This window comes from Hyalella azteca, unplaced genomic scaffold, assembly GCF_000764305.2.
Source record: "Hyalella azteca isolate HAZT.00-mixed unplaced genomic scaffold, Hazt_2.0.2 contig14097, whole genome shotgun sequence".
Classification (NCBI taxonomy): domain Eukaryota; kingdom Metazoa; phylum Arthropoda; class Malacostraca; order Amphipoda; family Hyalellidae; genus Hyalella; species Hyalella azteca.
The window spans coordinates 47,453-119,541 of NW_025943995.1; the positions used below are offsets into that span (position 1 = coordinate 47,453).

The following is a 72,089-nucleotide window of genomic DNA, read 5'->3' on the forward strand; positions in this document are numbered from 1 at the left end:
GAAGAGACTATTACTGGCGTTTTCTCGCTTATGCTAGCGTTTGTCAACGCTGGGTTGGGCTTTGAAATTGATTACTAAGTATGACAGTGCCAACGCTGGGTTGGGCTTTGTTTACGATTAGTGCCAACGGCTGCGGTTGGCACTAATCCACCGACGCTCTGTCTGTCCACCGACGCTCATCCGTGAACATCCAGTGAACTCTTGCTGTGCACTTATTCAGTTAACCAACATTAAGTGAATTATTGCTGTGCACTTATTACGTTAACTAACATCCAGTGAACTCTTGCTGTGAACTTACTCTGTTAACCAACATTCAGTGAATTCCTGCTGTGCACTTATTCAATTAACCAGCATTCAGTGAATTCTTGCTATGCACTTATTACGTTAACTAATATTCAGTGAACTCTTGCCGTGTACTCATTCAGTTGACTGATATTATGTGAACTCATTCAGAGAACTTTCGCTAGAGATACTCCGTGAGCTAGGAACATCAAGCACGTTCAGTAAAGTAGTGTGTGAACTTTCAACGCGCACGCTCAGTTAACTTCGTCAACCTCACAACGTGCATCGAATAACGTCCCCAACGTCTCACCACGCAACCACGTGTATGTCAACGCAACAACGGTGGCCCGTGGACCCGCACCTCCTGCATCAAAACGAGCAGGTCACGTGAGCTAACTGTAGACTCCTGCGTCCCGAAATAATTTTCTCAAAATGAACCGGGACAGACGAAACGAGACGAGAAAATGCCGGGAAAAAAATAACGGGACAGAGGGCAAAATTTGTCCCGGAATAAACGTATGAACCGAGACAGGACTTCTGTCCCGGACTTTAAAACTTGGTCTTGGTAAATTATGAACCGGGACGAGACAGACAGATTTGAAACGAGACGAGACGAGATTTGTCTTAATTATTTAAGACAAAACAAGTTTTTCGATTACGATACGAATCATTTCGAAAACATGGGTTGAAGAATGACAAGTCCGCCCTTTATTGCTAATAGGGCCATAGACAGTTACCAGTTAAATTGAGTTAATTGCAGATTTAGCAACGTTTGTCTGACTAACTGACATGGCAGTTAATTAGTGGTCCGACAAACACCGCAAACCATGATGCGCATAGGGAGTAGTCGGCCAATTAGTAGACCTTGGAGTGGACTGAGTGGAGTCCTGGTAAGATATTCATAATAATACTAAAGCTAGTATTAGATTATCTCTGCCTTTAGTAAAATTTTACGCTACGCCTCCAGGAAATCTTCACAATTGCGCAGTTTCCTGAATAACATGTTATCAAACACTTGGGCTTGTTTAACGTTATTTGGAAAGGATAAACATGGATATTTCGAGTTCTTTTTGAAGATCAAACTTTTATATTTTTTCCAACTTAAATTTTATTGTGTTCTAAAATGTTGCTGATATTTCTTTCCAAACTTTTTGTTGAAGGAGATTGCTTAAGGCAAGATCGATGAATCTGATTCTGTGATTGAGCTGGAGGCAAATCAAAGTCTGTCCAGTCAGCCGATGTCACCAGCTACAGCTAGTATGGCCTCCTCCAAACCATCATAGAACACAATTTTTGAAAAAAAACGTGTTTTTCCATTTTATTTGCCTGCCAAGATTAAGAACCATATTAAACCACAACATGTATTCGTAGCAAAAATCATTTCAATTGCCGAGCTCCAATCAGAATAGTAAAAGGATACGTCTCAAGTTATTATATAGATGCAGAGGTGGGCAGTAGCGCGCTACATGTAGCTGTAGCGGTAGCGGCACTCATTACATTTAAGCAATTGTAGCGGTAGCGCCCGCTACATATTTAAATAGCGATACGTGGTTTCGCCGCTACAGCGCTACCGCTACATTTATAGATAAAGCCTTTAGATTTTACTTAATAGTATTAAATATTATTTAAAAATCAGCATGATACATACATAATATAAATTACGGAATAAAACTGTACGAAATATTTCGGTGTAATGTTGTCAACCTCAGCCTGTTACTAGTGTCAACATGTTAACTAGTTGTTAGTCCAGAGGTGGGCAGTAGCGCGCTACATGTAGCGGCCGCTACATTTTCGGTAGCGGTAGATACATTTAAGCAACTGTAGCGGTAGCGCCCGCTACATTTAGAGCATGTAGCGGTAGCGGCCGCTACATTTCAAAGTAGCGCTTCCCAGCTCTGTATAAATGTATGATGGTAAGCCAAAGTTTACACCACATCAATAATTGATGCGTCTCGTTATGTCTCGTTAAAATGGCTATAAATTCCGGGAAATTTTAAGGTACCTATTTTAACCGGGATGTCTTGTCTCGTCTCGGTATCTTCCCGGAATTCCTACGGAGGGCTGAAAATTGTCCCGGTTTTTATTGCGAACCGGGACAGAGCCTGTTGTCTCGTCTCGTCTCGGATAAAAAAATACCAAACGCAGGAGTCTAGAGATAAGCCAATAAATCAACTTGTCAATTAATTGTGTGTTCATTTCCCCCAACCAAATTCGTCCTGCCGATCACTATGTTTCTGTCTGTCCTTAGTGAATAATTCAAGTTAGCTACCTAGGCCGTTCAAATTCCTGATTGGAGTTAATAACTTAACGTGGAGTGGTAAATAAAACCCCCACAATCTTGACAGGTTGGTTGACTGGGCTGATGAGTGGCAGCTGCGTTTTAATGTTAATGTTGACAAAAGTAAAGTAATCCATCTTGGCAAGAATAATGAACAACAAGATTACAGTATGCGAAGACACGGTTGCAACGACAGAGTGATGATGTCGAAGCGAAGTCGACAATGGAAACAGATTAAGGAGTTAATGTCGACAATGAGTTGAAAATTTCTAAGCATATTAAAGCTCAAGTTAATAAAGCCAATAAACGACTTGGACTGATCAAACGCTCTTACGAGTACATATAGATGCTGAAGCGATGAAGCTGTTGTTTGTCGCTGTCGTACGACCGAACCTTGAGTTTGGAAACGCCGTGTGGTCACCAAAACTAGAAGAGGACAAAAATTTAGTCGAGGTTGTTCAAAGACGTTCAACAAGGATAATTCCGGGATTAAAAGGCAAGCCTTATGAAGAAAGGTTAAAGAGTATGAAGCTTCCAACGACTGCGATGACTTCATTGAAGTATACCAGTATACCCACGGTTTAAACAATATCCCAGAAGGATTACTAGAATTTGAAACAAGAACCAACACCAGGGGCCACGGCTATAAACAAAAGAAAAAAAACTGCGTTGTAACACTGCTAACACATCCATGCGACAACATTTCTTCTCGCTTCGAGCCACCGATATGTGGAACAGCCTCCCTGATAGCATCGTTGACGCTCTGAGGATGAACGCCTTCAAGAACAGACCAGACAAGGCTATGCAAGAACATATATTCAGTCTTGAAATGCCAAGCACCTTACGGGCCTAGCAATAAGTTCAGCAGCTATCTCAATGAAGCGCCAGTCATGGAAATATCGGGTTCAAAATGCCGGATCCCTTGTGGAATCAAGTCACGAAAAGACATAAAGTACAAGAATCGGCAATAGGCCATGGGCCTATCTCTTCAGTGCCGACGATTCTATTCTATTTGAAAAGCATAGTCAGTAACCAGAATAAAATATTCCTGAGTAGTTGAAGCCAGATGCAAAACAGCTTATGCATAAAAGCCCTCATCCACTACAGGCCAGAAGAATTGATTGCCTGAAACCAATAAGCCATTCATTCTTCCATTTCAGTTCCAGACTGTGGAACTCCCTAACCCAGGAGACCGTGGCAGATCCCTACGGTAGTCTTTTACATCTAAGTTTCATATGCAGTGCATTTTTTATTAAAATCTACAAAAGAAGTGGAGCCACGAATCAATTGGATTAGTTTGTATAACTAGGGATAAAATTTCACAAGAGTGTGGTAATAGGCTACTCACCATCTGCTTTCAAAATCGCCAAACAGAAACCCATGAGCACTCGTTGCAGAGCTTGGTTCGACAACCTTATTCCTCAAATGCCATAGAATTACTGATCAGTGAGCACTGAGTCTGACTGAGACTGAGCAATCATGAACCATCACTCTCGTGCACCTGCTGCACTAAGCTCTTTTGTTGAATGCTGATAGTATTTAGATTGAAGTTCATGCGATAATCTAGCCCTAGCGGTTCCAAAAAATGACGGGAAAGATCTTTAGGGATTTAGGAGTGAGGGCTGTTTAAGTATGGTGAATTGAGATATATAAGTTGTAACTGAGGTTCCTCATCCTCTCCCCATTGTTCGTAGTATATAGCAATAGGCATCACGTGGGGCTTGAGTAAGAATCCAAAGGTTTAGTATGTTTATTGATGGGATGAAGAATGACGGCACGACCAACACCTGTGTACAAACATGACATAAACAAAAATGGAATAATGTTTCAAGAAATAATGAATACAATTACAATTCAGATATTATGAGGTAATTGAGGTTGAATAGCTATCTGACTTTGATTCAGAAAGTTTACTAAGCATAACACTGACACAAAACAGCAGAAAACATTTAGAAAATATTGAGAGCAAGCCATGATATAGTTCTGACGGTTACACTTTGAAATATTTAATCACAATTAGCTAAGTTTAAATCACTCTCACCCCGTAACCCTGGAGATCTTAACACATCGACGTGAAAAAGCAAAGTGATTCTACCGTATGGTTCTAGCTCTGTCCGCTAGTACGCTCTGAACAAAAATTACAACTTTCGAGTGATCGAATTAAATATAAAAGTATTTTTGTTGTATATCGAACTATTTGAAACACAAAAATCATACGAATATTATTAGTGCTAGAAAATTGAGAATATCTTTCGACAGAATGTTTGCATGATTATTCAAAAGTTAAATTGACGACATAGGAAGTAATAGGCAAGTTTCTAAGTAATTAAGTTGCGAATAGCTATAGAAATTGGTGATTAACGAGTTTGAAGAGTTAATAAAAATAATTACATTCACAAGAAATGATAGTGCGAGTTATGATCGAGTCACTACAGATCTAGTCACGCCGTTCGAGAAGTAATCAATATAATCCACGCTCACGCTGGGGGAATTTCAAACATTAGTAGTGGAAATTAATGCAGTTGATTTGCAATAAGTCAAAATTTTACCAGATTTAGGCAATAATACCAGATCAAAAATATCAATACCAGACACCGTCTCAAAATACCAGATTTGCGAAATCTGGTGTGAAATAATACCAGTTGGCAATACTGGTCACAGCGACACTTGGGTGGATTGCTAGAGGTCAGTATAGCCCAAGTCCACTGTGCGATTCATATACCTTCCCGAATCCCGAGCGTAACGCAGCCGGGCATCTTCACGGCTTTTGACACAAAGCGCCCACCACATCAGCGCCGTTCAGTCACAGGCCGGAGCGCATACAGGCCTGAGCACAACTGGCTGGAGCGCAACAGGCCCTACCGCAACAGCTACTCCTAACTTAATGTAACCTAACCTGCGCGGCTGCGCCACCTGTTGCGCTCCGGCCAGTTGTGCTCCGGCTCTGTGAAGCAGTGGCTGTGTTGTGCAAAGCGGATTTATCATTTACTGTTAGTCGGAGTTACCCACAGCAGGAATTATTACAGAATTTTACATGAAATATTTTTTGATTAAAACCAATAAACGTATTTTTTAAGCAACTGGGCCACTCATAATTCCTTCAATACTTAACGGATCTGTATGAATTTTGGAATGTGAGTATTAATTATCGATACGCTGCCGCAGGAATTATTACAGATTTTTACATGACTTATTATTAGGTTAGGTTGGGTTAGGTTATGTTAGGTTAGGAAATAATTCATGCAAAAATCTGTAATAATTCCTGCGGCAGCGTATCGATAATTAATACTCACATTCCAAAATTCATACAAATTCGTTAAGTATTGAAGGAATTATGAGTGGCCCAGTTGCTTAAAAAAACGTTTATTGGTTTTAATTAAAAAATAATTCATGTAAAAATCTGTAATAATTCCTGCGGCAGCGTATCGATAATTAATACTCATATTCCAAAATTCATACAGATCCGTTAAGTATTTAAGGAATTATGAGTGGCCCAGTTGCGCGAGTCCGCTGGCGAGTCCGTAGAATTGTCAATCGAGTGTGCCGGCCGTGAAAAAATCTGCCGATACATGAAAGACTAATTATTCCTAAAGTTTATCTTAAAGCTGGATTTAAATGTGAATTTATTATGAAAACTGGATGAATGTAAATGGAATTTCGTAGTATTATTTTCAAAAAATATTCTTACAGAATTCACAACGCCTCTCTGATACCCAACATGTACAAAGTGATTAGAGACGATTCCGTTACGGGTTCTGCTGTCGGACGGACGTGTGTCTATAGCTGTTCGGTTGTTGGGGTACTAGACGCCAATCGTTCGTTTTCCCTGATAATTTGAAGAGACTTGACATCCGATAATTGTTTTTTGTGGGCCTTATTTGTAGCAAATCACATATTCATACGTTCTATTTAGTTTTATTTTATTTTTTTTGCTACTTGTTTTTTTTTCTATTATTTTCTTTTTTTTTCATTTGTCGCCCCTGAGCGTGTGCTGCCATGGCAGACGCGATAGGGTTGGCTTCTCCTGTCATAGTGGCGGCTAATTTTGAAGAAGATCACGACGGGATCAACCAGGTGAGAGCTCCTACTTTTGATCTTTTAGAGGAGGACATAGCTGTGATGGAGGATGCAACTGCAAGTGCTACTTTGGGTTCGGTTATCTCTGCAGGCAAGAAACGGGAACGCAATCCCGGCGCAGTAGCCAGCAGTGATGAGGACATTGAAGTCTTTCGACATCCTAAGAGAGTTGACAAACGTGTTTCTAACCCCCATGTGATGGAGCTGGAGAGTTCTCCTATTTGGACTGTGGACACCACTGGGGTAGGTGACACTTGTTGTGTAAGTGATGAAGTGCCTGTAAACAAAAATCATGCTCGCATTTCCACAAATGCTACACTCCTCAGTCAAGGGAAGGGTCTTACAGTCCTAATCAAACCAGTTGGTTTAAGTGCTTGCACGTTCCTTCAAATAGTTCAAAATCCTGTCAGGCTGGCTCAAGGCCTTAGAAACTCTGCCTTTGGCAGATTCCCTGATATGAAGGTGAGAACCAACTTGAGGAGAAACTTGGTGGCAGTAGAGTTTGCATCTATTTCTAATTCAGACATGAGCGCTCTCCTTAAAGTCACAAAGGTTGGAACCTGGCAGGTCACTTGCTCTCAACCTGGTACGGACACTTGTATTAGTGGAGTGATTGGTCCAATCCACCCTTCGGTGGAAGTCTCTGAACTCCTTTACTCCTGGAGTTGGCCAAGTCAGGCTCCGTGAAGATCAGGGAAATTGTACGACTTCCGTGCCATCGTCAGGGTATACGGGCAGAGTCAAGTGCAGTGAAGGTGGTGTTTGAGGGCAGGCAACTTCCTGAGGCAGTCTACATAGATTATCTGCGTTACCCAGTGAGACCGTTTGTTATGGCACCACTCAGGTGTTACAAATGCCAGCAGATGAACCACATTGCAAGTGGATGCACTGGCCCAAAGAGGTGCTTATTGTGTGCAGGACCTCATGATAAGTCAGAGTGCCCTAGTAGTGGGGGCTCAAAACGCTTGTGTGCAAATTGTGGTGGTCCACACTCTGCTAGTGCCCGAGAATGTCCCGTCATTGCTAGTGCCAGGGCAGTTGAGAAGCTCCGTGCCACGGGACTCTCTTATGCCGCTGTCTCTTATACACATCTAGATGTGTATAAGAGACAGGTCCATGCGCGCGCAGTTGAAGTTGGGATCGGCAACGAGAGAAGCGATTCCGTTAGGGGTTCTGCTGTCGGACGGACGTGTGTCTATAGCTGTTCGGTTGTTGGGGTACTCGACGCCAATCGTTCGTTTTCCCTGATAATTTGAAGAGACTTGACATCCGATAATTGTTTTTTGTGGGCCTTATTTGTAGCAAATCACATATTCATACGTTCTATTTAGTTTTATTTTATTTTTTTTGCTACTTGTTTTTTTCTATTATTTTCTTTTTTTTTCGTTTGCCGCCCCTGAGCGTGTGCTGCCATGGCAGACGCGATAGGGTTGGCTTCTCCTGTCATAGTGGCGGCTAATTTTGAAGAAGATCACGACGGGATCAACCAGGTGAGAGCTCCTACTTTTGATCTTTTAGAGGAGAACATAGCTGTGATGGAGGATGCAACTGCAAGTGCTACTTTGGGTTCGGTTATCTCTGCAGGCAAGAAACGGGAACGCAATCCCGGCGCAGTAGCTAGCAGTGATGAGGACATTGAAGTCTTTCGACATCCTAAGAGAGTTGCCAAACGTGTTTCTAACCCCCATGTGATGGAGCTGGAGAGTTCTCCTGGTTTGGACACCACTGGGGTAGGTGACACTTGTCGTGTAAGTGATGAAGCGCCTGTAAACAAAAATCATGCTCGCATTTCCACAAATGCTACACTCCTCAGTCAAGGGAGGGGTCTTACAGTCCTAATCAAACCAGTTGGTTTTAATGCTTGCACGTTCCTTCAAAATCCTGTCAAGCTGGCTCAAGGCCTTAGAAACTCTGCCTTTGGCAGATTCCCTGATAATCTGATATGAAGGTGAGAACCAACTTGAGGAGAAACTTGGTGCATAGTGGCGAAGCAGAGAGTTTTTAGACTCTCCCTTAACTTGCCTTAAGTTCATTTTTGAGTCCTATAAGTAGACCAATAAAGTATCCTGGATACCAGCATTATAAATTGGTTTAAATCTTGAGTAAATGTGGAAATTAAAAATGAACTGATTCTAAAAAAGCTCTGGTTTGCCAATATGACTTGGTGGCAGTAGAGTTTGCATCTATTTCTAATTCAGATTTCAGACATGAGCGCTCTCCTTAAAGTCACAAAGGTTGGAACCTGGCAGGTCACTCGCTCTCAACCTGGTACGGACACTTGTATTAGTGGAGTGATTGGTCCAATCCACCCTTCGGTGGAAGTCTCTGAACTCCTGGGACCTGGAGTTGGCCAAGTCAGGCTCCGTGAAGATCAGGAAAATTGTACGACTTCCGTGCCATCGTCAGGGTATACGGGCAGAGTCAAGTGCAGTGAAGGTGGTGTTTGAGGGCAGGCAACTTCCTGAGGCAGTCTACATAGATTATCTGCGTTACCCAGTGAGACCGTTTGTTATGGCACCACTCAGGTGTTACAAATGCCAGCAGATGAACCACATTGCAAGTGGATGCACTGGCCCAAAGAGGTGCTNATTTAAGTCAGACCTGTAGCAGTGGGAACCACGTAGGACGAGGTCAGGTCTGAGCGGCTGTGGGTGGAGGTAGTCAGTCGTGTCCCGCCAGCCCTATAGTGAGGTTCATACCTGAGCCCGCTAAGCTCTGTTAACTCTCAGCATTCTTTGCTTTAACGCTGGAGTTGTGGCTGTGCCGTGAGGACTTAGTCCTACCTGCTATCGTTCGCCTACGTGAAGTAATTTAACCTTAACTACGTGCATTAATGCGGTGCAATAGTAAATGGAATTAAACCAATTTGAACGTTTCTTATAATAGTCATTTTAGTCGGAATTTGTGCTTTCCCTTTACCATGTTTTACTGATTTTAAACACAGTGATTCAATAAACTATTTTAAGCATGCTTTGTCGTGATTATTCCATGGCCATTGAACCGGCTTAACTGACGATGACTAGGAAAGTTGAACGGCATTGTAGGTTAGATGAACGAGCACAGTAGCCTGGAATTTATTCATATATTGTCCTGGCCTATGAGCGGTGAATCCTGATAGTGAATTACAAGCCTGACGTTCAGATTGAATTATAGTAGCTCTGGCCGGTGACACTTCCATCCCCAGTCAAACTTGAACTTCTGGATATGTTTAACAAATGCTGGAGCTCTGGATCAGTGCCCGAGAGCTGGAAGCAAGGTATCACTTGCCCCATCTTAAAGCCAGGTAAAGACCCGGCCCTGCCGGCCAGCTACCGCCCCATCACCCTCCTTCCCTGTATAGGGAAACTGATGGAGCGCCTAGTTTTATGTCGACTTGAATATTTCCTTGAGCAAAATAACCTGTTACCATCCCTACATTTTGGATTCCGAAGAGGTTGTAGCACTCTAGATGCACTGCACTTGCTGAAGAATGATATTAGGAGTGCAGTGAAGCAATGCCATTACTGTGTGGTTGTATTCTTGGACCTTCAGGCTGCCTTTGGCAGTGTCTGGTATCAAGGCTTGCTATATAAGTTGAGTAAACATGAGGTCCCTGAACAACTGTTAGTCTGGCTCCATAGATACCTTGAAAATCGATCTTCAAGAGTTAGAGTTGGAGATACACTGTCGGAGCTCAGGCCTGTGAAAGTTGGGGTCCCGCAGGGTGCCGTGTTGTCCCCAGCTCTGTTCAATGTAATGCTTTCGGATGTTCCCACCTCCACTGCAGTATGCCTCATAGGATATGCTGATGACCTGACATTGGTTGCTTCAGCATCCTCTCTGCAGTCAGCACAAAGGAACATGCAACAGTACCTCATGCAGTTTTCCTTGTGGTGCAACAAGTGGCATTTTATCCTGAACCCTGACAAGTGCACATACCAATTATACTCCAGAAGTCGCACATCTCCACAGATTGTGCTCCGAATATGCGGACAACCTATCACCTTCTCTCAGGAGAAGCGTGTATTAGGAGTGATCTTTGACTGCCCCAAATTGAACTTTGCTGCTCATGTGTCAGCAGTTCATGCTGACTGCCAAAAGCGCCTGAATGTTCTCCGGGCTCTGAGTGCCCTAAAGTGGGGTGCTTCTGGTCACCTATTGAGGCGTGTCTACGTGGCATTTATACGCAGCAAAATGGAGTATGGCAGCAGCGTCAAAAGTGAGCTGCCCTCTCCCAGCATGAAATTGCTGGACAGTGTTCAAAATTGTGCAATCCGCCTCATACTGGGTGCTTGTCGTAGCTCACCAATTTTATCCCTGGAGGCAGAATGCTCTCTCCCACCACTTTGTCTCCGCTTCCGCTTTCTGTTCATGAAATGGAGTCTTCGTTATGCCTACTCTCCTACACAAGCCAAAATACCAAGCCTGCTAGGATTTGACCCCAACAGTGCCCAGAACAACCTACAGCCATTTGCTGCTCATGCACGCTTTTTGTTTCGGTCCATTGGAATTACTATGCCTCGACAGGTGAGAACCGCGGCATTCTCACCAATTCCTCCCTGGGTTTCGCTACAAAACCAGATATGCTTTGACCTCAGTAGTGGCCTTACTCTGCACCGTGGTGACAACCATCTCTCAACCATGATTGCCCATAGAATGGACAAGTTTTACCCTGGACATATCCCAATCTATACTGATGGGTCCCGCACAGAGGCTGGGTCTGTCTCAGCGGGTGTCTACATTCCTCAGCTTTCCACTGCTACTGCCTGGTTGCTGTCCCCAAGCCATACGGTGATGGGTGCTGAATTATTTGCCATATTCAAGGCTTTGGAAATGGCACTCAATTGGATGGAACTAAAAAACCATCAAGTTGTGATTTTTACAGACTCCAAAGCATCTTTTTTGAAGAGTCTCTGCAAGCAGTTTCCCAGGCCTTCAACAGACATTGGCATGAATACTGGGTAACCCAAGTAGCTGACACTGGCTGTGGACAATTTAGACACAACCTTGACAATAGTATAACATATATTGACTATAGCTCCTTGGCTAGGCCACTACAATGTGCTGTAGCCCGCCTCTGTCTTGGCCATGCTGGTGTAGCTGCTCACCGTGCACGATTTGGGATGGCAGCAACTGCCAGTGGAGGACAATATAGCTCATTTCTTGTTATATTGTACAAGATTTACTGGTCCAAGAGCACTCTTCATGAGTGCAGTGATTGCTCTGGGGCTTCCTTGGGGGCTGCAGGCAGCCCTAGGAGCAGGCGTCACCAACCAACAGCGTCATCAGATATTCTCATACCTGCAGCAATATTTGCAGCAATGTGGAGTGGTTGCCCTGATGTAACCTGTGTCAAAGAAATTAATTAAGTGGATGCTCTCCCTGTTGATCCTTTTTTTTTGTTTTTTTTCCTTCTGATTTATTTATTTATTTATTTTTCTCAATGCCATGCATGTTCCAATATTGCATGTTTCTCTTGTTCTTGCTGATAAGGGTAATTAGTATGCATGCTGCACTTTAATGTCTTGATGAAACTCTGCACGCCATCTCCATTCAGCATTGTGACTCATTTTGCATGGGCTTGCATGTTCTTGGAAATTTGCATGACAAACTTACTCTCTGAGGTTCACACCTCTGAAGCATGAAAAAGTCTCCTGACCTTGGGTGCCTGCTGCATCCACATTCTTACCCAGAGCTCTCTAGCTTGGGCTTGGCCCAAGCCTCTTCCTTTTATCCCCAACTAATGACTGAGATCAGGCTGGGCAGTGCAAAAGCACTCAAAGCCTTTAAACCTAATTATAAAAAAAAATGCGATCCGACACACGACTCAAGCAGCAAGTCGGCAGATCTTGCACTTACCTCGCACTTTGCAGCTTGTCACTTTAAATTTAAACGTTTAAAAGTGTAGAGAACTACTATTTGTAATTTTGTAGTTTTCCATGACCATATAATGACTACAAAACCTTGGAGCTTGGATCACAATAAAGTTGTACTTTAAGTTTAGTTTTATTAATAAAACCCACCGTTTCTAATGAAGGCCAGTGACTTGAGTGCTGTGGCAGTGGTTATGACAGGATGCATGCCAGAGGCCAGCATTGCCCAAGACCAGCATATCTTGCATCCTCCTTTCCGTGCGTAAGCCTGCTAAAGGGCAGAGTAGACTAAGGGATTATATGTTAAAAGCCAATAGTACAAAACTACAAATCCCCTTCATGGAAATTAACCAGCGAGCTAATGAGAAGTAAGCCACCAATACAATCGCTCTACGCCGTATTGAAAACTGTCCAACAGCTCTATCCCATGCCGTCTAACCTAATCATGATTTTTGGTAAGCAACTCCCTACGCCATACCACTGTTGATACACAGCCAGCACTCCAGCCCGTCCATTCATCACAGCTGTTTTCCCCCGGCATAACTCTACCTCCACGCATACCCCGTCTCCCCACCTTTTTTCACTTACTGCCAGACGGCTTTTCTTAGTTTCTGCTCACTTGACTGCATTACGCTATGAAAAGAAGATCTATAGAAGTTGCAAACTAACCTAACCTAACTTAACCTAACCTAATTTGGATAAGCATCAAAGGTCTGCAAGAAAAGCCTCCAGTTAGTCATGCAATAATGGTGCAGTCGGTGTAAGTGTGGGGGGAAGAGAAGATACTGGGGGATAGTAAGGCAGGGAAACAGTGACGCCGGGTTAACGTCTTGGGGATTAAGTAAGGTGATGACGCATTACTGCTTGGTACAGTTCACATTTGCGACAATGCAGTGTGGTCAGCGGACACTTGGGATAACAGCATGTGTAAGAAGTGATGGTATGGGTTATAAAGCATTGGAGAACAACGTATTGACCATTAACTATGTGGGGTAGCAGCTTGTGTGCTGAAGCAGTGTTGGTTTAAAGTTCGTGTGGTGAGATAGGTCAATTGACTACAGCTGCTTAGGTGTCAGGATGACAATATTTATAGCATTTAGATGGTTGATGTTGGCTCCAGGGCTGATTTGAGCGTTAATTTGCTGGTCTACGGCTGCGCACCTGTTATGACTCAACCTGCTGCTGCTCTGTTTATCCTCAGGTGCACCGTGCCTAGGAGGACACCATCTCACACTTCATGCTCACTTGTGTGTTAGATTTGCAGGTCCTAGAGCAGTTCTTTAGTGACTCCTTACTGGCGGCTGCTGCTGCATTGGCTAACATTGGTTGGACTAATACCGTCAAGCGTCAACTGGGCACTGGGGCTACTCGGGAGTCAGGATGGGCGAAGTAACTCGGGAGTTGGGACAGTCCTCCGACACGGTGTAAAACTGTTGTAGCAAAACTAATGGATTGTAGCAAAACTAATTGTAGCAAAACAATGTAGCAAAACTAATTGGAATATTGCAAAACTAGATATAGTGGCATAAAGTCGTAAATGTCAACATTTTTCCGATCTATGTAGTATAAAGGAAGCTCAAAAATAATACATTTAGCTACTAGCTTTGAAAAATTCCTGAGTAAAATGGCAAAAAATGATATTTTGAAAAGTTACTTCTGCTAAGGTCTGTAGTAAAAAAATATTTGCCGTATTAAATAATTTGGCTTAGAAAAAAGTGGCAGACAAGTGTCAGCATGAAGACCTTATTTGCGGAATTTACATTACCTCAATCCCAAAAAAATGGCCATTTCCACACGGCAAGGCTACTCAGGACACCCCTCCCAAGCGGCAGCCCGGGGCTATTCGGGACACTCCCAAAAACGCATTTAGAGTAGAACCTCAGTTAGCAAAGGCTCCAGACTTCCAGTGTCATGTTAAGAAAAAAGTAGATTAAAAACAAAGAATATTGATTACATTTACCTCGCTCAGCGAAAAAATTTCACTTATCGAAAAATTAGTGCATCGTCTGATCATCAGTCATCACAAAATGGTGCATAGAATGTCATATATGGTATAGAATTGTGCACCAGGCATCATAGAATGATAAGTAATTGACCTAAACTATGATTTATTTCTCCAAAACATACAATGGTTGTCACTAAAACATTTCTTTCTGTTTCAGGTATGTTTTTCACAATCTTTTTTTATAGTAAATTCACTTAACCCAATTAAAATGATGTGAAATTACAAGCCTTCCTGTAAGCTTACAGATACGAAAAAAATGTTATAAGGCTGCTGATATGAAGCTTGCAATGGACAAGGTTGTTGTAAATGCTCAATGGCATGTTCATGGATATGGTAATATCCCATCAATAATACGATAATGTCACATCAATAATACGGTAATTAATGTATATGGCAATATCATATCAATAAAGGAAAAACAAGTAAAAATCACAGAAAATGTCATTTATTCTACCTCTACATCATCTACAATGAAAGAGGAGGACTTCAGAGTACTGTTAGTAATGGATGAGTATGCTCTGCATGCTTCAAATGTTTTGAAATGAAGTTTTATTCCCGTTGTCCCGAGTAGCCCCAACCGACGGGGCTACTCGGGACAGTCTCTATTTTGCGTCTGGCACCTTACGAATAGCATATGGAATTTTTTTGACAACGCCATTCGATAGCCCTGCCAATCAGCTATAAAATGAGACTAAACTTGTTTATGAAATGTTTCATCGTAAGAAGTTATTAACTGTTATTTAAAACTAATCGTTCAAATTTGTCCCGAGTAGCCCCGGTTGACGGTATGACATTCTATGCACAATTTTGTAATGACCAATGATGCACTAATTTTTCAATAAGTGAGATTTTTTTGCTGAGTGAGGTAAATGTAATAAATATTCTTTGTTTTTAATCCATTTTTTTCATAACTGGAGCCTTTGCTAACTGAGGTTTAGGTTCTACTGTAAATGCTTTTTTGGGGGTGTCCCGAGTAGCCCCGCCATGCGGAAATGACCGCCATTTTTTTTATTGAGGTATGTAAATACTGCAAATAAAGTTTTCATGCTGACACTTGTCAGCCATTTCTTTCTAAGCAAAATTAGTTAATATGGCAAATATTTTTTTACTACAGACCTTAGCAGAAGTAACTTTTCAAAATATAATTTTCACCATTTTTCTTAGGAATTTTTCAAAGCTGGTTTATGTAGTATTTTTTAACTTCCTTTATACTTCATAGATAGGAAAAATGTTAATATTTACGCCACTATATTTAGTTTTGCAATATTCCAATTAGTTTTGCTACTAAAACAGTTTTACGCCGTGTCGGAGGACTGTCCCGAGTTACCCCGCCCGTCCCGAGTAGCCCTGAATGATGGTATATATAGCAACTTGTTTCTCCATGTCAAATTAACAGAAGGAAGTGTTATTATGTTACTGTCACTGTTTAAACATGCATGAAGCAGTAATATAATAAAACTTTTTTAATTGCCTCAGCTTGCTCTGAGAGCTCAAGTAGCCCTACTTTCAGCCTCTATCAATGCTATTCAAACCTATAAGCTTGTTAACCAGAGTTACCAGCAATTGGAAAGGTCAAGAAAGTGTTGTTGAATTGAAATTGACAGTAAAGAGCAAATGGGAACAATTATCAATCATTGGGCATGCTTGAATATGTTGACTTTGATGTTTGGCCACCTACACCGGTCGAGTTTTTTAGTATAATTGCATGGATCAGAGATAATTCTCCAAAGAGGGTTACAAAAAGCTATTTATGTTCTTGGATACAGGCTGAAAAGACTACTCTACACTACACTGGCTACAAGTGTAGCCAGTGTCTAGGTACAATCAATGCTAACATTACACATTGGATCAATAATTGAAACCATTTCAATGTAAGAAGAGGATAATTTCAGATGAGATACATAATTTTTAAATTAGAATGGTATGCATGCCCCAACTGTAAGTGTATATGTATAGAGTGAAATGTATCTTTGATAACTATTTTTATTGATGAAAACTTCTACAATTCTTTGCAATGTTTCAATGTATGAGAAACTTCTAAAAACAAAATTTCCTTTTTTTCAAACTACACCAGCTTTTTTAAACAAATAACTAATACATATATGGTGAAGTTTCAATGATGGAGCTGGAAGATAGTGCAAAGTGTACCCCACAGCTTGTATGTTTCAGTCAAAATCATGGCAACAATGTCATATTGCTTGAGAATAACACTGTTGCTTACAGGTGAGTAAAACTTGTTGCTCATAAGAATTTTTAACTAGTTTTTATGCGTTTGATCATTAACGTACTATATTCACCTATAGAAATATTGTAAATCATTCACTATCTTTTGGCACTATCTGTCAAGCTATTTTATGTCAAGCCAGATTTTGCTAGGCATCTGAATTTCACTATTTAATTCCATTATTATCAGAAAATAGATGTACTAAAGAGCAACTGCTCAGACTGCAATTTAGCTAAGCAGTTGAGGTTTTTGTTCTTTATTGGAAATTTTCTAGTGCATAGAAGTACCATATATCTACTACTAGTATATGAAATGAATGACAAGTTGATTTTTGTGTCTATCAGTGCAAACCAGTTCATTAATTACTACTTTTAACTCCCAACAGGAAAGCCAGCTTTGCCAATGCACTGACTCTATCTCAGCACCCAGTATTGCCAGGAGAACTTTTCCTTCTTGAGATAGAACAAACAGAGCCTGGGTGGACTGGACACATGAGGCTCGGCCTCACTCAGCTTGACCCCACATCCCAGCTGCCGCTGTACTCCTTGCCAGATCTATCCAACCGAGGTGGGTCTTCCATCAAAGTAGGTATATTCCCCCTACCTCTCCGAAAAATTAGGCTTTATTTCCTCTTGATTAAAATGCATAAAATTGTTGTGGTAATGTAATGATTTCTGTTCTTTATTCATGTGAATCTTGATCTGGTTTACTTTTAGTCCTTGTTTGGGAAATGAATAATATACAAGTTCAACATACTAAATGCAAGATGATGCATTAAAAAATATAAATAAATAAATAACTTCAACTGAGAAATACGCATGCAACTTTAGCCTATTGAGTTTCTTGAATTGCATATTGAGTTTCTTGAATGTTTTATTTTACTGCTTATTTATTCTTTGGTTGATAAGAGAGAATGTAAGGAGGAATGTAAGATTTATTGAGCTTTACCTTGCACAGCAAAAAGTTATTTGTAGTAATCTCATTATTCATCCAGAAAATGTTTAATTAAGTCTTTATAAATATAAGATGAACAAGTTTCATCATGACTGTCCCAGTGTTTGTAAATTCCTTCATTGTATATGTCAATTATTTGTAAGGCAATTGTTTTACCACTTGATGGCCAAAAAAGTTCAAATGTATAATTTGAAATTCCTTATAGAATGGAATGAAAATGGTAAGTTAGGTAATTTTTGCATTGATGGCTTCTTAATTTTTTTATACTTTTTTCATTTCTTTCTAGCCCAATAGGTACATACATGACATTTATTTTCCAAAATGTGTAATTTTGTGGTATGGTTTGCAGAAGATTCCTGGATCTGCGCTATCACCAAGCATCACAACCGTTTAAGTATTCGTGACGCTGGCAGCAACAACCACTTATCCCGAAGACGATGTTTAGGTCAACAATCAACTTTGTTGAATGGTGCCAATCTGAACAGTCTCTCTGATGGTACTTCATTTCCTGAAGAAACTTTGTCTACTGGATCATCGCGCCATTTAACCATTGAGTGTAATGGCTCAACTTCTGTCTCAGGTTCTATCAATGGAATTGTCAGCAGCATTGCATCTGTCAAAGCTAAAACTGATAGATGTGAAATTTCTTACGAGCCTTCTAGCTCCTGTACTGCTGGAAGCAGCTCGTGTTCTACAGTCAAATCTAAAGTGTCTTCAGTCAGTTTAGCCTCTACTGCTCACAGTTCAGAAGACCATTCACTTTCATCAAATCATGAACAAAAATCGGCTCTTGATGAGCTGAATGACTATTTTGTTTATGGGAATGGCCATGTGGATGATGATACTGAGAATGATAAAGAATCAGACAGTAGTAGCTTGAGCTCAGGAGAAAGTGCTACTCGCATCAGTAACAACATTAAGGAGTCAGTCAGACAATTGCTTATGAAATTAGCATTAGAGGAAAATAATTCGGCTATTAATGAATCCAGTGTGATACCTTCGTCAGACTTATCTGCAAACGGCTTTGACAAAACGACTTGTTCTAAATGTTTATTAAAAATAGCTAATGGCAAAGATGCGGAAAGAACTCAAAATGAATTTAGTGATTTAGTTGCTAGTAGTTCTTTTTCTGAAAGCCATTGCTCCCAATGTGCCCTGTTTGGTGTAGGGCAACAAAGTTTAGCTGTAGCTAGCTTGTTAGGTACGAGAGTAAAAAGTAATAAGTGTTGCAATAGCGATCCTTGTAGTAAAAGTTCATATGATAGTTCTACTGCAAGTGATGATCTTGACAAATGCTGCGTTTCAAATCAGAATATCAATGAACCAAATTCAAGATTTTTTTCTAGCAGGCTTGAGGACTGCAATGATAATTCACTGGCAGTATCTCCTAGATCAACACGTCTAATAACAACAAGTAATAACTTGACTTCTCAACGTGAGGACTGTTGCAGCAATCATATGCATGGAGTTGTCAGATCTGAAATAGAAACCGCAAGTGCTGTTGAAAATTGTACTGTAGCTGGTGGAGAACTGGATGCAATGCAAGATGTTGAATACACAAATGGAGAAGAAGGTTACGATGAACAGCACCATGAGTATGTGAGTTGTCTGACTCGTCTGTCTGTGGGTGACCATCACATCAGAACATCACGAGGCCTCGTGCCACGTTCTGTTCTCTTGCCATCTTGTTTCTCCAACTCTGCAGAGGGCTTCTCAGGCCAGCTTCCTCTGGCCACCGATGAAGGAAGCAGAATTGGTCTCATCTATTTACCACAGGTTTGTAAGTGAAATGTCAAACAAATAAAATCTTTAAATTTATAAACATCTAATCTTGAATTGTGGATATGAAAGATGTCGAGTTCGGTAAGCTTATCTTAAATTTTACCATGTTAAAAATCTGCGTGAATGACTGATGAGAACATTCAGAGACCAATACCACGTCATGACGCGTATTATATACAATACCACGTTCATATAATTGCCAGGGAGGTGACTATGCAGAGATGCATTATATCATCAATGGAGAAGATCAGGGGATCTTCACACGACTTCTTCCTTACAAGGATGCGCCGCTCTACGCCATTGTTGATGTATATGGCACCACCAAACGCGTGCGCATCATTCAGCTTTACGAAAGTGAGTTATGCTGCAATGTTTAACACTGTTGTATTTACGAAACTATTCGCCAATTTCTACTGTATATGATTGTTTAAGACTAAGGCGTAAGTCATTGTACAACTTGATGAAAATGAGTTGTGGAATTATATTTAGTAATGCAATATTTACCAAAAACACTTGTTAAATTTTCGCAGTATATGATTTTTTAAGAATCTGCCATAAATGAGGAACTTTAGGCCTATAGAAGCATCCATAGAAATTGAACCAGTTGATGCTACACATTTATTTCTTATCACAATTCGGGTCACATTGTGTTGGAGTTCTATAATCAGATAATACTGTGTGAGCAAGTTATTCTATTAATTAGTAATTATTATTTAGGTAATTAAGAATCTATTGGTCAAAGATTGAGTATTATTTATAAAATGTAAATGCTTTGTCTTATTTTATTGGCAGCAATGAGCCTGAAGATGGCATGCCGCTCTGTCATCCTGCAACGGCTCGTGCCTGAAGACATCCCCCTCCTGCCGCTGCCGCCCCAGCTGCTGCAGTATCTCCTATCCTATGACGCCTGACCTTCTGTCCTCTCTTGCCTGACCTTCTGTCCTCTCATGCCTGACCTTCTGTCCTCTCATGCCTGACCTCCTGTCCTCTCATGCCTGACCTCCTGTCCTCTCATGCCTGACCTCCTATCCTATGATGCCTGACCTGTCCTCACTTGCCTGACCTTCTGTCCTCTCATGCCTGACCTTCTGTCCTCTCTTGCCTGACCTTCTGTCCTCTCATGCCTGACCTGTCCTCTCATGCCTGACCTCCTGTCCTCCCATGCCTGACCTCCTGTCCTCTCTTGCCTGACCTTCTGTCCGCTCATGCCTGACCTCCTGTCCTCTCATGCCTGACCTCCTGTCCTCTCATGCCTGACCTCCTGACAATCCTTTCTTGTGTCCTCTAAACAATGCGGGTTCCTCTTACTTTCTAGGATTGGTTCCTTGCGATGTCCGGTCCAATATTTCCCTCTGGTGTCCTGAAGAAATGAGCAAATAAATGGATTGAGCAAATAGAAACCTGTGTCATGTGGATAGGAAGTGACGAATTGCCGACTGAGAATTGGTGCATGATACAAAAATCGTCCATATTAAAACCTTCGCATTGCACGAACAAAAGTAAAGATCGTCACTGTAATTTTCGTGGTTGTCCTGTTTTGGTCCCCATTTTCACACGGCACGAGGACGCGTGGTATCTAAATACAGCAGCCCAGGGCCCATACTTTCAAAAAAATTTAAGAGATCATAAGTTCATCAGCCAATCATTGACGGCCTTTCAAGCAAAATCCACCAATCGTAGACAAGAAAATAGAGCGTAAGTACTTACGTTCACTTTGCGAATTTTGAAAGTTTGGCACCAGATCAGTAGAAAAAAAATCATATTTTGGACATGAATTGCTTAACTGAGCTGGTGGCGATCACAAATTATGGGACGATTTCTTGCAAGCTCTCATGATTCTTGATTAAGGTGTCAGAAAAGTAAAGTAGGTTCACATTGTGTTGAAATTCGCAACTTTTTCCTACGAAAAGATGAGTGAATCTTATCTGGATTGCCAATAGTGCCATGAAACGATATTTAGCTGAAACCTGTAACCAATGTTTTTGCCTCCAACGCAAACGGTAGATATTAAGGGGACCGGCTACCCTCCGGAAAAACTTCTACAGTTATTATCCGATCAATATGAAACTTCGCATACATATGCAAAATGTAAATATAAGAACATTTTGCTCGTATGAATTTTTCGAAAAAATATATAGAAAACGTGAAATTCATAGAAAACGGCTACGCTTCCCTTTAAAGAGACGTCATGAACGTAAATATTGGCGTACAGCGATGGCAGTGGTACCATTGGAAAGAGCAGAATTTCAGCTTTAAGATGAGCTCAAAAACCGGAAAAGCCAAAATTGAAAATTTTAGGGTAGCCGGTCCCCTTAAGAGACGGAGAAATGATGTCTTCTTGGCAGTTAAAATTTGTCAAAAAATGCGATTAAGGGTTTACCTACGTCACTGTTCAAACTTCGAACACTTGTATGAAATCAAATCAGCTGCTAAGTGTTTGCGATTAGTATCGGAGTTTTATTGAAACGAGTTTTCCCCAAGCTTTTAGATTACTTCATTAACGACCTTTTATTTTGCCTGGCTGAAAGTTCTTGTTTTAAAAGCTGGCATTTGTTTGTTTAATTATTGATATTAACTAATATTTATTTGTTTTGAATCTCTACTATTATTTAAATCTCTTATTTAATTAACAAGTTCGTGTCCCTATTTATTCCCTACTAACATTATGCTTGGAGCCAAAAACGTAAGCAAGTTTCTTGCATCACCGAAGTTTTCAGATACTTTCTATTCGGTTTTTTTATTAAACGTGAAAAAGAAAAGCTCGACTTACGGTCAGCGAATACGATGATAACTGCTAGATTTTATTTTAAGATTGTGCCCCTCGACTGTTTGATTTGTTCCTGTATATTACGGATAGCGAATATTCATCTCAGATACTGTCAGAGTGAAATACAGCATCTGCGGCTATCGATATTTCCTTACGCCCCAAGATAGCAAATGTAGTAAACTTTACTTACTTCCCGCAGTGCGCGCATTGAAAGTAAAAAGCCGTAATCATTTCTTAGTTCCTGCAGTGCGCGTATTGAAAGTAAAAAGCAGTAATCGTTTCTTAGTTCCTGCAGTGCGCGCGCCGAGAACTATTAAATATCGATGTAGCCGCTACCCGGTCAAGTATCGTGTTCAAGACCTCGTCGTGGCTGTCAGCTTTCCTTGGTATCACCTGGAAAGAGGCACACTGTTGTCAACGGCGGTGCATCAGCATTATTGTGTAGGTGGTAACCGCAATAAACATATACCTGGTCTTATTTTGTGATCTTATCAATGTACCAACATTCGTTTGAGTTTCAGGCCCTGAACGATTTGACATCTCGATCAGGACACTTTGCTTATCTACTTGTTGCCAGCCTTACGCTTAAGTCATGGCTTACAGACTCCACAATTATTCATTATTACTTGATTCTATTCAACTGATATTCGGATTTCCTGCCGACCACCTACCTACCTCAACTTTCGAGCTTATCAAACATCTCTCGTGGTTATATATCTATCATAAAATGTTGTTTGGTTATATTGAAAGACTCAAACATTTTCAATTTCGGAATTTATTTCATTTAAGAGAAAGTGAATGTTTATGAAATTTAATGATAATAGTTTTATTCTTTGTTAATACTTACTCTTAGTTGAATATCTCGTAATTCGATGTGATTATTCCTATGTATTTTATTTCGGTAATGAAACCATTGTGGCTCGGCAAACTGTTATCACAATATCAACCCACGACACTTGAAGAGTTCTGCATTAATTGTGTGGAGTTTTTGATTGTGCGAAGAAACCGCGGGTTGTAGAGGCTTATTTCTTCGTCTCAGGTTGAATTAAGATCATGAGTCATAAGTCAATTAGCGAAATGATGAATGTCTTTAGATTTTTTTGTACACGACCTACATTCAAACGTTTGTATGTATTCTTGTTACTATATGTTTACAATATCTATAGGTTCACATTAACAATTAAGTGACATTAGACATATACCTATTTCTCGAGCAAAAGACTTAAACAATCCTATTTTTACGCTTGTTTTCGATATTGTTATTGCGATGCGTTTGTTATAATCAGTTCGTTTAGTACGAAATGAAAATTTATATGACAATTTTGTTTGAAGTTTGCGGTGGCCTTGAGTGAGAGCCTGCCGTGTTTCCCGTGTGTTTCTGAGTGAGAGCCTGCCGTGTTTATGAGTGAAAGCCTGCCGTGTTTCCCGTGTGAGTTTCTGAGTGAAAGCCTGCCGTGTTTCACGTGTGAGTTTCTGAGTGAGAGCCCGCCGTGTTTCCCGTGTGAGTTTCCGAGTGAAAGCCTGCCGTGTGAGTTTCTGAGTGAGAGCCTGCCGTGTTTCCCGTGTGCATGCCCTTTGAGCTGAAAAAAGGTGAGTTTTAGCGGCAGAGCAAAAGCTTAATATTTGAATACTCACATTCAAATGTGAATCAAATTAATCTTTAGCTAAATCTGCAAGATGTCCAGTCAGAGAAATCTTGTTAAATTTAAGATCTGGATGAATAAAGGCCTCAGCATGATTTAATTTTAATAAGCAGTAAACAAGATGCTCGAACACTAGACGTCTATCATCTCTATCATGATAAATTGTCAAAGATGTCCCAAAGCAATGTTACTGAACACTAGAGAACAACAGACATCTATCATGACACTGCTGAACACCTCTAAATCTACAACGGCTTTGTGGGCAAGTGATTTCGTAAGTTCATCGCCGACAAGTACCAACGTAATACTAAATTGCTTGTAAGAATAAGGATTTTTCCTACAATAATTGTCATGACAGTCACAAGTAACGCTGCCTTGCTACGATTCTCATGAGAGTTCGTGCTGAAGGTTCCTTCCTTATTCATGCTGAATTTTTCAACTTTGTTGTTGTGATGAATAATTTGGTGCTCGAGGCAGGAAATAAAAGCACGAAATGTTGCTACGTGTATGCTTTATCAGATGCTAGTCTTATTCTAATTTATTCGGCTTCAAGTCGTAAAATTTATTCGAAGATATCGCTGCCGCTGATTTATTAATAGAATGTTCAAGTTACCTGATACTTACCGATAATTATTATCGGTAATTGTGACCGATTGGTGAGGAATCTTCTCGCCCTTTCCTAATTTATAAAATCTTCGCTCAAACAAAAATTCTCTTTGATTTACGTACGAAATTCAGTGTGAATCGTGAAAATGTACCGTTTGATGTGATGTTGTGCAATTCTTTCAGGTTTTGAGGTAAAATATTCCTTTTCAATGCACTTTATATTTTGAAATCGTTTAGGAAAGTGTCAAGTTCACTATATTCTCGACATTTTTATTTATTAGAAAATATTGAATAAGTGCTTATTTCAATAATAGATGGTTTGCTGAAGATACAGGATTGTTTTTTCGACGATACTAGATCACTAGAAAGAATGTAATGTTAACATGTGCAGCGGGAAGTTACTGGATACGCGTCGAATAATACTCTGTTGTTATCTCCTGGTTCTTACATGCTGCAACGTTGTCATTGTTGGAATATTGCCTGGATAAGCCGCGACTAAGACTTCATCTTGAACCCCACGTCGCTTGGATACGAGCATTAGGACCAGGGACGACTCGCACTTGTGCGGCCAAAATCAGAGTTGGTGGAATGGACGCCTCGCGCGCATTGAGTCGCTCCCTCGGCCACGTGACCGGCACACGCGAGCGCTGCGTTCCCACGAAGATCGCGCCGCTCGGTATTGAGCGCCGCGCTCGCTCTTGTTTTCCAGTGTGCCACTTGTCACGATGGAGGGAGGTGGTGGTAGCTCCTCGTCCGCTGATCGCTCACGAAACTCTGATGACGGATCGAAAAACGTGACTTCTAAAAATAGAACGAAAGATGGTGGATCTTCTCGATCGGAAATTAAAAAATATGAAGAAAAACTGCGCAGTTTAATACCAGGCGCGAGTGGCTTACCTCGCGTTGATCTCATTCACAGTGCCATTGACTACATTTCAGATCTGGAAGAGACACTGCAAGCTAGAGTGCGGAAACTTGGCAGTTCGACTTCGAGGCCGCCGTTGGCTCTCCTGCCTGGTCACAATGCACCTTATCAGTCCAGACAACCGCTATCTGCTTTGCAAACGGTGCCTCCTCCTTCCCAGAATCTCGAAGTTGATTTAGACGATCCGTTGAGATCCACGTTATTTGGCCGCTTCCCGCCAATTTCTGAAATACTTAGCCGGCGAGATGCAAGGCTTTCAGACACTCAGGTTGAGCTAACCTCGGTTATTTCAAATAATGAAGTAGCTAACGAGCCGAAGTATTCTTCCCAGCAACAAAGTCCCACGAAGGCAAGAACAGCAGCAACATCAGTAAACACAAATACGTTGTTTGAATCAACTTATTCTGCTGCAATATCAAGCAGTTTAAGACAAGATTCCATCGATCGGACATCAGATATTATTAACGCAGTGCCTTTACCTTCCGACCGGGAATTGTTCGCGAACAACACTTCGCCATTGTCTTCTCGGGAACCATTGTCAAACTTCCCTTCCATTGGCAAGCGAAAGACGTCAATGTTTCAAAGTGATTTAGATAACGACCGCGACGTGAAGCATGTGAAGTGCACTGATAAGCAATCGTTTGAGTCATCGAAAGATTGTTACTCAGAAAGAAGTGTGGATAAAATGCACGATTTCAACAAAAGTACCTCACCTTCTAATGACAGCTATGATTATTTTTCTGAAGCAGCTTTATCACCTCACCGAACATCCAGAAATACTAACTTAATTCGTGAAAGTTTGTTGTCGCCAATGGTATGCAATAAACCATCTTTAGCGCCGACCCAAGTCTCGACGACTACCGATGCTCCGCCAACAAAACTCACGCCATCTTTGCCTTCTTCCTCTACCACAAAAGCTTTCACGTCACCAGAGCCCGACGCCGCGAACGCTTTATCTACACCAAATACCTCATAGTTTCACGATTCTCCTTGCAAATGTGATCAGGGTAATGCCGTAGCCGTAGGAGTATGATTAGTAAAAAAAATCTACGTTTTATGCGCTCAGATGCAGAAACGCTGTGGCGAATTAACTACAGTAATCCCTCGCTATATCGCGCTTCATCTACGCGGCATCACTTCACTGCGGGTTTCTAACAAAATATTTATGAGAAGAATCATCATCAAAAGTATCAATGAGAAGATTTTCGCCGGTTTGCTGGTTTCCGAAGAATTCGACAAGCTTATTAAGCAGCCCGTGGAACTTCGGCAGTTAAAGATTGTCGGAAGGGTGTGTAAAAAATTAAAACTGAAAACTTGCTAAAAATTTAAGATTTACAATATAATTGCCCGTACCTAAATAAGTACTATCAGTCGATCAATCATCGCGAATTTCACCTGTCGGCGGCCGAAAGTCTGTAACGTAACAGCTGCGAAAGATAAGACATAACTGTACATCATTGTGATTACATTCTAGTCAGAATTTATCGTAAGGTCAAGAAAATTTGTAGCAGGCTAGAATACGATGCATCTTTTTTCTCGCTATTTGTGCTTATTGTATTTGAATTTATGTTATTGGTTTGTCGTGAAATTCGTCCAATTTTATTGTACCAGCATTCTATATGATACGTATTTATATATCTGACAGTTTATTTTGATATTATGTTTGTATTATATTTTCAATTACTTAGCTTTATCATGCAAACAGGTGACTCATCTTATTTGATTTGGTCGAAGCCTCAAAACCCATTAATTAAAAGTCATAGTAAGGGCAAATATACGTATTTCTCACAGCATTACAGCGATGTGCATACAATTTGCGTTCGATAAATACACGCTGCAGGAGAGATGAGCGTGAAAACGAAAGCCCACTTGCTTTGTTCATTTTCTACAACTATAAAAAATTGATTAACCCTCCTACGTTTACCTAGACTAAACTACTAGTGACGTGCTAGACTGCTACTAAGTACACTTGACGATTAATCCAATTCATTATTGGTATACCGTGAGCGTGGTATAAGTTTCGTCTGTATACGGGGCGCTAGAGAACTTCCTGCCACTAATGTTCTAATTCAGTGAGCCTGCGCAGTCGCCTACTTTCTTCCTGCACTCTCAGAGAAATAAGGGAGCATATCCAAATAACGATTCACTTTTTGCCCCTCTTAAGCTTCACCCATTGTGGCCCAGCAAATGAGCGTATCAGTGCTACGTCCGATCTCTGCTCGAGCTTTGGGTGTTGTTCGGTAAATATTACCCATATATTTGTGTGAGTGATGCGCAGGTGTCGTAAGTGAATGTTTTCAACAGAATTCCTTGTCTCAAACAATACCGATCCCCGAACACTGATACGTAGCACTGTTGAGGCTATATTGTTATTCTAAAACAAAAATTTTGATTCTACACAATTACCTGATATTATAGTCTCTTATTGTAATGAATCAAATGTTGTATTATTAGTAGTGGTGTTTCTGGCTAATTATTCCTTTGTAAAGTTGTATATGGGTGTCATGTATGTAAATTAATTTGTTGCTTATATTTAAATGCAAACATAGATTTTTCAGTGCATGCGTCCGAATAATTTTCAATATTTAAATTTCGACAAAACATGATTTTAATATTTTACGGAGACAAATGTTGTCATCTGCAGCACTTCTGTACCAGCTTCAATATTTAGTTTACGAACTATCTCAAAATTAAACTGTGTTCTGGTGTAGGGAAATCGCTACCTGATGCCACGGAATAGTTTCATTTAAAGCGCACCGCAATACCGGGCACGCAGCGAGGCTGAGGGATCGCAGCTCACGTAATTGTGACGCGCGATCGATGGCAGCGCGTGGCGCGCGTTGCGCCGGCATTCGGTCGCCGCGGCGCTCCGGGACTTCATTACGACTCTGGCCCCCGGGCCGTAATGCATGAACCTAAGATTATTGACGCCTGAGTTGCCCTGGATCAGTGGTTCCCATACTTATACAAAATGTTATCCAACGTAACTCGTCACAAATAACACGTTATTCCTTGCATAAATCATGATAAATGTTGTATAAATGCTATTTAGTTATCGTTTTTAAAAGAAGTCACTGTCTTCAGTACTTCCGAAAAATTATAGTTTGTCGCTATGGGGCAATCCCGACCCCAGCTTTTGAGCTAATTGTCGTGGACGGTCTCAGCATCAAGCAATGAGTGCTATTCCTGCGAGGAGAAAGTTCTACCATCACGTTTAGATAGTTTCCATGCACAAGAAATAGTGATACGTCCCTAAGCGACGTTCTATGACAATGTCCCAAATGTTAACTTTTTCGAAGTTATTTCTTAGGTATTTCTTCGACCTGATGGTGTTAAAACTAATCCCGATTGAATTCAGGTTAAACGCTTATTCTTCCTGCAGATCCATCGTTGCGTATTAAAAAGGCCATTAATTACTTACTCCATTCACGTGGCCAACAATTCCATATCGGCCAATAAACCAATTGATTGGAGTGAATTTAATTTTAAATACGGCAAGATAATGAAAAATTTAGGCATGTTTTCAGAGGCCTAGTTTTAGATCTTCCTAGGATTATAATGGAAATTTTAATATATGCCAATATATATACTAACATTCTGCTAAAATCCCTTACTTTCATTGTCTTGAAACTGTTCCATCATTTTCCTCTTGGTATGCATTAATAGGAGGAATGAAATGCAACGAAGAGTTCTATAAATTCTATATCAGCTCATCGACACACAAGAAAGTTGAAATTGTAAAAAAGTAGTAGAGATCATGCCGCACGTTATCTACAAATTATCATCGTGTACAGAAGCTATTTGCGAGAAGCAACCCCACTTCTCCCACCTCATCTCGAGAGAACCCAAATGTTTGAAATAGCATTAGAGAAGTTAAAGGTTCGGCTTCCACTTGCGAACCAACGGATTTCTAGGTAATCACGACGTATTCATCCTGCAACAAAATAAGTTCCATTCTTTAGCCGATTTCCACTAGCACATTAATTTCAGTTTTTATTGCCGCGCTGAGCAGTTAAAAACGACTCTCGTAACTAGGTTTAATTTGTTATTATGCGATATAATTGCAGGAGTAATCCACTCTAAGACGTTCGACTGCCCCGCGATCTGATTCGACACTTCAGAATAATACTGGTTAACTGATCGGCATTGTATCAAGCTTCGCGAACACACGAGTGCGAACGTACACGAAACAAATTCGATTTAATACATAAACTTTTCAGAAACGTTAAGGAGGAAATCACCACAGAAGGCCAAGGGAATAATTGCTGTTTCTGATCAACTATTGCACATCTCGTTCATTATGCCTATATAAATTTCAACTACAATAATTTCAACGACCGAGTAATATTTTGTAGCCTAGGAAGTAGTGCTAATGTTAGTAAATTTGTAGATAAAAACGCGAGTAAATCTATTACTGTCAGTACACTACCACTCTTTAAAATCCAGCCTCCTACACATCATAAATATGAACATTCGCTAGGTATCAACCGACCAACACTGAACACAAAATTATCAAGATAAATAAAGATGAACTTGAACAGCTGAATGCACTGAGAACCTGTGAAATTTCCTTATGAATAATATAAATTTGATAAACAACCAAATGAATCCTGAGCATTGAGCAGTTTATGTGGATCGAATAAAAAAACAGAATTTGGATTATTAGAGGAGACATCGGACGGAGGACACTTTCAAGTTTTCAACTGATTGAAACGCTCACGCATACAACAGCTAAGCGTCATTTTATCAGGTGACGCTCTTGATTAAAATTCATAGCGTATTTACAAAGGTTGGAATTGCCACTACTTTAGTGGAAAATTTCGCACCGAAATATCAATGACGTGTACATGACCTTATGGCGGCCTTTCCAGAACGATGAGGATAGTCGATAGCTGCAATTAGACATCATTGAATAGATTCACAAGCGCTCGTAGTGAATGTTCTCAACACTGAAAATATGATGGTGTATAAAATGACAAAATAACAAATAAAAAAGCTTATTTTAACGTCAGTTTTAACGTGACCAGAGAAAAAAAGTTAATCTGGACATAAATGAATGTAGCAACAATACTTTTTCTTAATAAGGACATAGTAGGCATCTCTACGTATGCCGAGGAAAAACTGAAGAGCAACTTCGTCTTCCTGTACAAACTAAAGCTTGACTTGATTCGTCTATTTCAGAATTTGTACCCGAATTCTGTAAAAAAAATTGCGCAGAAGTAGAATCAAGATGCCATCTTCGTAACAAAATGAAGTCCAGTCGTTCGTTGATAAAATATCTGCATATCATCACATTTAGCTGGCAGCACTGTGTACAAGAATTACAAGATTATCGTAGAAGTAAGCAAATTAATGCACACTTAAACCGGAACTTCAAGAATAGCTTTTCCATATTATCATGTGGTTAAACGAAAAGCTTCCAGAGTTCCGGCTTCTTGATGAATAGAAGGATCAAATTTGCCCTGCAAGCGATGATAGAAGAGGATGTCATGTACGAGATCAAACAAAAAATGTATTACAGCTATCGAACTGTAAAATCACTGGTATTACTATGAATAATAAATTACAAACTTAAGTTTCATAAACTCTCGTGACGTGACGGTGTGATTCAACTCCAATTCCTTACTTGAATGACTGGGAACAGCGATCTAGATCTATACCTAGAAACTTACATATTTCGTTTGATAACTGAATGTGGATTGATGATTCCTGCCTTAACATTAGAAGACTTCGTTCCCACCGATTTTTATTTCCAAACATCAAAAATAAGTAGAGTGGAAGTGGGAGAAAATATAAGGCAGGTGATGAATCGCAAAGCTAATACAGGTAATCCAGATGAGAGCAAAATTTAAGCAACTATTTAGCAACAAACGACAATAATTATCCGTTAACTCGATTGAATGGGAAAATTGTATTAAAATCCATTCATCATTAGGCACACTTTATCTCTGAACTAAGCAATGAAAATCTCACGATTTAGCAAACATCCGAAGCGCATACGAGTCTAAAGACGCTTTTTTCAAATTTTTTGAACAATTCAAGTTCCTGCGACTAAAATTGGCGACATATCTTGGAGAGTGTCACACACACATCTGAAATATAATACAATTTGGAGTCTATTATAAAAGGTAACAAGAAAAAACATGCTTAGTCATGACGTTCATGATGGATTCATGCACTAAAACTAAATAATATCAGAGTTTAATGAATGTCAAACTCACTAAAATTGGAATGTTTCATCACGGGTCGGAGTATTAGAAAAATAATAACAAGAACAAGGTAGCAATGAACGGTCATACTCAAGAGTCTCCCATAAATTGAGCAAATAAACTCGACCACATTGCTTCGAAGCAGAGCTATTCAAAACTGCAGCTTACTTTCGGAACAAAACATTAAGGTTAAAACCTTTTCAAATATTTGTTAACTACAAATTGTTCATTAGACAGCAACTACTCGAGACCTTTCGTTTTCTCTTATGAACAAAGTGAGCCATGCGATTGCAGGAAACAGTTTGGTCCACATTAAGAGAATTGGAATAATAGAGTGTAGACACGGAACAATGACTGCGATTATAAATTGTTCATTTGGTAAAAATCTCAAATTATATCAACATGTTCTCTCACGTTCAGTATTATCCGACGTTGATAGCTTTCAGTCTTGTCAACGAATTTAAACGAACGTTAAACCTCTCACCACCACCTCTATGATTTGAGGCTGACATTCCCAAACAAGACCAGATACAACACAACATCTTATCCTAGCTAACGATTTGACCCTCGCTATCAGTTCACATGAGATAATTGCGTCATTTAACCCTTCATCAACAGACGATAACTCGAGCTCACATGCCTTTAGATACATACAACTTTGACGACGGTTGATGTAGCAACAAAGAAAAGTTTAAGGTTTGTGCAACTTGTAAGCGTCTAAAGCCTAGATATCCGGAGTAGGTGGGGCTGCAGATTTGAAGACAGGACCTGAGGGCAGCAGCACTATAATACAAAGGGCATCACTACGCGTCACGCGGGGGGACCTCTTCTTTGTTCTGCTCCTCTTCTGGACGGACGATCTGGTATGTAATTAGGTACTCCGGGTACGCCTGTGAACAAAGCAAATTCATAAACAAACAATATAATCATGGATAAAGCAATACAAATTAACACTGGATATAAGTCATGGCATGTATAAAAAGTACTTTAAAGCAAATATTAAGAATTCGGCGTCAATACATGGTAAATATTTGTCCAAGAATAAAGTGAACTACTTACAACATGAACATCAAGAAAAATATCCGCAGAACATGTAGCAAAAGTTCGCCGCCCATCCTTGTACACGCCAATAAAATTTTCAGCCTCAACAATCGACTAATGACTTGAACATAACAGTAAGTGGGATTAAGAAATGTTTGCATTAGCACATGTTAATAGGTGATATAATTAAAGGACAATTACCTTTTATTGGCTTGACTAATACAATTTTTGTACGCTTCCTTGCATTACACTGAAATGAGCCCGTTTCAAACCCCAGGAGTAGTAGCCAAAGAAGAAATCTAATCATGACAAATAGAAATTATGTTTAATTTCCAGCAACAGTAGAATAAGTGCATTACACTGGAAATTACGGAAGAAAACCAATTATCACTACAAAACTATCCTAATGGCTCACCTATTCCTTCTTGTATGCTAAAAAATGAACGAGCGACCAGTGGTTTTCTAATGACTAAAACATTACCTATCCTCCCCGATTACATCATGTGCTACTCTATCGACTGTAGACTACCGCCACAGACTCGCCTCCTGTCTTCAACACACCTATTTACCTATTACCCCCTACAGACTACAGCTCTAGCCTCACCTGTTCCCCTCTGTAGACAACGTATTCAGGATAGCAGAGCCCCCCCGCGCTGGGTCGTCCCACGACACTATGGTGACCAGGGGGAGCGTGGGCCATTTTCAGAGCCGAAAATTGCAAGAAAGAGCGGCCCAAAGTGACGCGGCACAGCACCACTTGTCTGCACAAAAGTATAACAAACATGTAAAAGATTTGCTTTTGTTACAGTTTAAGGTTTCGCAGTGCAACTAAATTCCGATATATTTTTTTTTTAATAAGGCCTCCCACACTCACCATTCCAACAAAAAGGAATTAATTTTATTAATTAAAAACAGGGAATGGTTTCATGTCAATGATCAGGGCCCCGACCTTAACGCCTCTGATGGTGGCCTACACCGACTCCGAGAGTCACTGAGCTGTGACGCGAGTGAGGAGCGGGCCCACGTCGAAACCCAAGCAACCCGGGCACAGCCAACGCCCGAAGGCGTCTGCCTGTGCTCTAGTCAGCCCTACGCATGAGAGATGGTAACATCCCTCACACGAAGAACAACTGACTGTCCTCTTACTGTTGTTAACATTCGAGCAACTCAGGCACCCGCGTCCTCTCCCCTCCATCCCTCGGCCGTTTCCATAAGGTTAGGCGAAAACCAAAACAGAACGGCTGCTGCGTGGCTACAATCAAAATTACGCTTATGCTGGTCCGAATGCTACGTGCAACTAGTCAAGCAAGTGGCACGCCGCAAAAGAATAACGAGTACACTAGCAGTAGAACTAGCAGTTCCGATATTTTGAGGGATGACGCTCGAACTATTAAATTCATTGATTGTAGGTCTTAAAAAGAGTTAAAAACAATTAATAGAAGGGAAGATTTCAATATGAATAGGGTTCAAATTTGATCAAAGATACAAATCAGTAAGTCATGCTGATCGAAGTAGAATAACTGGCTCTCAATTCAATACTTAGCTTAGTCAGGAGCAAACAAAGGCAAACGCAAAAGGCTTTAAGCTTTACAACACATGATTCATCAGCCTACTCTTCTCTGAGTTTATAAAGTACATTTAAATGTATTACTAAATCCTACTAAAACATCACACGATTCAATAGTGGAAAGAAAACACTTGGTGAAATCACAGAGAAAAATAAGTGCGCACCTGCAGCAGATGTAGCACGAACGGTCCTTGTGAACAGGGCAGCCCGTGCCTCCACCGATCCCGTAGACATATTGGTTGCTCTTGCTCGAGTGTTCCGCAAAATAAATACCTGCAAGACAAGTTTGAAGAATATACACGTCTACGTGAAACAGCGAAATAAGTTAAGTTATTTTACTAGACATCCACTACAGTGGAGATATGTGACTTGTGATAAATTATAGCCATTTGTCAAGACATTTCGATGACCTAAAAAAATATAAAACGTTCGTATTTGACTATTTATTGCATAAAGGTTGGCACTCTAGTTCAATTGAAGTCGTGGTTTCCATCAAAGCTAAGGAATTACGGGTCTAGATAAAGCGAATTAGATTTTTCCACGGCATATGTTCCAGGAAGAAAACAAAAATATGCGCAACTCACCGGCACCAAACATGCCGCCAATGTAGGCGTGTCTTTCATCGAATCCTTTCTGCACGATGGCCGAAATAAAAGGCGAGCCGTGGAACAGCATGCGTTCGTTGGGAGAACCGCCGCACTCGTGGCCGACCTCTCCTCTGCGATGGCGGTAGCGTTCCCAGAGACGTCTGTTACGGACCTTCTGAATCTTGACAATATTATACTTGCAGAAAATACCACCAGCGTGACCGTTGTCGCGATGCTCTCTAATGGTGTTCTGCATTTCTTCGTCGACGGCAACGAACTCCCTGTCATCTGCGGAGAGTTCAACAAGCACAGTACAGCCGCTGTTGATGCCACTCACGGTGCTGTGATGTTGCCTGATGCGCTGCGCAGCCTTCATCAGCTTGTGACGGTGCCCATAAGCTGCAACTCCCACCGTCCGCAGGTCATCGTGACTCATCTCACACAGCACATCTAAACTGATGTCCTCGCGCTCAAAAAGACCACAAAGCTGCTCAAGCCCTAGACTCCTGAGCAGCTGCTGCACCGTCGCCGGCATGTCAGCAGCAACTACAGCAGCCGCGGCCTCGCTGCTCTCCATGGGACAGAAAGTGAGGCTAGCACCACTTGGCATTACGATCGTCTCGACTTCTTGCGGCTGTGGCGAGGGAAGCAACGAAAGTAAAGATGGCGCAGGTGATAAAAGTCCTCGGGCAGGTGAAGAAGGTGCAGCTAGAGACGCACACAGACCACCCATTAAAGGAGGACTTGCACTGCCACTACTACCGCTGCTCACCAAGTTGGCACCTGAAGAAGCTAAAGACGGTACTAAGGACAAGCCGGCGGCTGTCATACCTAAAGAATCACCGACTGCAGAAGCACTGCCGGCAGTAGGGGGACTCATCATTGCATCCTGTAGGAGACTACGCACGTCATCAGCTGTGGCCAAGTCCAGAGGAGTCTGACCTTCCTGGTTTCTCATGAAGGGGTCAGCGCCGTGCGCCAAAAGCAAAGCTGATAAATGAGTCCTGCCCTTCTGTGCCGCTTCGTGCAAGGGAGTGTAGCCCCAACGATCCGTTGCGTTCACGTTAGTCTCATAACGAATAAGAAGGGAAGCGAGGTCCATATGGCCGTAGGATGAAGCGTTATGCAATGGGATTAGGCCACCCTTGTCTTGAGCATTCACATTCGCACCCTTCTGTAGTAGAAACTCTGCTACGTCCAAGTTGTTGTATCCAGCAGCTAGGTGCAGCGGCGTGGAATTTCTTCCCTGAAAAACAAAGCAGCTTGAAATAATCAAGACAGTTTAAACATTTCAAAATAAGGATAAGCAAGACAAAAAAATATAAATTCAGTTCAGAAATGTATCACGCCAGCGAACAAAATAAAAATTTATCAAAAATAAAAATTGGTCATGCTAGTTCAAAGGTATCGGGGAAAATTACTATGACCCAGGAGAGCAACAGCAGTTCTCATGTTATGAAATTATGTTCAAACAAAAGAATCATGATTTTATTTAATTAACAAATTGTCCAAACATACTTGGGAGTCTCTGCAGTTGATGTTGTCAGTGGTTGTAAGGCGCTGGACTCGCGCGAGGGCGCCTTTCTTCGCGGCGTCGAGAAGAGCCGCGTCGCCTCTCAGGAGATCTGCAACGTCCTGGTCACTGTCCCTCACGAGGTCCAGAGGCGTGTGGCCATCTCGGTTCTTACGGTTCACGTCCGCTCCATGCTAGTGAGTTCACGCAACAACAATCTATTAGTAAATCGAGTAAACTCATCAATTGTGCAACAATCCAATAATATGCTGCGTCTGCAGTTCAAGTCACTTAAATTAAAATGATATTCACAATGAAAGAAAAGAGGCAAGGAATACAATTAACAAAGAAATATAATTTAGGTAAATCCTAACACCAAATTCGCATGAAGGCTACTTAATAGTTAGCTGCATATTGCATTGGTGAAAGTCGTTATCTTTCGCACCCCACAACCCGGGTTCGAGGGGTGCGAGTAAGTTTTTTTGTAAGTAGTAGTAAGTTTACTCTTACTCTCTGAGTAAGTTTTTTTTTTGGAAGCTCAGCTCATAAGCCAACTCAGCCATTTATCAAAGTATGATGCATAAATGTGTTATTGGTTGTTTCACGGTGTTGTTTCTTGCTGCAAAATAGTTCTGGCAGATCAGCCAGCGAGTCATGGTTCGTGGAACTACCTGCAGTGGCCTTGGGGCTCTAAATAGCTGACCTATCACTTTTTCCTGCCTAAATGGCCGCTATCTTGGTGGGCAATACGCACGCACACAGGGCGAGTAGGGGTATTTTCTAAGCCTTGCCAGAACATGGATCACCTTTAGGAGAAGTTTGACGATGTCAAATTTCCCTTTGGCTGCTGCTTCATGCAGCGGAGTGAACTTCCACAGATCCGCAACGTTGACAGAAGCTCCGTGACGAACAAGCAGTTCTGTCACCTCGTAGTGGCCGTATGAACACGCGTTGTGCAGCGGCACCAGCCCCCTGAAAGATACAATGCAATATTCGTATTTATGAATGAATTGAATAAAATTGCAAATGAACAATGAGGTAGCGTACATTAGGAGAAAAACTTCTAACAAGGGAAAATTATCAACTGCTTGATAAGAATGAGTTCTGCTGAGAAAATGAACTCACCACGCATTAAAAATCATAGCCTCGTGCGAGAATTGGCGACGAATGAGCAGAGTAACGGGGCTGAAAAAAAAAATTGAGATCTCGCAGCTCACCCCTTATCTTTGGCGTGCACATGAGCGCCGTGGTGCAGCAACTCACCCCTTATCCTTGGCGTGCACATGAGCGCCGTGGTGCAGCAACTCACCCCTTATCCTTGGCGTGCACATGAGCGCCGTGGTGCAGCAACATCTCCACTATGGGCACGCGGTTGTAGCCGGCAGCGAAGTGTAGCGGCGTGCTGTGCCGGCCGTCCAGGTCCCGCACATTCACAAGGCTGGGCTGCGCTGCTAAGATGCTCCGCACGCACTCTACGTCTCCCGCGCGAGCCGCCTGCAAACAGGGGCGAATTATTGATAAAAATTAAGAATTTCTGTATCGATATACTTTCATTCAATTTCCTATGCATTGATTGACAGTTCCAACACAAATTGGTTAAGACTACACGTTCCCAACAGACCTCATCTCCAACCGTTAAATCTGATAGGAACAATTAAAAAAAGTTCTTATTATAGTCCAGGAAAGTTTTGACATTAACAGCATAGATAGAATGATGCATATAAAGCATTTGCGCATTATGAAGTGATATGAATATCGTTTTATCAAGACTTCTAGACACCGACTGACCTCCAGCATTTGCTGCTCCCTGTCTGTACAGAGGCTGCCAGTGCTGGGTATGGAGACCGCTCCACTGCCGCTGTTATTATTATTGTTGTTGTTAGAGCTGCTGCTGCTGCTGGATGTTGCCACGCCCATGGGGACTAAACTGCCATCGTCACCTGTCAAAATGTTAGTATATTAATAACTTAGCATGTTTTTGTGCAAGTTTTTCATCAATCGGTGCAGCAAAATATTTGTCAATAAACGATACATCCATAAGCCGGCAGAGCTCTTCTACTCCATTTCACCTCGGCAGGCCATTTAATAATGGAACAAAATATTCAGAAGAACTGTCGAAGTTCATTCAACTTGAAAGCATTACATGTTGCCATATCCTCGACATCGGGAGAATCATGACCAAGAGTGAATAGCGAGCCACTGACTAGCAATTATCTCGTAGGCGATATAAGATGAAAGATACGAGTTTATGATGCATCATAAGAGTTGAGGATGTAAGTTAAGATAGCAGATAGGAGTTTATGATGCAAAATAAGAGGGCAAACATGAGTTTATGATGCAAGATAAGAGGACAAATATAATTTTTGTATGTAACATTAACCGCACAATAATAAGTTAGCTGAGAAGCAAGCTAATTGAAGTGAAGGGGAGGCCGCATACCAGCAATGAGGGGCGCGAGGTGGAGGGGGGCGAGGTGTGCAGCGGTGTGGCCCTGAGCGTCCGTGATGCTCGTGTCCGCCTCGAACTGCAGCAACACGTGGCATGCCTTAGCGTCCCCACAGCTCGCCGCGTGGTGCAGAGCTGCGCATATATAACAATGGGCGTCCAAAATAAAAACTTTAAGGTTCTAACTAAAAATATTGGAACTCGAAAAAAGGTGAGTAAAGAAAAATACAATTTTCTTTCGAAAAACATGGCCGTATTAAAATAGTAACTTTTGTTTACCTTTGTATTGTAGGTATTCCCCAAAGCAGCAAACACATAACAAGAAGTAATGGCCTCTAAAAAAATAAAACGTGTAGTTCTAGCTGAAAAGACATTTTTCTGTGAAGAAATACACGGCCCTATCAAACAAAATTCATTATTTTTGGTTTCTTTAGTAGTCACTTCGGTAAACAGCAGCACAGACATATTGAAAATAAGAAATGACGGAGCTCAAGCAAACCGCGATGTTTACCGAAAACAAGATTGACGATTTTCCTAGTGGTACGGTAGTAGATTTGATACGATGCCAGTGAAACGTGATAAAGGGAACAATCAAAATTCAACGTTTTTCCTACTAGCAATAAACAGCCCCCTAAGAATATTTTTATTTTTGCTTGCTGCAGTCGTCAATTTGGTGTTTAGCTGCTTAACCAGGTTGACAAGAATAAATGATGAGGCTCAAAAAATCCGTTCACGGAAAACAACAAACACTTTCTCGCAAAAAAAAAAAAAAAAACAGTCAAGGAGAGATGCAATTTTTCCCCAGTGTTGGTTCTCTTGATCGAATTTCACCCGGGGCAAAAGTACGTATCAGTGCTACGTGCGGGAAATATGTCACTATGAACAATGGTGATCGTTCAATATTATTAGCATTTATTTATTCATCTCATGAGCATATTTTTGGTTTTAATGAGCGTATATATGTATAGCCGCGCCTGGCGTGGCCAGCTCAGTAACATTTGAATCCGACCTTACTGCGTAGTCGTGACGTTATCAGAGGTCAAGTCTGAGCGGCTGTGTGCCGAATGGTCGGTCGGTCAGTCGTGTCCCGCCAGCACTACTGCGAGGTTTCACCTAAGCTCAGTCCGCTCTACCTGACTCGCAAGCGATCTCGCGCCCTACCGCTAGACTTTGTGTCTGCGATCTAAAAGCTTCATAACGCTGTTTATGAATAGGTATGTACGCTATGCGGATTTTTATATTTTAAACGTATATTCATTGCTTCAATAAAGTTACGTTTTATACACATGAACTGAAATTTCATTGATAAACCAAGTGCAATAAAATACCAGCGATTGAAACTATACTCAGATCTGTTTTTTACCACGATATTTACCGTCGTTTGACTGTAATTTTCGAACAATCTGACTAGAATCAAAAGTGCAGAAAATTTCTGATGACATCACTATATGTGGATAATATGACCCATTCATTTCACGGAGTGAGACGCGAGAAGAAGTGCTCAGGACGTACCGGTTTGTCCGGCCCCGTCGAGGACGTTGACTTTAGCGCCGTGTCTGAGGAGCAGCTCGAGCAGGTCTGCGGCCACCGGCCCGCACTGCGCGGCAAGGTGCAGGGCAGTGAGCCCGTCTTTGTTCTTTTCGGACGCGAGAGGACCGGCGCCCTTGCGCAGTAGCAGCTCCACTACTGCACGGCACCGCGCACCACCACAGGACACCGCGCAGTGCTGGGGCAGTGAACATGACATTAAACATGACAACATTAACATCATCTCGCACACGTAACACCGCGCAGTGCTGAGGCAATGAACACGGCATTAAACATAGCAACATCAACATCATCTCGCACACGTAACACCACATCATGGTAATATAAATAATATATAGCCTATAAACACTCGTCCGTAAAAGATTACAAACAGTTCTTGTATACAATTCACAGTGCAGTTAGTTCAGAACCTATAAGCATTTTATGTTAACACAAACCAATGGAGTGTCATGAGTGAAGGGGTGCGAGAAACTGACGAGTTGTGAGGTCAGGAGGCGCTTCAGTTTCGCAGCGTCACCCTGTCGGCAGGCCTCCAGCACGCTGTGGCCGGCATGCTCGTCTGTGATGACAACACATTATTACTCTGAAGACATCAAGGATGCAGCATAAGGACGTCACCCAGGATAAGCAAAGTATTAATATAGCCTATAATGATTACAGGGCGTAAACTTGAGGACGCTGTGGCCAGCATTCTCGTCTGAGGGATGACACAAGCTCAGACTTCCTACAGCACATATACGGCGAGTATAGTTAAAAGCTGAGTAATACACTAAACAGGCAAGTAATGGGCGTTCATGGCACAAACACACATGTAATGGGCGTTCATAGAACACCCATACCCATACCATAGAACACCCGAGGTACCAACAGCTGAGTCAACCTTAATGGTCTCTTCTTTAACTCGCCTGCAAGACCAGAAGCAATAGCACAATTTTCCTATCAGTTAGTTGACATCTTCAAAATTTTCCGCCGTTGAGGGGAAATTTATAACAATTTTTTTTCATGCCTATAACAGGTTCATAGGTCAACAACCAGAGCATTGCATGTTAGGTAAGATTCAAAATATACTAGATATTCATACTTCATCCGCGAAAAGCCTGCATTGGCAAGAGTACAACATTTGCTTGACTTTATTCTGTCAAAAACAGGCATATATAAAGTCAACTTACAGTAAAATGACATTTCAAGAGAACAATTATTGACACACATTAGCCACCAAAACAGGAGTTCACGAGCACTAGTTCACAGCACAAAATTCACACTTTACTGCATAATGACCATTCTCAACAACTGGGCAAACATTAGCAGCTCTTAACTTCAGACTGTGTTGCGCGAAAATAAAAAAAAATCATCTTGACAATTTTTGTAAGTAATCAGCATAACGCAATTCAACCTATATAATAGTATAAAAAATAAAATAATTAGCGTGCATATAGAAAATTTATTCCAGTAGAAGCTTGAATCGGCATTACTCTGGATAAATCAGCCCAAAAATATTAGCATATCATTATCCTTAATCCTTGGATAAACTAATGAAAGAAATGCCTGTTCAAGCCTACAATTAGAAGAAAACTCCCATTCAATCCATTTACAAATTTAAAGGAATATTTTTATTTTTGAATATATGTTACACAAAGCAACACAAGAATCGTACTTTAATTTCTAAATCCATCTTCTCCCATTATTTCAAAATTCATCTCAAATCCTTCATAAAAACGAAATTTCATTTGCAGGTAATATCCCAAAACGATAGGTATCGTGGATTAAATATCCCTTGAATAGTTTCAGTGCCTGGCTTCAAACAAAAAATTTAATAAATATGTATGTGGTGCTTATAAACATTCAAGTGATGATCATAAATAAGTGATTTATGATGAACATAAATCACTTATGTTACTATTATGTTACTACTATTATGTTACTAATATCTTCATTCATCATAAGTGATGAATGAAGATATTAGGGCAACTGACAGGTGAGTCGGTCTTGCAGGTCGCGGGAGGGGGCGAGGTCGATGGCGCTCTTAGAGTGGCAGTTGAGCAACGTAGGGTCAGCACCGTGAGCCAGCAGCAGTGAGCAAACCTGCATATAGAATAAAACATAATAATACCTATGCAACGAGCAAAACTGTACATAAAATAAAGCCAGATAATAAGTTGGAGTTGGCAATACATGGAAAACTTCAGGATTAATTCGAGCACTAACATCATTCTTGTGAAATAAAATAGAAATACTCGTATATTACCTACCAAGGTGCTGGTACCAACAGATCATCTCTATAAGTTAACCTACTGTACTGTATATCAACCTACTTTCGTGTCACGCCTTAGTTGCACATCTGCACAATTATACGACAATAAAAACTCAGTAACATCAGTTTATTATCATCTACAAAAAGCGAAATAGCAACCGCAAAGCTCACCTCAATCCTGGCCTTAGCAGCAGCCTCGTGCAGAGGAGTGAACTGCCATAGGTCCATGGCGTTGACGTTGGCACCAGCCTTGAGCAGCAACTCAGTTACTTCGTAATGCCCATAGGAACAAGCGTTATGTAGAGGAACCAAACCTCTGAAAAAATTAACCTCTTTTGATTGATGAAGCCTCTAACTGTTAGCACTACCATTGAGAGTCGGTAGATATTATTATCAAATTAACCTGAAATAATCTATTTCTGGCACAACAAGTTTCATGTTACAGTATAAGTCAAATTTATAATATTTCCTCCAGTTTCTTTCTCTCGACTATATAACCAATAATAAGTAACAAAAAAATTACACAGAATTTCTCTACACCTCCCAATATCTTCTACCTGTACAGATTCAATTATACGTGATAACTATTAATTTCTTGATGAAGAATCAAGTAAAAGAACAAGCCCAATTCATCCCAACTTACCAAAGCAATTATCTGTATTAATTTATAACTTTTTGATGAAGCACTAAGTAAAGACGAACCCCTTGTCCTTGGCGTGGACATCAGCACCGCGCTGCAGCAGGGCAGCCACCACGAGGGTGCGGTTGTAGCCAGCGGCGAGGTGGAGGGGCGTGCTCTTGCGACCGTCGCTGGCGTGGCAGTTAACGTTTAGGGGAGTCAGTAGAGACATGAGCCGTTCTTCCTGACCAGCTCGGGCTGCTTCAAGAACTTCTTCCTTCTTATATTGACCTTCAAGAATGTTTAAACAATGAACATGGAAAGCTTGTTCACTCACAAAATGTCAAACCAAAAATATGAGTCACTTTATTTGCTGAACTTAGAATTAGAAGGCCTGATAGTTCTCTACTGAAAAATTCAATTCATCTTTTTACCTTGCAGGAATACAAGTGTTGATGAGTGGTAGGAAAAAGTAAATCATATATATTAAATTAAGCATTCAAAGCATCATAATGAACATGTTCCTAATTGTTTTAGAGTTTACTAAGAACAAAAATCTCTGATAAACACACAATACATGAACAACTACTATTTCTGAAATGTTAACTACTAAAAAACATTACAAGGATACAAAACAATAAAGAGGTCATTCACAAGAAAACATTGAACATAAAGGAATACAATGTTCAAAAGCAAACAGATAGAAACCAGCACTGACCAGTGAGGACAGAACGAGCGTAGGTATCAGCAAGGTCGAGCGGTGTTTTTCCATCTGTGTTCCGTATACTGGGGTCTGCAAAGTGCTGTAGTAAAACTGCAACAAGAATTAAGAATTACACTACGTAGTCGTATTAGAGAACCAATAACCTCACATAAAATTTAATTATAACTTTGCAATTCAGACTATACCGTAATGTGATTACTAGTGCACAGGCCTTAAACATGGCACAAGAGTAGAAAGGATGTCACAGAGATGTTAGATTCGTCCTGACAGTAAGGTGGCTATGAATTCAAATTATTTGTATAAGGCATAGAATATAAGCCTACATTATTAAGCCATTACTGCATAGCAATTACTACAAAGAAATCTTAATAACATGTTTTGCAACCTTTTTGAACATACTTCTTTGAGCAATATATGAAAAATGCATCACTGGGATGTGATGCATTGTGAACACCATACAGGGCTAAATTCTTTCACCATAACTATAGTTTAATTCACAATGATCTAAAAAATTATGTAAATATTAGTCTTGGCAAAAGAAACAAAAAATATCTTACCTATACAAACATCAAACTTAGACTTTGAGGCAGCTTCGTGTAGAGGAGTGTAGTTCCAGTTATCACGGGCATTAGGATCAGCACCAGCCTGAAGAATTTCATGTTTTAGTTAAGCCATATAAAGGTATTACCATACCTATATAGATGCATCAGCTGTTAATTAGATTACTACAAAGCTCACACAAAATAGTGACCACATTCAAGGATGTTTTTAGGCAAATTTCACCAAATTATTAATTAACGCATTATTCTCGTTATCTTCCTCTTTTTTCTCATGAGAAAAATTTTAAAAATTTACTCATCTGCTCTGAGTTTTATTCAAGTAACAGAACTTTCTACAATCAAGGTAACTCTAATCAGTCCTCATATTTAGAGTCACTAGTTCAAAGCCTCAAAATACAGGCTGTTGTTCTGTCTTGTTCTCCAAAGAGACTGTACAATATATTGAAAATTGTGATCTACTTTGTAAAGCATTTATCTAATAACAAATTATAGTTTTGCTGTGGTTGTTGAAGCAGGTACTTGGCAGGTAAAATACCAGTGCAATAAACAATTGTTTTAGTATAGTTGTGGCAACACAACACTGCCTAACCAACACCAACCGAAATGCATTTTTAGAGCACTATTAGTTTTTGAATTTCAACAAAATTAAAGAACAATGGTCTTGACACTTTTTGGTTAAATAAATAAGTATGATGCTATTTTTGAATTATTTGCACCTTGCAAACTTTCACTCACATTATAATAAATTGATTCACTGCTTGAAAAATTAACTCACAGCTCAAAAAAATTTACTTCGGCTATAGAAGAGATGAACTAACAGCCAGATATCCAGTTTTAGATCAAAAGGCAGACATGCCAACACACATGTGCTTACCTTTAGCAAAATTGAAACAACTTCAGCATGCCCAAAGGAACAGGCATTGTGTAATGGGATGAGGCCTCCATCATCACGAGCACCAACCACAGCACCAAGACTAAGTAAATGCTCCACTACTTCACGACGACCAAAACCTGCACATTGCAATTGGATGCTCACAGACAAGTTCTTTGTAGAATCAAGTATATGGTACCTGGTACCATACATCACTGCACAAACCAGAAATATAAGCTTCCACAATTTTAATATGTACATAAATTCTATCCATAGAACTGAAAATAATCTGCCAAGAACACTTCCTGTACATTTTTAAATATTCACATTTGAAAATGTGTATAATTTTCTAAAAAAATTAAATGTATTTGCTATCCAAAATAAAATATTTCTGAATTTTCCATCAACCAACCAATATCTAAAATTGTAATCCATCATTACATGTTACATTGGTGTAATTTCAGCCTTTCAGGCATAGTAGCAAAGCTGAAAAGTAGAGACTTTTTTAGACTCTACTTTCAGTTAATTTTTTATAATTCCGCTACTTAGCTATTCCAAATTAGTTTGATGGTAGCCTTTTGGAAATTGCCAGTTTGGGCTTTTCTCATCCAAACCATGTTCAGACAGCTGCTTTCTAAGGACTAGCTAATTCTAATGGAATAGAACATACCTACAACTTCTACAAGAGAGTGAACAGACTTATGCTGACCTTCTTTATTAAATCCTTCAACTTATATGTAGACCAGTATCATAGATGATAGAAAGACATTGATTACCAGCCACACTCAGGATGATGTATGTTTTCGGTGAATTTTCCCACGCATTTTCACTTTTTTAAGCTATTGCTGTGCACAGTTGGCGCAATGTAATGAAAATTGATTATCTTCGCTCACGTGTTTGCGCAATCCCGGCCATCAATTCTACGTCGCGCTGCCGCGTACGAGCAGTTTGTGGAGGAACAGACGTAATACTCACATTACTCAGTACAGTATGCCTTTAATTATCTTTCAATAATATATGATTTTTCTTGATACGGAAATTTGGTGAATGAGAAATCTAGAACTTTATTTTAGAAGAAATTTTCTCTAAAGTCATATGGCAACACTGAACACCATCTGTTTACATTTCGTATGTAATATGTATTATGTTATATGTATAACAGCCGCAGTTTACGATTACCATAAGTTCCGTATCCGACAAGGCGGACAAGCGGAAGAGTCAGAAGTAACCCGGACATGTCTTACATTTTATTATTGTCAGTTCGACTCGCGTAGTTAATATACTTGCGTATATTGTCAACTAAAATAGTAGAACTATTTTAGCTTTCTAAAGTACGGCGCACGGCACATTTTTTTACCAGCATAGTACGGAGCACCACGCAGGTCGTTAAAATGACAAAATAAATTCCCGCGCACCTGGCACATCTTCCTGACCATGGTACATGTATTTCTTTAATTGCCAAAATCATGAAAATGGGGAAATGGGCAGAAATTATCCGTGAATTTAAGAAAAATGCCTGTTCATTTAGCCAATTTCATGGTTTTCACCTCTTCCAATGGCTTTTTCCCAATTTATTTAGTGAAAATAAGAAAAATCGCATATTTTTATCAGAAATTTTGAAAAATTACCCATGAAATATTTTTTTCACCACAATCTTAGAAAAATTCTTCCTGATATCCCAAATTGGTGTAATTTCAGCCTTTCATTCATAGTAGCAAAGCTGAAAAGTAAAGACTTTTTTAGACTCTACTTTCAGTTAATTTTTTATAATTCCGCTACTTAGCTATTCCAAATTAGTTTGATGGTAGCCTAGAGAGTGAACAGACTTATGCTGACCTTCTTTATTAAATCTTTCAACTTATATGTAGACCAGTATCATAGATGATAGAAAGACATTGATTACCAGCTTTAAAATAGCTACATAGGTATAAAGGCCTAGCCCTAGCCTAGGCTAATCGCTAATAGCCTATAGGTAATACATTCATATTGAACTAAATTTCAAGTAGCTAGGTTAGTAGCAAAGTAGGTATATTAGAAATGGATTGGTTTCTAGAAGCTGAAATTCCACTCAAAAATAGTAATTAGTCTCATTTTTTTCACATATTTCAAATAGAAGTTACTACAAAGTATAACATTCTGTTTTTAATCAATCAGAAAAAAATTTTTCCATCCCACCGCACCTGCAGCAAAGTGAAGTGGAGAGGACTTGCGACCCGCTGTATCACGAGCATTAACATTTTGACTATTAACGAGTTTTTTCACACGAAGTAAATCGCCATTCCTGCATGCTTCAAAAAGTTCTTTTAATGGTTCACTTCCCGATATTTCACTAGCAGATAAGGCTGACCTGCGAGCAGCCATTGTGCCATGGTAATACACACCGAGTCCGATTACTTCCGTTAATTAATTATGCAAACTCCTTATAGATGATTATTTTGTGGATAGACTTCTTCCTTTCTAATTTAGTCCCACCAAATTTTTATTCTTGCCTGAAGTTTACAAAACTTTTTCAAAATATAAGATATAGCAAAAATAAACTTTCACAGAAAATTACGCTTTACGAGTGCAAGGAATCGGACAACAATAGAGATGATCACGTCAGATGGCAATGCCTATTGTCAGAAAAACCAGCAGGAAAGTCAGCTGTTCGGTTATTGGTTTTAGTTGGTGAGTAAATTGCGTAACATACATCTATGCGTTACTTCTAAATAATTGAATGAGCATTATTAAAAGAATATCATAGCATGAATTATATTGTCAACTTCTAATATTCATCATATATTGTAAAATTATAATCCTTATACTGCCTAGCCAGTGTGACTGGGTCGCAGCTGAATTAAATGTAGAGAATGCGGAATCCCACCTCATAGAACCACCACGGATCATTGACACATAACGCTAAATTTTTCTGCCTAGGTGTAACAAGTGGTCATTGTTCGGCTACTTCTTCACCTTCAAGCCGGCCACAACACAACATAAATGTAGGTACCTATGTGAACTAATTATGCCAGTTATGATGCTTTCAAACGAATTATATAAACCCGTTTTTTGTGAGCTTTGAACTCACCAGCCAGTGAAAGAGCAACATAAATCCAAATTTGAAGAAAAAATGACGAGACAAGACAGGAATTCAAACAAAAAAAAAAAGCAATGCTGTGATCAGGCTGGGAGGCGTGTTTTCTGCATACCCGAAGCGGGTGAAGCCTTACAAAAAGAAAAACAGTGACTGCGCGGTAAAGGTAGGCATAATTTCTGATAGAGTGCAATGGTTTTGATTTAGTAGCAATCAGATCAACTAACAACTGTTAATTCCTTCATATGTCTAAAATACTCGAATGTCTATGAAAAAGAGTTGTTATTGATGCACGCTGTTTCACTTCTTTGATTTCGCCTAACATGTAAGCTCCCAGACGCGCGGTAAATACTATTATTATATGATGCATCTGATCGAATTATTGTATTCAGTGTCTTGGGTTATCCCACTATTACAATTTATTTATGCATCAGTAAATATTATGGCGTGAAGCGTCAAAGTGCGAATAGCAGCGCGGTAAACTTAAATTCCACACTTTAACTGGGTTGAGCCGACCTTTTCTTGTTACTCATTTCACCCTCATTAGCACCGTAACGTTTACCTACCACTTCAAATACGTGCTAACTGTAACGTTATACAAGGACGGTAAAATTCTTCTCGCTTCGAGTCACCGACATGTGGAACAGACTCCCTGATTACATCGTTGGCGCTCCGAGTATGAACGCCTTCAAGAACAGACTAGACGAAGCTATGCAGGAGCATATGTTCAGTCTTGAAATGCCTAGCAAATTACGGACCAGGCAACAAGTCCAGCAGCTATCTCAATCAATCGTCAGTTATGGAAAGATCGGGTTCCAAAGGCCGGATCGCTTGTGAATCAAGTCACGAAAAATTCAAGAATCGGCAACAGGCCATGGGCCTTCTTCTTCAGTGCCGACACTTCTATTCTATTCTAAATTAAATTAGATTCATACATCTTACATTTAACATAGCCCATCATCTTATCCGAATATAAATTAATAAATTGGACCAGTCTCAGTATGTCATTCTAGGTGGAGCCATTCTCTATTTGAAAGTTTTATTTATTTATTATATCACGCCCTTTTTCGCTCGCGGTATATGTAAGTATTGCGTACGTTGCCGAAATGCGTCGTATTTCCCGCTGAACACATCGATGAGATGCTGGAGGTTAGACGGAAAGTTCCGACCGTGTTCAAATCTTGCGTTGATCTAATTGAAAATATTGAATACTTGCTTTTGCCGGTAAAATTTCAAATGTAGAATAAATTGTTTCTCATTTTATTTCCATCTTACATTGTAGAGAATTATCATTAGTTCGTATGACTTCGCTGGCCAATCGTATGAAGATGATCTATAAAAACCCAAGAAATGACAACGGTTTTGTTGTCATTTCTTCACAATCATAATACGAGTGACCAGGTATAAGGAGAGTCGGGGGATGGAGGCTAAGTAAACGGCTTGAAATTCTTTAGCAATTCAATCAATTCAATCCATATTCCTGAATAACAATAAAGCTCTATAAATACAACAAAAATCTTGCACATATGTCATTATGTATATAAACATTATTTTCGTAGCTGCTTTGTACATTGACTCAAACGCCTTGAGATATTTTTTAATTACTGCATTATTGAAGGAGGCGCCGGTGGCCATTAAAGAGTGCCATTAAATACGCCAGTGGCTTTTCATGCAACAGTTCCAAGGAGACCTAAGGCAAGAGGCGTCATCAGTTGCGTCTGCGCCATGGAGGCCTAAGGCGCCACGCGTCATGAGCTGTGCCATGGAGACCTAAGGCGCCACGCGTCAAGAGCTACGTCTGCGCCATGGAGACCTAAGGCGCCACGCGTCAAGAGCTGCGCCTGCGCCATGGAGACCTAAGGCGCCACGCGTCAAGAGCTGTGCCTGCGCCAAAGAGACCTAAGGCGCCACGCGTCATGAGCTGCGCCTGCGCCATGGAGACCTAAGGCGCCACGCGTCATGAGCTGCGCCTGCGCCACAGCTCCCTGGAGAACTGCTCTTGCGTCACGTCCAGGTCGACCCTGAGACTCGCCAGGTGGTTGAAGTAAAACGTCAGCTCGCTGGTGACAACCCTGCGTGGGGGGGCAAGAGGTAGGTTAAGGGGGTGAACAAGATGAACGTATGTAGGGTGAAAAAATGAATGTATGCAGAGTGAACAAAATTTCACATCTCATTATACAACTAGAGACAAGACTGCAAGATGACAGTCAAGCTATTATATAATTCTAAGGCCATAGCATCAGAACTCATAATGCGCGTAGCGGTCGATTTCTCGTTTGTGTTCGGTGGGTTTAGCTTGAAAAGCCGTTGTGATTAGCTGACGGAGTTAGGAACTCGTAACATTTTTGCCTGCATGTAGTCTATTGAAGTAACATTGCTCAACTGAAGTACTTTTTCACGAGCATCTAACAGGTCCATCGCTCAGAATTATATCCATACTTAGGGATATACGTGTCCCTGCGACACCAACCAGCTCTGAGGCCCAACAGGCTGCACCCCCAGCAGCAGTAGGCGCGACCTCATCGCCTCCTGCACGGCCTCCGTCAGGCGGGCGAAGATCCTGCACACCTGAGGGTGAGAGAAAAAAGCTGTCATAGCAACTCTACACTGTGCCACTACACCTACTGCCACTACGCCAACTGTGGACGACAGAATCCCGGACGACTCATCTCACGACAGAATCCCGGACGACGCACCTCACGACAGAATCCCGAACGACTCACATCACGACAGAATCCCGGACGACTCACCTCACGACAGAATCCCGGACGACTCATCTCACGACAGAATCCCGGACGACTCACCTCACGACAGAATCCCGGACGACTCGCATCACGACAGAATCCCGGACGACTCACCTCACGACAGAATCCCGGACGACTCATAGCACGACAGAATCACGTAATCAGGATTTTAACTTCACAATTTTGATGTGTATTTTTATTGATATTATGCAATTTTTTGATATGTGATAACTAGCCACGGCGTCAGCCAGCAGGCAAGATTATCACTCAGCGTGTCAAGTCATCAGGCAGAATGAGCCCACCTGGCGGTGGGTGAGGACGGTTGCTAGCGCCTGATGCAGGCGGGTCAGCACCCTGAGGAGGGAGGTGATGGAGGGGGAGGGTACGGGAGAGCGGGCCACCCACTCCTCCAGGCAGCGTCCCGCTTGGGGGGCGGCGACCCCAACAATCTTGTCCTCAATGGCGGCGCAGTGCTCTCCTAATTCCCTCTCCAGCTGCGGAAGGGGAGGTTATGAGCAACAATGGCTGACAGGGCGAAATATTATTATTCTAATTTTACGAACTGGTACGTTACACACATCTTGTTAGTACACAGGAGCTACATGACGGTTGAATGAAGATGGTAGAATGGTGCCCTCAATAGCTGACCTGCGCGATGGTCTTGGTCGCCGTGGCGGGCTTGACGGCGCAGCGCAGGAAGCGCCGCAGAACGTGCGGCAGGAGGGCGCGCAGGAGCCGCAGACTGCGGTGCGCCAGGGCGAGGTGACGCGTGGTGACGGTGCGCAGGCCTCCGCTGCACACTGCACCGGCCTCCAGCAGCAGCCTGCGCACCGACAACATCAGTGAACCGGCAACATCAATGCACCGACAACATCAGTGAACCGACAACATCAGTGCACCGACAACATCAGTGCACCGACAACATCAGTGCACCGACAACATCAGTGCACCGACATCAGTGAACCGACAACATCAGTACACCGACAACATCAGTACAACGACATCCAAACAAAATTTCGGCAACATTCAGAAGCTACAGAGGGCCACAGTCGCCACGAGGCCTGTGACAGACGCACTATTAATCGCCCTGTCAGACGTCAGTCGGCCAACTGTGTTAAGCCGATACATAGAAACCATTTTTTAGAGCCACGATAACGAATGTCACTTTAACCCTTGACAGGCGGCATAATTTTACAACGTTATAATCTTCCAGAGTGTAGGTTAATTTATACCATTTATGCTGTATATTTCACAGTAAGTATAAAGTAACACACAGTGATACTTAACATAAATTCACAGTACAGTAGTTATATTTTACTACAATTCTAGAAGGAAGATTAATTAGGGAAGTAAGTTATTTCAGATCTAGGAGAGAAGACTTAATTGAAGACATTCATTATTCGGGTAGAATGACGGTAGATGAATTAGCTGCAGATTCTAGTACCTGCATGGATAATTTTAGTACCTGCTGTAGATTCTATTACCTGCAGGTCTCGCAGTTGTACCGCCGCAGCAGGTCAGCCAGGTTGCTGAGCAGGTTGGGGGCGGCCTGGTTGATGGTAGCGGCGCACTCAGCGTATTCAACCACGAGTCTGACCACCACCACACCCACAGCCACCACCAGGTACTCCTCCCCCTCCACCACCAGCGCCTCCCCCACAATACTCGTTGCGGTGGTGCTCGACTGGAAGGAAATATGAATATCATCATCACACCTCAAGACCTAGAGATCCCCCCAGGTACCAAGTACCCAGAGTTCGCTTAAAAACACACACCCAAGTCATGCTGCAAGCACCACCTACCTACAGCAACCAAGCGCCGTCTACCAGCGACACCGAGAAATGAACAGAGCTCACCAAAGCTCGAACCCACGACTAGCTCCTCTCATATCGGTGCCGCCATCACTGTGCATGCATGGAGTGCTTGCTGAGAGCGTGTGCAACAAAATCACATACTAGACCTGACAGCAACACAGAGACCTCATCACGGGTCACAATGAAGAGCACCTTGATAAGGGTCACATAAAAGAGCACCTTGATAACAAGTCACAATGAATAATCGCATTTTAATGACGGGCCATAGAGCATAGTACCTTGGTAACAGTTCTGGGGGCGAGACTGCTGTCGCTGTCGTCCCCCAGCGTGAAGTTGTCACCCGCTGACTCGTGTTCCTTGCGTTCGACGTCACCCAACTCAGGGGGAGATTGGAGATTCTTGTTCTGGTCGCTAATTGAAGATAAATCTGACATGTTTAAGTAAGGAGGTTTTCTTCTAAGTTCTTTATCATGTGGTATATGTAAGGCTTCTGGATCTTGCGGTAGTCGTAAGGCTTCTTGACCGTAAGCGGCTTCTTTACTTTCTGTGTCTAAACTTTTCTGAATTTCCTGTGATAATCGATCGTTGGAGTCAGACAGAGGGATATTATAGGGAGGGTTTGCGAGGTTTGTTTGAGGATTAAATGAAGTAAGCGTAGGGTTACTAGAATTATCCAGATGGTCACACGATGAAATAGCAGGGTTACAGGAGTTGTCCAGATGGTTAGACGTATTGATGGTTGGGTTGCTGGAGGCGGCCGGATGGTCAAGGCAGGAATGGTTGTTGGTGGCAGCTGTGGCGTCAACCGGAAGATCTGCAAGTGACAGCCACATTATTATCCGTACATTAATAATATTAACTTGCCTGGTAGCTGCAACATGGTTACCAGCATGGTAGCTGCGACATGGTTACTGGCATGGTAGCTGCGGCATGGTTACTGGCATGGCAGCTTCACGCAACTCACCAGCTGTGAAGAGCAACAGCTGCTGCGCACGCAACTCACCAGCTGTGAAGAGCAACAGCTGCTGCGCACGCAACTCACCAGCTGCTGCACGCAACTCACAAGCTGCTGCACGCAACTCACCAGCTGCTGCATGCAACTCACCAGCTGCTGCACGCAACTCACCAGCTGCTGCACGCAACTCACCAGCTGCTGCACGCAACTCACCAGCTGTGAAGAGCACCAGCTGCTGCTGCAATGCAGGCGGTGCACGCACCACCTGCCACGTCTCCGTGCTGAGGCTCGCACGCAGCAAGGCTTCGCGGTCTGCGTGGAAGCTTTGCACGAACGCCACGCACTGCACGAACAATTTTTCAATTATTTCCGTTACCTATGGCTTTTAAAAGAAAAGACTCACTTTTTCAAACAACATATTTACTTTTTCTTAACAAAATACACACATTATTTTAAACTCAATACAGAGCTCCTTTATTAGGCATAATAGGGGGCAAAGTTGCTAACTCGTTCGCAACATCGGTGAGAAAGAACCAATATTCTGCGTTAAAAATTTCGAGTTACATCGTCCATAGGTATTTTTCTTAGTATTTCCATACACGCAGCACACGCACGCAGCACACACGCATCGCACACACGCATCACACACACGCAGCACGCACGTGTCCCTGCAGCGCCATGCTGAGCGCCGTGCTGCTCCTGCCGCAGAGCTGCGTCGTGCTGCTGCAGAAGTCCTCCGTGATGCTGCAGAGCTGCTGCAGCTGCTGCACGGTCGCCCGCGCCAGCCCTGCGTCCCGGGACCTGCAGCAGCGTTACTTTAGAGCAAGTAATGTAGCGTTACTTTAGAGCAAGTAATGCAGCGTTACTTTAGTGCAAGTAATGAAGCGTTACTTTAGTGCCACTAATGCAGCGTTACTTTAGAGCAAGTAATGCAGCGTTACTTTAGAGCAAGTAACGCAGCGTTACTTTAGTGTCACTAATGCAGCGTTACTTTAGAGCAAGTAATGCAGCGTTACTTTAGAGCAAGTAATGCAGCGTTACTTTAGAGCAAGTAATGCAGCGTTACTTTGCTACATGGGGCCTATACTTGCAGCGTGCAAGTATCGACCCCATATCAAGGTAGAAGTGATGTATGGTAGTTATGACTTATGACCTGGTAGTTGCCAGTGTGGTACCATACCAAGACGAGAGCGTGAGAACGACTGTTGTAGTTTGGACGTTTACATGAAAACCGCCGACATAAAGAGACCTCTTGTTCCCGAGCATAATAAGGTACAGGAGGCTCGAGCATCTGGGTCGAGTAGAGCAGTCTCTGTGATGATCATGGCTCAGTCCTATCTAAACCCTAACCCTACCTCTTGTCAGTCGGCAAGCGTCGGTACAACCCTGTTAACCCTTTCTCTTGTCAGACGGCAAGGATTTTCCTGCTCCTACAAGACTTAAATTGAAACAAGCTACCAGTATTGTTCCATACTTTATCATTTATTCAGGGATGAAAGTCACGGACTGAAATTAAATTAACGTTCAATGTTAAAAAAAGTATCAATGTACAAAAATAAATGAAAGAACAAATAACCAGCATTATACATATAAGTAATTCTGCGTTACTTTAGTGCGAGACATCACCTGGCATGCAGCAGCTTGCCACATCTGTCGTGCGCGAAGTCCGCCGCTGTGGCGCGGGCGTCTGCGAGGCCACGTAGTGCGCGGTCGCACCACTCGCTAGCCACACCGCCACACGAGGCCCTGTCACACGCCACACAATATTGTGACAGGAGTATTTTGTGTGCACAATATGGAGATATAAATTATATTGTGTGGGCACAATACCACATTTAGATAGAGCATTGAGTTTATTGAAATTTTGTTCATTTCGTTTTAAAATAGAATAGTCTTCCAACTTTAATACATCCCGGCTGTAAAACTTGTTCCACCTTCAGGGCGAGTATTCTGAATTGGCGCCTTGCGATTAGTGAATAAAAAAGTTTTTTAATAAAAGATTATCTGATTATCTGTTATTGAGGTTTATAGTAGGAAAACTAACTATTTATTATTCTTTGCCCTACTTTGGTAGCTCATCTGAAACAATGTCCCGAAAATTGTATTTTTAGAATATTTCCGGATGTTCATTTGCATGTCCTGTTGGGAAATAATTTCAACATTGTTTCCTTCTTCGAATGTAAGAACGTTGCTTCTGTCAGGATGTAGTTTTACCCGGTTTATGAGTACAGTTGTGCGCGATGCGCATCAGCGTACGTCGGAATTACGTCGCGTTACTTCTACATTCTAGTTTCTGAGAACCAAGGGAGGAGATTTCGTTCAAACATGCAACTTTCTAATCCTTCTCACTCTGTTGTGCGTTTTCACTCAGAACAGTGCGACGTGAAGGTGTCTGTGAGAGATTTCAAGATACTTGATGCTGTCTGGTGACGCGGATTTAAGAATCTTGTAATCGTTGCATGCTTTCATACCAAAACCTTGTTTTAATTATAACCTCAAAAACTTTTATCCTTTTGAAGTTGTAATAGATAGGGCTTTATATTGCTTTGTCGTTTTATTGTCACTTAGGTTTTAATCTCTCACGTGTATATTTGAATCTTTACTGTTGATTGTGCTTATATTGTTTAAGGTATTTTTTAACTGATGATGGAGCTCGTCACCAGAATCGTGTTCAATGAACATATAGTGAATTTACTTGGCGGCTTCTTTGCTTTTAAATCCTTGTTGAACTTGCGATTAAGTCAGACTAATAATATACATAGTCACTAACACGTCAAGTCACGTACCATTTGACACGCGCAGGTTACCCGCAGGTTGACAGGCGAAGGTTACTCACATGTGGACGATGGAGGCAGCCTTCACTTCGGACGTGGCCTCCCCCCGGCCTGCGCTGACCTGCACCGCCTGCACCATGACCGCCACCATCGCCTGCATCACAGACAATATGAGTCACTACTTACACAGCCCATTTCAAGCAGTGTTTGAGCAGGGCCGGTGCCGTACATGGCAGGCTAGAAGCAGTGGAGCAGCAGGACAGAGGTGCAGGCTAATTAATAAACACGAAATAAATGAAATCCCTGCTGCAAGCCGGCCGCGCTTGGGCTATAGGATTAAATTCTGCTTCAAACCTACAAGTTTGCGGCCAATACGGCTCTAAACCTGCACTAAATCTGTTCTGTTGCTTCAGTCAGAGCAGACTCCTGCTCTGAATTTTTTATTTTCTGAATAAAATTTTCTGCTCTGAAAATTTTATTTTCTTTTATTTTCTCCTGCTCTGAATTTTTATTAATTTTTAATTTTTCACTGTGGCGCTGCAGGAGGCTGGTGAGGCACCTACACTGAGGCGCTGCAGGAGGCCGGTGAGGCACCTACACTGTGGCGCTGCAGGAGGCCGGTGAGGCACCTACACTGAATCAGCTGGTCCTGCTCAGCACCACAGCAGTCAACACCACAGCAATCAGCTGGTCCTGCTCAGCACCACAGCAGTCAACACCACAGCAATCAGCTTGTCCTGCTCAACACCACAGCAGGCAACACCACAGCAATTAGCTGGTCCTGCTCAGCACCACAGCAGTCAACTGGTCCTGCACCACAGCAGTTAGCACCACAGCAGGCAACACCACAGCAGGCGACATGGAACACTCGTTAATACAACAGAAGGGCGCCCCAATAACACGTGATAAAAAAGTAGCTTGAGACGACGCACCTGCTGCAGGAGGGGCGTGGGGTCATCGAAGGGGCGGTTGAGGTCCTCACTCACGTACTTGACGAAGTCTGCCCTCACCATCTTCTCGATGATACTCACCTGCTCACTCAGCTCTGCACTCACGTTCCTGGGGGAGAGCAAGGGGTTAGGGTGGCTGGGGGGCGGGGCAGAGGGGGTGTTAGAGCGGATGGGAGGGGGGGTTAGAGCGGACGGAGGGGCAGGGCCGAGGTGGTTAGAGCAGCTAGGAGGGCTGCAGAAAATGTAGGTTATTAATAAAAGGTTAGATAACGAGTCACAGATCACACATTAGGAGACAAGTTAGGTTACAGGTCAGGTTACATGTCAGACCGAAGGTTGCGGATAACAGGTCACATGTCAAGTACCACGCAATATGCCACTTCACAAGTCATGTCACGTCACATGTCTTTCACGTCACATGTCATGTCACGTCACATGTCATGTCACGTCACATGTCATGTCACGTCACATGTCATGTCACGTCAAATGTCATGTCACGTCACATGTCATGTCACGTCAAATGTCATGTCACGTCACATGTCATGTCACGTCACGTCACGTGTCATGTCAAGTCACGTCACATGTCATATCACGTTTTACATGTCATGTCACGTCACATGTCATGTTACGTCACATGTCAAGTCACATGTCATGTCACATGTCATGTCACGTCACGTCACATGTCATATCACGTCACGTCACATGTCATATCACGTTTTACATGTCATGTCACGTCACATGTCATGTTACGTCACATGTCAAGTCACATGTCATGTCACATGTCATGTCACGTCACGTCACATGTCATATCACGTCACGTGTCATGTCACGTCACATGTCAAGTCACATGTCATGTCACGTCACGTCACAGGTCATGTCACATGTCATGTCACGTCACATGTCGTGTCACGTCGCATGTCACGTCATATGTCATGTCACATGTCATGTCACGTCACATGTCACGTCATAGGTCATGTCACGTCGCATGTCACGTCATAGGTCATGTCACATACCTAAAGCTGCGGATGGTGGTGAGGTCGCTGGCGATCAACTGTGATGCTGTGGTGATGAGGTCCAGGGCTGTGATGAACTCACGCCTGCCCAGCATCACCTGGATGGTGTTCTGCACCGCACGCACCGCGCTCATCATCTCCAGCTGAGGGTGGTGAATGTCATCATTAGAGATGTAGTGATAAGCTTCATGACTTGAATAGATAAAATTTGGAGGCAAATGGATAAATTTCTCAAGTTGTGAATGCCATTTAAAGTTAGCGGGCAGGTGTTAAGGTACATAGGAATATGGTTCGAAGCGATGTAGAGCGAGCAAAGAATGTGATGTCGTGTTTGCAAGACACGATTCTCACCAGACCGTGGGACCGAGTTTGTTTACATCGTACATCGTTTGAGACATTCAACTTAGCAGAGCTTGATTCAGTTATTTACTGAAGATTCAAGAGTGATGTCTTCCATAGAGCTAATTGTCGAAATTTAAATACATTTACATGTCCTTCGCAACAGCGATTTCCTTCGAGTTATGTGCCATGAATATACTAGTTTAATTTCAAATATATAAGTGTATCATTTTTACCATCATGTACAGCATTTGCCACAGTCAATTCAGAGAGAACTTCTAACAAAAACGGGCATTTTTAACCGGCGCGAGTCACATACGCTACAGAATTTTATTGCCAATTTAACGCAGTAATAGTGAGTTCGTGATACAAGCAAGATGAGTATAGTATTAAAATAAAAGCTAAACTGCCTTCACAAAATAAGGGGAATGCAAGGCAGGACAGGGGTGCAGGACAGGGGTGCAGGACAGGGGTGCAGGACAGGGGTGCAGGACAGGGGTGCAGGACAGGAGTGCAGGACAGGGGTGCAGAATTACAGGCATATTCGAATATGCCTGTTATATGTACTTTGCACAACAGCAGAAACAAGCCTAGACTAAACACAACACTAAAATTTAACTTCCGTATTGCACTGTCCGTGAGGCCTAAAATAATACACTTGAGCAAAACCTCTCCATGGATTTACTAATTACCATTAATCGTTCATTAATAATCCAATAATACCAGATATAATATTAGAGCTATATGAAGATATATTATATTCGAGAGCAGTAATGTATACCGCAGCTGGAGCACAAGACTGTGGTTGGAGCGCAGCTGGTGGAGGTGGTCGCCCAGGTGGCTCATGGACTGGAAGAACGCGCCGCTCTTGAGGGCGATGTGCGCGCTCATGCTGCCCTCCACCGCCTCCAGGTGCTGCAGCAGCTGGGGGCATGATGGGGGTTGAGGGGTCGAGATATATGCACTCTGTTGTGTGCACGGCATGAGGCTTCACATACTTCTTACAGTGTACAGTGTAATGTTATACAGGGTCCTTACAGTGTGCAATGTAATGCTATACACGGTCCTTACAGTGTACAGTGTAACGCTTTACACGGTCCTGACAGTGTACAGTATAATACTATACGCGATCATTACACTGTTCACTGTGATGCTGTAGTGAGTACCCACCTTATCCTGAAGCTGAGTTACAGATCTGCCGTCTGATGCTGACGAGAGGGCAGCGTGAGGGGCACTAGAGGGCCCAGATACTCCTCCCGCGGCAGTGGCAGCCCCTGCCGTGGTTGCTGGGGTGTCTAGTACCCCACCAGGCACCTCGCGCCCCGCGGCGAGGTGGGGGAACACGCTGTAGAAGGTGGCAGGGTCGTCCAGGTTGAAGGAGGAGGAGAAGAACAGCGCAGGAATGTCGGCCAGGGCAGCAGCGCGACCGTGACCTGCGTTATAATGGAGTAATTTATATTTCACACAAAATTTTGTATTCAAAGTCTGCAAGTTTTGATATCAAATTTCGAAATATATTGCATTTGCCTCTGTAGTTAAGATAGCATAACTTTTTCTTTGTGTCAGGACTCAGGAGCAATGGAACATACAGGCTAAGACTTCCAGTCAACCTGTTGCTTTTTTTTCGCCGTAGCCGCATATTATTGTGACATTACAGCTATGAATTTATAACTATTGTGATATTCACAGTAACACATGTGTTGTTATAGCACAACGTTGCAGTAGCCTGCGTTGTAACGGTCATGGTGATGTACAGGGGTTGTACAAAATAAGGAAAACACCTGACATTTTGATATCGTGATTTATTAACATGTTATAAAAAATGAAAACGTGACATATTTTGATGTTTTATTGTTTATTGTTGAGGTTAATTGATATTTTATCCTTGCAGTTATTTTTTGTAAATTTTTGTGTCTATATACCTGTAACCTGTAAGTGGCAAACTTCTATGACTTTCAAAGAGACCAAATTGTTGGTACCCGTAGGGCTGGTGATAGTGCGACAGAAACTTCCCGAAATGCTTGACGTTTCTAGAAGTACTGTCCCAAAAGTAATGACTGCTTTTGAAAGAGAAGTAAAAATGTTCTCAGCAGAGCACATGTCCGGCTGAAAGTCAAAGTTGTCTGAGAGAGACCGTCGGTACCTATATCGAATTGTGAGGGACAATCGAAAGACCGCGGCTGTTAAATTTAGTGCAACCTCAATGGACACCTACAGAACACCTACAGTTTCTATCGGACACCTACAGTTTCTATCGAGACTGTCCGCCGAGAGCTGCACAGATCTGGATTCTATGAAAGAGCTGTAATTAGAAAACCTCTGGTTTCAAATACAAATGCTTCGAAGAGTTTAGAGTGGTGTAAAAACCTCCAGAATTGGTCCCTCGAGCAGTGGAAAAATGTGAATTTCTGTAACGAATCATCGTTTACCTTATTTCCAACCCCTGGCCGAGTTCACGTTTGGAAACAGCCAAAATAGTCATTTAATCCCGACTGCCTCCTCCCAACCGTGAAACATGGCGGGGAATCTGTGATGATCTGGGATTCTATTTCTTGGAACTCCAGCAGACCAATGATTTCTCTTCGTGAAAGAATCAACAGCCGTTACTATTAAGGAATTTTGGAGTGATTAGTGTAGGAATTAGTAGGGATCGCAACTCTATATGTATTAAAGATTCCAGCCAACCGCCAGAGGGCGGGTCTACACGATAGAGCGGGACTATATAAAGAAGAGTCGCTGTAGTGAGAGTTAGTTCGCGCGCAGAGCCAGTCGAGCGCGAAGTTAGTTCAAGCGCAGTCAGTCGAGCGCGGAGGATCTTGCAGCCCGTCGTTTGGAACAGTAAAGTTTAGGAAACCAATTGTGGTGTTCGATTCACGTCGTCAAATTCAGACAACATCCGTTGGTCACGCTGTATATCTCCAAAGGAAAACAACGACGAAGAAACAAGGATTCGACTTAGTGAAATCCGAGGAGCTACGACCAAATATCCGCTGAGATAGAATTTTACTCCGGAATATCCGCATCTACAGAAGTAAGGATTCGACATAGTGAAATCCGAGGAGCTACGACCAAATACCCGCTGAGATAGAATTTTATTCCGGAATAACAGCATCTACAGAAGTAACCAAGACCGCATCCCCCCAAGAACAACGCACACCAGGGAACGCGGACCGAAGAATTTCGATTGCAAATCTTCGCACGACTTTAGCCTTGGAAAACTCGCCGTCCGCTGCGCCGTGGCTCCACCGTCATCCACAAATTCAGGTGATGTAATTCGGGAAATATTTAGAAACTGTCTTATTTTCCGTAGAGACGGGGATCATAGAAATGAAATAACTGGGTAGATATTGGTCGGGATAGGATCCTTCTTTTGAAACAATACTATTTCTGTGTAATCCTGTCTGAGCTTCATATTTTTGTGTGACAGTATTGGACTATATTCCGTGTAAATCGTGTCTTAGCTTCGCCGACTTGCCGATTTGTATTAGCCTAGGTTTCTATAATATAGTAACTATAGAATTTATCTCCATGTGTTGTCATTACCCCTTTGCTAACTAGTTCGCTGTTTTGACATGAGAACCGTAAATCATCGCGCCAGTTACCGCCAATCTGGCCAAAGCAACCTGACCAATTTCTAATTTGTATCAGAGGATAGAAAATCGATGAGTTAACTCAATAAATTTAGGACGAAAAATTGTATTTCAGATTTAATCTCGTGGCAAAGTAGAAGTGATTAAAGATCTCGAAAAGAGGTAAATAATAGTGAGAATTAGGAAGTCTTAGACTTTATAACAAAACTATTCACAAGGCAAACTATTCAGGAGGACCAAGTTCATCCAATTGTTCAAGCACTGTTTCCGGAGGGGAACGCCATCTTTCAAGATGATAATGCCCCGATCCATACACCTGTAATTGTTAAAAAAAGGCACGAAGAACATTTTAATGAAGTTGAGCATCTCATTTGGCCACAACAATCACCAGATCAGAATATTATCGAACATTTATGGTAAATTTTAGAGATGCAAGTCAGAAGTCGCATTCGTCTTTAAAATGCAAGTCCCGCCGCCATCGTCTAATAATAGAGTTGGAAAGAGTTTGAACTGAAGAATGGGTTAAAATTCCTTTAGAAACGATTCAATATTTGTGTGAATCAATACTTCGGAGAATTGAGGCAGTAATTGCCACAAAAGTTGAAGGTACACCATAATAAAATATATTTTGTGTACCGGTATTTCTCAGTAGTTTCCCTTTTTAGCGCATTTTCTCATTTATGGAAAAAATGCCCTATTATGCTCGTCATGTCCGTCCGTCCGTCTGTCTGTCCGTTCGTCACGACTTCGCCTTTTCGTCGACGAGAAAATGCGCTCTCTGTCACTCACTGCAGTGAGTACTGAGTTATATTTTTTGTCTAACCCTTTTATATAAGCGGTACTATAGTTATTGCGACAACACGTGACTACGGCTGTGATCATCTCGCTTCTTGACACAATCCACCTCTACATCCCCCAGCCTCCTCCCTCCCTTCGAGCTACTACACGAAACCTGAGAAGACTATAACCTCTCCTTTGACCCACATCTTCTTTGCATTTAGCGGTTAAAATCCCGGAGCAGCCCCAGCTTCTCTACCTCGTACCATCTACATGGATGATAAGGAGACCACAAGCAGGGATTTTTTCTTCCTGCACCACAGAGACCGCTGAAAACAACAGCCTCCTGGCTGCCCAAACAGTTAGGGTGGGGGGCGATCAATAAGCGAAGACCTCAAATATTAGCATATCTTTGCCTGCCCTCCAGTCACCCAGGGCTCAACCCATCACCTCTTAGAAGGACGGCACAGAAGATATGGAGGGCTATATGGCATCCCTCTCTTGCATGCGTGAATGTAGCGCCACGAACAACAATAATAAAACAAGAAGCATAGGTTACAATATGAGGGTTTTCACGGACCAGCAGGATTGAGAGGATCTGCAGTGAGGGAGCCTGTAGCATGAGGGTCAGAGTGTAGAGGTTCTGCAGGCTTCTGCTGCAGGTTTCTGGAGCGCCTTCGCATGCGTCGGTTATATGATTCCACATGGCGGGGCAACACCTGCAACAATAATGTTAAATATTAACTGGGCAACAAGAATGCGGCAACACGAACGATGCAATATGAATGCGGCAACTTGAACCTAACAACAGGTACGTAGATGATGCCAAAGACATTCTCACAGTACAACAGCCAGTCCATCACAGCAGCGACACATTCGCTGTCACAACACGCTGTTGGGGGCGTGATCATCATGAACAACATGAAATAAAACTATCAAGGAAAGCGCCCACTTGGATAATAAAACATTGCCATTAGCTCCCCAAGCAGCAGACATACCCGTGGCCCAGCTTAGGGATAAACCTGCCACCACTCCTCCCCCAGCAACACAGGGAACACTCACCTGAGGGAGGGCCACGTGCTGGGGTATGCTGCGCAGCTCCACGAACGTCTCTCCCCAAGTCTTAGTGAAGAAATCGCGCTGGAGACATAGAAAACCGCGTCACAATGGCGTGACGGCGTCACAATGGCGTGACGGCGTCACAATGGCATGACGGCGTCACAATGGCATGACGGCGTCACAATGGCATGACGGCGTCACAATGGCATGACGGCGTCACAATGGCATTACACTTCAAAATAACGTCATTAGTGGCAGGCAGATCCTATCAACTCCAATACTGGAAATTAGTCATTTAAATCCACAAATGGCAGGTATAGGTAATATATTGTCCCTTTGAACATAACACTGAACAAAATCTAAAAAAATATAACTCAGTACTCACTGCAGTGAGTGACAGAGAGCGCATTTTCTCGTCGACGAAAACATGAAGTCACGGACGGACAGACGGACGGACATGGCGAGCACCATAGGGCCTTTTTTTCCATAAATGAGAATATGCGCTATCAACATGACATAGGTGAGAACAAAATTAATTTGACGGGCTAAATCCCCAGCATGGGGTTGTGCGGATCTCACCATCATGCCCTTCTTGGGGTCGTGCAGAACAGAGGGCAGGTTCTGCACGGCAGAGTAGATGCCCCAAGCCTCCTCAGTGTGCAGAGCTGTGGTGCTGCCGTGGCCAGAGCTGCAGTGCACCGAACTGCCTGTGTATGACATCAATGGCTTGTCATCGTCATACCGTCAATGGTATGTATGATGCCATCATACCGTCAATAGTATGATAGCGTCAATGGTATGTATGATTAATGCACAATTTAAGTTGAGAGCTGTACAGTCTGTGAGAACTGTAACATAATGCTGAATACATTACCAGTGTTAGAGAGCTGTACAGTCTGTGAGAGCTGTAACATAATGCTGAATACATTACCAGTGTTAGAGAGCTGTACAGCGTGAGACTGTGAGAGTGCTGTAACAATGCTGAATACATTACCAGTGCTAGAGAGCTGTACAGTGTGTGAATGCTGTCTCATGACATGCTGATCGTAGTCACTAGCATTCACTCCCTCAAGGGGCAGGGATGGGCAGACGCCATGCGTGCCATAGAGACACACAAAACTTCCGCCCTCAACTTTGCAGTGATGTTGCCTAAGATGCCTGCACAATAGGTACGTATGTCTAATTAAAGAATCTGATGAAAAGACTGAATTCTGAGAGTATCAAATTTATGCTCAACAATTCAGGAGTCTAAGAACGAGTAATCCCAAACATAGTTTTATTGGAAAAAGCTGAATAACATCTTCATCCAATGCTCTAGTTCAGGCAAACAGTGCCAACTTCTTTCAGGTAAACCTGATAATAACGTAGTTCATAAAATCACAAGGTGTTATATATAAGTGAGATAATGGTTTGCAATAAAGTTCAATATTACTGTACCTACCTATATGAAGTTTTACATATATATGAAGTCTATCAACAGAAAATACCATAGCTTGTAAACTAATTTAAAAATTATTTTTAGCCAAACATGAAGTAAAAATTTTGATGAATCCTGGATGAATCATCTAGGTATATAATCAAGTGCTAAACTCACCGCTTAAAGGATGTATACTGCACAAAGTCTGGCTGGGATGAACAAATTGTGCACTGAAACTGGCTTTGCAGCCTGTCAGTTTCTGCATGATCTTTTAGAGCCAACATTTGTGATTGCTTTAAATTAGCGGAATGGTGAGGCTGACTAGCAGATTGTGATAGAGACATAACTCATCTACAGATATGCATCTCTCTGTCTCAGTCAATTCAACAGATGGAAAATTAAAAAACCAAGTAACAGATCTAAGGACCTAATCATTTGTAAGCCAGATAAGGGCAAGGGCGTTGTATTAGTTGACCGTAATCGTTACAACAGTAGCCTTTCTACTCTCATTACAGACCCTTCCAAATTTATCGAAATTACGGATCCAATTGCTAAAACAATTTTGAAGATTGAGGACAAAATTAATAATTTCCTAAGAAAACTTAAAGATTCTGCTGCACTTTCATCTGAAAATTACTTCAAACTTTATGCATCTGGCTCTTCCCCTGGTATTTTGTATGGCTTACCCAAAATTCATAAACCAGATTTCGCATTAAAATTTCAATTCCGCCCAATCTTTGCTGCTTACAATACTCCGAGCTTCAAACTTGCTAACATAATTTTTTCTTCTTAACTGGAGCCTTTGCTAACTGAGGTTCTACTGTAAATGCGCTTTTAGGGGTGTCCCGAATAGCCCCGCCGTGCGGAAATGACCGCCATTTTTTTGTGGAATGAGATAGGCAAAATCTGTCAATTACGTTTTCAAGCCAACACCTGGGTAAAACTTTTATGTAAGTAAAATTTTTTAATGCAGTGAATATTTTTTGACTACAGACCTTAGCAGAAGTAACTCTTCAAAATATCGTTTTTCACCATTTTTTGCAGGAATTTTTCAAAGCTAGTGAATGTAGTATTTTTGAACTTCCTTTATACTACATAGATAGGAAAAATGTTGACGTTTACGCCACTATATTTAGTTTTGCAATATTCCAATTAGTTTAGCTACTAAAACAGTTTTACGCCGTGTCGGAGGACTGTCCCGAGTTTTCTGCCCGTCCCGAGTAACCCTGGTTGACGGTATGTTCTGTCATTGTGTCATGTAAAATTGGTGACCATATTCGGTGCACATCGCTCAGGGTTGAAATTCATCATTATTCCTGGCGATGTGTACCAAATGAAGCCATGCTTGTTGTGGCTCATATTGGCTCACGTCACCTATCGTAATCACTTCTAATACTAGTATGGGCAATGTGTACCAAGCAAAGACATGCATCTATGGCTCATATTGCCGAAAAACGCCTAAAGTTATCACTTTTATTACTGTGAGTGATGCGCGCAAGTAACCTACATTAGTTTTGAGTCATAATTGCATACATAATGACTTCCGGTATCTCTTAGCTTTTTGTGAACGATGTATATTACGCATGTAAATTACTATGGAAAGAGATTGGTGTCCAGGTTTTCATAATTCTAAATAAAATTGAGGGTATTTACATTGTTAGTTCAGTTATATTTACCTTATAGAGATCATTTATCGTATATATTGTCTTGAGCTTCTGTTACAAGCAGCATCTCAGAGAGAGTAAAATCAGGATGTAGATATCAAATTATCAAGTGGGAAAGAGGACAGCCCACTTTCATTGAACCAACTAGAACTAAAACCAGGATGTGCTGCCATGAATGCTAAAACATGCTCTCAGCAAATGAGGGAATTGCCATAGCAAAGGTGAAGCTTGAAGGGTAAAAAATATTTTGATGACTGTGAAGGAAAACAATAGATGTGCGATAATTTTTTTCAATCACGTATGCAAGATAATGATGTTGGCAACACCCAATGTTGTAATTTCAGATCGATAAAAAAAATATTTTATTTTGTTTTCATGCAAAGATAGATATAGGTATATATATTGCTTTCATCAATGGACACTAATTTTGTAGTTTTTGTATTTCTTGCATATGAAAATAAGACTATTTCTTTAAGCAGTAGTTGACTTCAGAGCATTCCCTAACATGCCTATTGAATGGTATCATTGAAATTTTAAATTTTAAAGAGTAATAAGATTTTATAAAAATATGTATTTTTCATTGGCATGTACCACATGTGCACACATCGCAATTCTGAAAAGTACAGCCCGCCGCCGCGCGTGTACATATATGGCGCACATCGCGGCCAACTTGTTAACAATACATAGTTTTTAGTCACAATTTTGTAAAAATTCATATGTATATAGGTATATCCCAGTTTGAAACTTAGGTACGGTACTTGTACAGTTCCATGGTCAGGAAGATGTGCAAGGTGCGCGACTGCGCGGGAATTTATTTTGTCATTTTAACGACCTGCGCGGTGCGCCGTACTACGTTGGTAAAAAAATGTGCCGTGCCCAGTGTACTTTAGAAAGCTAAAATAGTTCTACTATTTTAGTTGACAATATACGCGAGTATATTGACTACGCGAGTCAAACTGACAATAATAAAATGTAAGACATGTCCGGGTTACTTCTGACTCTTCCGGTTGTCCGCCTTGTCGGATACGGAACGTACGGTAATCGTAAACTGCGGCTGTTATACATACGAAATGCAAACAGACGGTGTTCAGTGTTGCCATGACTTAGGAGAAAATTTTGCCGGGATTGCGCCGGATCCCGGGATTGCGCCGGGAAATCGCCGGGATTGCGCGAACACGTGCATGAAGATAATCAATTTTCATTACATTGCGCCAACTGTGCACAGCAATAGCTTAAAAAAAGTGAAAATGCGCGGGAAAATTAACCAAAAACATACATCATCCTGAGCATAGTGGCAAAGCAGAGAGTTTTTTAGACTCTACCTCAAGCATGGTGGCAATCCATAGGTTATTCAAAAGAACCTGTTCTTATGTCATTTTGAACCGATCAACGCTTTTTTACGGACCGATCGTAAAACACACCTTCTGTGACCTTCACCGGCAAAAGCTTTTGCACTTCTGAAGAAAGTCAGCTGACAGCTACACTGGCCGTGGGGCGTGGTGGACCGAATTTGAACAATAATTCCCTGCCACCATGACCTCAAGTTCATTTTTGAGTCCTATAAGTAGACCAGTAAAGTATCCTGGATACCAGCATTATAATACTTAAGAAATTGGTTCAAATCTTGAGTAAATGAGGAAATTAAAAATGAACTGATTCTAAAAAAGCTCTGGTTTGCCACTATGATCCTGAGTGTGGGTACAGTTGTACTTTTGGCAACCAATTTCACAAGCTTAGTAGTTCTGGCAACAAATTTGTAACAACTTATTTTATGATGTTTTCAGAAGCAATCAGTGCAGGATGTTTTCAGTGTACCTAAAACCTGATCTAATCTAAGGACAGATTGGACCATTGGAGTTGGACAGTGGGTGGCAATTGGTCAACCCACTGCAGAAACAGTCAATAAATCAACCATGCAGAAACAAGTGAAATGAATAATTATTAAAACTTCTAGTCAAAAATCAAAAGAAACTTATTGGCAGTTGGAAGTTGGAACCACCTAACTGACTAGGTAAGCTAGCAAATACTATTGTTATTGACATTTGGCACTAAACTAGCTCGTTTGCCAAATGCAAATAACAACATGTCAATATTTATTCCTCGTAATTGGCTTATAAATTACAGCCTGGCGCCAGCACGTGACAATACAGTATGAGTTCAGAAATGTGGCAAAAAAGAGAGTGAGTTAAAAACGTAGGTACGACAAGACAAGAGACTAGGTAGCCTAGTACCGTAGTCACAGGACTCAGAGGTGAGAGGACTGATCTCTGATGATGAATGAATAAATGTTTACATAAACAGTGAGTATGATTCTTAACCAAGAGAGACAAAAGGCCGCTATCTTTCAGAAAAATTATGGAGAAAATTAAATTTGCACGAATTACAATTACTAAATTATTTCAAATGATCTACCGTACGGCGTACAGCAGACTGACAGCTGCGGACACGCAAACCATCATCAGTCCAATTTTCAACTATCCGCAGTACAGGATAAATTGTGAATTTTTGAAATTGATCGCTGTCAAGGACGCATTTTACATTCAATTAATTAACTGAACTGGTATGGAGGATGAATGTAAAAACCATGAGTATACTTGTAGAATTTAATGAGGTCCAACACAAACATCAATAACAGAGGCTTGGACGCTTCCTAATTTTTAATTTTCCTTCTTGGACTTGCCCTTCATGCCACGAATTATCATTGCGCACGACGGCAACAAACAACTGCAACTGGGAAACAAACAAACCTGAAAACAAACTAAAAAAAGACTTGCGTGAGGAAGGTTCAGCCCATTATTCAACAACATACAGTAGAAATAATTATTTCCATGTTCCTAGGCCACATCTGGCATGTCGCAAATTCAAATTTATAACATAGCAGAATTTCTTACAGCTTACTGGGGTTTCGAATCCGCAATTAACTACTCTAGTCATGCTCCTATATATATACAGTATACTATATATACCCGAGGAAACGCATTTGCCTGACAACTGCGTAAATGCTGCGAAAATTTACCCTGGCTCGGTTCAGTCGTTTGTTTTTACTTCCTAAAACTGTTTTAATTTAGGGTAACATGGGGGCCCGTTCCCCCCCCCCCCTTTTTAAATTAAATTTTAGATGCAGTTTTAATTGATACGAGTTAGTTCTTTGTTTTGTTTAAATTTACAACTAATGAGGAATGTATGATGCGAATAACACGCCCATAGAGTTATTCAATTTTTAATGAACCACTAATTTGTAAAAAGCGCCTAAATAGGCCCACTGCCCCACACCTGGGGTAATTGGCCCATGGGCTTGGGCAAGGCGCCCCCCTGGCCCCTTTACCACAATTGCATATTTTTGTTTAAAATGATAAAACAATACTTTGAAGTTCAAAATACGAAAAATGTAATAAAAAATATTACATTCATTCATTTATTATCAACTTAAAAAAATCAACTCCTTGACTTGAAGAAAAAATATATTCTTGGCTTAAAAAATCTATTACTGACGTGAAAAAAATATTTCCTTAATATAAAAATATATATCCTTAACTTGAAAAATATATACTCACCATAAAAAATTCATCCTTGACAGAAAAAAAGTATCCTTGATTGGAAAATATACATTTACTTGATCAGAAAAACTTCGTTCCATTTTCGTCCATAATCCAGATATTATGTGCTGGGAATGCGCACTTAATCGTTATTTCAGCCAACACAGTAAAAACTAATCAACTTTTGGCTTATTGTTGTTAGCTGAAATCAACTTTTGGTGAGGCATAAGCCAATAACTCGAAAAAGGATCATAAATACGAATAACTAGAAACTAGAACCTGCTGCCTTGAGGCGGCAAAGCAAAAAAAATCATACAATAGGATTTGTAATTTATAATTCAAAAAGCTAGTCAACTTTTTTTGAAAAGCTCATTGAGACAAATCTAATGATGTATAACACAAGATTTCACCAAGGGCGCATTGCCCCGTGACAAGCATGGGCCCGTTGCCCCACGAGATATAATTTCAATTATTCACCGAAATGATTTTATCATTTGATTTTAAAAGCTAATAGTCTAAACTTGAACTCAAAATTGTCCCTATTAATATTACTTTCTAAACATAATTCTAGTAATATAAAAAGCTTCATATACAGTGATTGAAAACAGCTTTATTTAGCAGCAAAAAAATGGCATCTGGGCTATAACAGTTATTTGCGAGTAACTTACCAACGCAAACTCTTAGCAAAACGTAGAGCCGTACACTTTAGCCCAGTAAAACTATCGACCGGCGGTAGAGCGCACTGACCAATATCTGCAATACTTAGCGGGAAATCCGCTATGGGCCCGTGACCCGCTGTGGTACCGTTGCCCCACGTTACCCTAACTCAAAATCTGCCATGAGTCCAGTCATACGAGAAAAGAGCAAATGCTGAATGAATTTTACGCGCTGATGAAAGGAAAATGAATCATTAAACGAAAGAGCTGACACCCGTGAAATTCATACAATTCAGTCGTGAAATTGTTTTTACTGTCTACTGTTTACTGATTGACTAATTTTATTCAGAAGAGATTCTGCGTTCATGTGACGTGTTGCAGATCATCCCGGTGGTACT

The 72,089-nt window shown here is 41.5% G+C and overlaps 3 protein-coding genes across 3 annotated transcripts; 1 reads left to right on the forward strand and 2 right to left on the reverse strand.

Moving 5' to 3' along the window:
- Positions 1–16,573: 16,573 nt before the first annotated feature.
- On the forward strand, positions 16,574–20,828 carry LOC108673228. Its single transcript, XM_018161019.2, has 5 exons — positions 16,574–16,717; positions 17,104–17,285; positions 18,022–19,448; positions 19,658–19,808; positions 20,247–20,828. Exons 1-5 carry the CDS (start codon positions 16,611–16,613, stop codon positions 20,363–20,365), a joined length of 1,986 nt encoding a protein of 661 aa, XP_018016508.1. The 5' UTR covers positions 16,574–16,610; the 3' UTR covers positions 20,366–20,828.
- An 8,251-nt stretch (positions 20,829–29,079) lies between these two features.
- Positions 29,080–47,933, reverse strand: LOC108673241 (poly [ADP-ribose] polymerase tankyrase-2). The gene is made up of 18 exons (XM_018161039.2): positions 47,511–47,933; positions 45,334–45,470; positions 44,457–44,544; positions 43,894–43,989; positions 43,259–43,466; positions 42,728–42,872; positions 42,279–42,387; positions 40,743–40,864; positions 40,270–40,483; positions 38,752–38,892; positions 38,101–38,252; positions 37,622–37,806; positions 37,119–37,284; positions 36,318–36,506; positions 34,797–36,045; positions 34,377–34,485; positions 33,250–33,406; positions 29,080–32,494 (listed from the first exon to the last, which is right to left on the reverse strand). The coding sequence occupies exons 1-18, from the start codon at positions 47,689–47,691 to the stop codon at positions 32,408–32,410; spliced, it is 3,735 nt and encodes a 1,244-aa protein (XP_018016528.1). The 5' UTR covers positions 47,692–47,933; the 3' UTR covers positions 29,080–32,407.
- Positions 47,934–49,848: 1,915 nt separating this feature from the next.
- On the reverse strand, positions 49,849–66,271 carry LOC108673232 (vacuolar protein sorting-associated protein 54). The gene is made up of 21 exons (XM_018161023.2): positions 66,013–66,271; positions 65,413–65,576; positions 64,998–65,125; positions 64,422–64,499; positions 63,940–64,078; positions 60,163–60,425; positions 59,774–59,916; positions 58,654–58,845; positions 57,623–57,749; positions 57,344–57,383; positions 57,219–57,262; positions 56,753–56,844; positions 55,543–55,662; positions 54,579–54,717; positions 54,130–54,259; positions 53,240–53,775; positions 52,632–52,831; positions 51,796–51,970; positions 51,450–51,641; positions 50,874–50,971; positions 49,849–50,475 (listed from the first exon to the last, which is right to left on the reverse strand). The coding sequence occupies exons 1-21, from the start codon at positions 66,177–66,179 to the stop codon at positions 50,361–50,363; spliced, it is 3,282 nt and encodes a 1,093-aa protein (XP_018016512.2). The 5' UTR covers positions 66,180–66,271; the 3' UTR covers positions 49,849–50,360.
- Positions 66,272–72,089: the final 5,818 nt, after the last annotated feature.

Bases quoted from the DNA above. Each gene is read 5' to 3' on its own strand.
- LOC108673228 (XM_018161019.2), top strand. From the start codon at position 16,611: ATGATGGAGCTGGAAGATAGTGCAAAGTGTACCCCACAGCTTGTATGT. The intron at 16,718-17,103 runs GTGAGTAAAACT...AACTCCCAACAG, and splicing joins AATAACACTGTTGCTTACAG to GAAAGCCAGCTTTGCCAATG. The intron at 19,449-19,657 runs GTTTGTAAGTGA...TATAATTGCCAG, and splicing joins GTCTCATCTATTTACCACAG to GGAGGTGACTATGCAGAGAT.
- LOC108673241 (XM_018161039.2), bottom strand. From the start codon at position 47,691: ATGGCTGCTCGCAGGTCAGCCTTATCTGCTAGTGAAATATCGGGAAGT. The intron at 45,471-47,510 runs GTGCGGTGGGAT...TGCAATGTGCAG, and splicing joins TCCACTTCACTTTGCTGCAG to GTTTTGGTCGTCGTGAAGTA. The intron at 37,807-38,100 runs GTCAGTCGGTGT...CCCTGTTTGCAG, and splicing joins GGGAGCAGCAAATGCTGGAG to GCGGCTCGCGCGGGAGACGT.
- LOC108673232 (XM_018161023.2), bottom strand. From the start codon at position 66,179: ATGTCTCTATCACAATCTGCTAGTCAGCCTCACCATTCCGCTAATTTA. The intron at 57,384-57,622 runs GTGCGTCGTCTC...GGTGCTGAGCAG, and splicing joins CCACGCCCCTCCTGCAGCAG to GACCAGCTGATTGCTGTGGT. The intron at 50,476-50,873 runs GTTGGTGTCGCA...CCCCCCACGCAG, and splicing joins CCTGTTGGGCCTCAGAGCTG to GGTTGTCACCAGCGAGCTGA.